Genomic DNA, 69576 nt, shown 5'->3' with positions numbered 1-69576 from the left:
TGTGTTATTAACATCACATATTAGCTAACACTCGTTAAATATTTACTCTTCACCAGCAACTGTTCTAAGAGCTTTACATTTCATCTTCAACGATACATACTAGTTTAATCCCCATTTTACAAGGGAAGAAACAGAGGTAGGGAGAAATGAAGTAAGTTGTCCAAGTCATACAGCTCATATGTGGTGGAGCCTGGATTTGAACGCAAGCAGCCTAAGACCGGTGCACGTGGCCATAACCACCACTTTGTTTGAAAATTGCATAATATTTCAAATGTTTGGATGAGCCAACTTTACTTAACCCTTTTCATATTGTGAAAGATTTAGATTATATATTGATTGGGTCTCTAAATAATGCGCTGCTGAACACCTTAAAGGTTTTAATCCCCCTGCATTATGGATTGATTCCTTAGGATTAATTTTTTATTTTTAGAAGTTTGCTAAATTAAGCCTACAAGAGTCTGCTTCCTCTCTGAAATACGCACTGCATACAAATGACCTCATTATTGACAAGACATTCATCACTGGATGCTGTTTGGGTTGGGCTCTCTCAGTTTGCAAATTATTCTCTGTAAAAATATTAATCTGATTTTGTTGATATTTGGCCCTGAAGATACTTGAGTAGACAGAGTTCCTCACTTTATGCAACCGAGTCATGAATTTTTCATTGGAAAATATCTCACAGCTTATCTGGTCCAATTCCTTAGCTAATAGAGAAAGATAGTTCTAAAAATGGCAGGACAAAAATAGAACTTTTATAAATTGAATCACATTTTTTACTGACTAGGGGAGCTTGCTCTCAAAGAGAGTCTATGAGACATGCTTCCTGTGAGTGAACATTTAGCTTGTGAACAATTAGGAGCTGTTAAAGTCAAGATGCAGAAGGGGACCAAACTTCGACAAATTGCACCTTAGCTTCGGAAGTGATTTGCCGATTGTGAAAGAACGGTTACCATTTACCTGGTGCTCACTACGCACCAGACACCGAGCACAGCACCGTACATACTTTGCCTCATTTAATCCCTGCAGCAAACCTCTGGGTATATATTGTTCCCATCCTTGCTGTACCAATGCGGAGACTGAGGCGTGAGGAGGTTAAATAAGCAGAAAATCACCCCCAACAAAATAGCTCATTTTGCCGCATTAATACTGTTTATATCTTTTTTGTCTTTTTAGATTCTTTGTTTGCCAGGGTCAGGGTGGAGTGGGGATTCCACTCCAGGTAGATAATTCCAAAATCCTAAAATTCTCTTTGTTGTCAGGTTTAAAAAAAGGAACAGGATAGAAAGTTAAGTGGTAGGGTGAAAATCTATACTTTCTTGAAAGCTGAGTGGGAGGGATGGGCTACATGAATGTTGATTGATTGATTAGTGACCTTTCTAGAAGAGGCGACCCACCAGGAAATCTATTGTAGGTTCTCATCTCTGTCACTTGCTCATCCTCTATTTCCAAGCCCTACCAACAGGTGTCTGGGGAGCCCTCGCTCCTTCCTTCTCTTCCCTCGCCTTCTCCTACAGCCTCCTCCCAGCCTCTCCTTGGCCCGGCCTTCCCTATCTTTGCCCTTGCCTGTCATTCAGGCCACAATTCTGGAGGACCTTCCCGAGCTTCTCAGAAGGGACAGGCTGACTTCCAACAGGCTCCATCTGTTTAAATGAGAAATTCCTTCCCAGATGCCAACCCTGATCTCCAGACTCCCCTTCCTCCAGTGGAACAGAGGTGTATGGAGGGCTGGCTATTCCCCCTATGACTGTCCTCCAGCTCCAGGAGCCACAGGAGGCTACGATCTTGCTCTCAGGGGGCGAAGGGTGGGGGCAGGTTCTAGGGATCAGGAATGGCATGTTCTTTCCGGTGCTCCTTTGGGCACTGTGTGAAACTCAAGACAGCGAGACACAGGCTGAGAGCTTGGGTTGAGGAGAACCTTCTACATTCAGGGCCCTGTGGCCTCTGGCATCCCTACCTGGATTGTGGCAGCCCCCTCTGGGGCAGGGGAGAGGGTCCCAGGGGAAACAGGATCAGGGTGATGGTGCAGTGGGCTGGGGGCTATGTGGAAAGAGGCCTCGATTGCAGCCCCCTGAGCTGAAGCCCGTGCAGTCGGGCCAGGGCCGCTGGGTCCTCTGCTCGTGGGGTGACCCTGGTTGGGGCGCTGGGAGGCCCACGGGGAGGTCTCACATGGCCACCTTCCTCAGGGGGCTCACAGTCTCCTCAGAAAGGAAGGGCTTTGCTCAAGGACGCCATGTTCACACACATGAAGCATATAAATGACCGAAGACAAGCCGAGAACAGCTGGCTGACTCAAGAGCCACAGTGACTGGGTAAGTTCATGGCTCATGGGTGGGGGTGGGCGTGGGGGGGTAGGGTGAGGGCGGGTTTCTGGGGCGGGGGTGCAGTGGTTTGGCAAATGAGGTAGAGGAGCTGAGTTGGGGCCCTGGTGGTGTCACTGTTTTGTTTTTATTATCACTGTTTTTTCTTTTGCTCTTGCTAATGAAAAGAGGCTATGTGTGAAAGAGCCTGGCATGTAGTAAGTGCTCCATAACATTAGATGAGCCTGAATCTGGCACATTCTGGGAGGCCTAGAGGCCTATATAGGGATTGCCGGGCTCGGCAGAGCTCCTGTTAGGACTACATTAGCTACCACGCAGAAACTGGTAAGGGCAGTTGCCTCCCAGGGGTGGAAATTGTTGCCAGGGACAAAGGAGGGAGGGTCCTTTAGTTTTTTGACTTTTGTCTCTATACATCTATTTCTTGTTTCAAAAAATAAGTAAAATTTAAAGTTTTTAAGAAGAACATACTAGTTTATATTAGTGTTTCAAGGTTATCAAAGCATCTCTATATAGATGGGTTTTTTTAAAAAAGGATTATTTAGAGAGAGAGAGAGTGCACACAGTGAGGTGGGGCAGAGGGAGAGGGAGAGAGAGAATCTTAAGCAGGCTCTGTGCTGAGCATGGAACTGGACTCGGGGCTTGATCTCACAACCCTGAGATCATGACCAGAGCAGAAACCAAGAGCTAGATGCGTAACCGACTGTGCCACCCAGGTGCCTGTGTATATAGATGGTTTTAATTGGTACTTCAAAATGATCTCGATAAATGGGTATTATCTTCATTTTATAGATGAAGAAATAGGAGGTCAGAGAAATTAAATGAGTTAAGGCCCCACAGCTGGTTAAAGACGCAGAGTGTAGCCGTGAGCCCAGGGCTCTTTAAGCCAAGTGGCTTCTAGTATGACAAGAGCCCGAGACTTCCCTCAACTTCCATGGCTTGGTCTGTGATCCTCTATCAGTCCTGGGGTGGGATGGGGTGGGGGTGGGGCTGTCTCTCTGTGCCTCAGTTTCCCTCTATGTCAACTGCCCTGAAGCTTCATGAAGAAAGACATGGGATAAACTTGCTTCGACCACATCAGTCATGTAAGCCCCTCCTCTGTGCTAGCAAAGGAGCGTCCAGAAGTGAACAGATCATCAGCTCTGCCCCTCAGTTGTGGGAGGATGGGGTCCTTGATCTGCTGCCTACAGTAGGGTCACCTGGGAGTCTTCTGTGCCCCAGGTACCTGTATGCTCAGCTCGGGTGTGCTGGCATCATTTAGAAGCAGCCTAGGAGACGCTGCCTGAGTTGAAGGTCACTGGGTCTGGAGGACTATAGTCGGGCTGCTGGGCAGTGCTGAGACCAGCCTGAGGTAAAAGTCGAGACCTCCACGTCTGCCCGCGCACGGTGGTGTGCTGTGAACATTATCAAAGGGATCTGGGGGCAGGGCAAGCCTGGGGCGCTCTGGTCCCAGCCAGCCACTGGCTGCACTAGTGTACGTACCTGATGAAAGCTGGAAAAGTGGTGACTAAGCCCCCCTTGTTCTCCCTCCCACAGATGGAAACTGAGTCACAGAGAAAGCCTGAGGCTCTGGCTTAAGACCACAAATCCAACTGCGCTGAGATTGAATGTGAATCCGAGTTATTCGAGTTGGAAAGGTCCTGGGCTCAGGTCTAGCCTCTGGCCAGCTGCGTCACCTTGAACAAGTCAACTAAGGCCTCTGAGCCTGTCTCTCAGTGGCATGAGGAGGACAATACCTACTTCCCAAGATTGTTTTGAGGCTAGGCTAAACTAAAAAAGCACTACCTGGGGGCACTCTGAAAACCTTAAAATCCTAACATAATACAATGTACTCTTAGACCACAAAAAAGAGGGAAGAAAGAAAGAAGGAAGGAAGGGGCGCCTGGGTGGCTCAGTTGGTTAAGCGACTGCCTTCGGCTCAGGTCATGATCCTGGAGTCCTGGGATAGAGTCCCGCATCGGGCTCCCTGCTCAGCAGGGAGTCTGCTTCTCCCTCTGACCCTCTTCCCTCTCGTGCTCTCTATCTCTCATTCTCTCTCAAATAAATGAATAAAATCTTAAAAAAAAAAAAGAAAGAAGGAAGGAGGAAGGGAAGGAAGGCAAGGAAAGAAAGGAAGACATACAAACCTCTCCCTTTACCCAGATTCAGCACTAGTCAAGCTCCTTAAATTCCTCTTGGATATTTGAGGAGCCTTCTTCACTTGGCTCGTCCCGGGTAGAGACTGATTCTCTTTTATTTCCCCAATTCCTGGAGTTTCCATGGCTCTACTCTCTGTAAGTAGGAAAAGAGGAACACCGATCCTCCCCACACTGGAGTTTTTTCACATTTGGTGGGTCATTTGCGGCCCAAGGATGTAGCTGTTCAACCAGTGCCCCCTGGTGGTGACTCTTTTGAACCTCTCTAATTTCACTGACCGGGAAAGTTGGGGTTCAGAGGAGGAAGTACCTAGATGGATGGGGCTTAGGTAAGGAGAATCAGGCCATTGGGCCCATGAGTGACTTGCATATTTGCACTGTGGCCACTGTGCCCATCGTGCCAGCACAGGGGTGTCTAATGACAGAGACTGACCCATGTCCATTGCCTAGGTCATTTCGTGTACTTGGTTGTTTCGTGTCTCTTCCATACTACTGTGCTCTCCGGTGGGTGTTAACATGTGACACAGAGATCTTCACCCTTTGGCCTACTCCCATATGTCTACCCATATCCTCTACCCCAGTCCGCCCCATCTTCATCTATCTATTTTTTTCCTTCCAGGCCCCTGACCAGCCAAGCCATTAGCCACCATCCGCGTATTGTACCTATTTTGACTTCAGGACACTTCTCTGTACACTCAAAGGAAATGATGAGCTGCGCTCATAACTCATAAGGCCTATTTACTAGAGGGTTTTCACCCAGCGTTTTTCAAGGCCACCCCTGAGAGAGGCTGTAGTACACTTACCATCATTTGCAGTTGGCCATAACCCCAGCTCTGGCTTTTTCTTCCTCCTTCAGCTGGTTGGATAGGAATCCCTATAGCCATGTATGTGAGCTGAAGGAGGCGCACTGAGACAACAATGTTGGGTTGGGGGCGCCATGGCATGGCTGGCCTGTACCTTCTGTTCCTGCCTCTGCTCAGTCCCGGAGGTACCATCTCCATTGTACAAGTGGCTGGTGCTGGGCCTGCCGGGCCTTCCATCCTGACCAGACCCAGCTCAGGACGGGCAGCTCTGGCTGCACGGTCACTTGGTGTCCCATGGAAGTTTGTTTTGTTTTGCTGGTTGATGAATAGTTCTCTGCTGCAGATGGCATGACCTTGCTGGAAAGCTAAGGGGTCTCATTGTGAGTGTCCCATGGGAGCTTGCCACCAATCCCACAAAGCCTCTTTCCCTGCCACTGAACACTTCTACACCATAGTGTTGGCCGGTCATATGGTTCAGGGGACAGAGCTGCCAGCCTCTCAGGTAACACAGGGCCACTTGCAGACTCTAGAGTGGGGCAGGCTGAGTCCCCTTCCACCTCAGACGAAGCTCCGCAAATGAAACATGGTAAGTTCTTAGACAGAAAGAAAATGAGGTTGCTTTTTGCTGGCCCTTCTCATGTTGTTTTGGATCTTTTTATGTACCTGTCTCCCAACTAACTGTGAGTTGCTCTGGGGCAGCATTTAGTTGCAGCTCCTCTGCCTACATTGCAATGTGATCCTGGGCGTGCCACCTCCCCTCTCTGAGCCTTGGTGTCCCCCTCTGTAAACTGGGAACATGTCAGTGCCCTCAGCACCGTGGAGCTGCGAGCATTAAGAAAGCACGTAGGCCCCTGGAATGGTGTCTGCACGTAATCAGCGATCCTTAAAGGCTGGCTATCATTCTTCTCCCCTGTGACCCTCTGACAAAAGATGACCCCACCCCACCCCCAGAGCTCAGTAAATCTGTGCTAATGTGTTAGTGGGTGTCGGTGACTTCATGTAACCCTTGGGTCACATGTGGTTAACATGTGTGTATTTTAATAGGCTTTTTTACAGTGACTCTAATGATGTGTGGATTGTTTGGGTGCTGTGGGGTTGTGCTCTCGAGTTGTAAACTCACCAGTCCTCTGCTCCCCATTACTCTTGGAGTTCTAGCCTAGTTCCTCTGCAGCCCTCACGGGACTGCCGGGTGTTTATGAGCGGTTTTTGTGGTGTGTGTGTATATATGCATGTGTGTTGTTTGTGCGTTGTTAATGTGTTATATGTATGCATATGTCCTATAGTTAAGTCCCCAGAAGCAGGAAAAAGACAGCCCCTACCTGGATACCACCACCTCACCCACTTCCACGGCTCTGAGCCCGTCCCTGCTCCCTCAACTCGACTGTGGGCAGCACCTGTGCCCTGATATCTGTATCTTAGTGTCTAACCCCCAGCTTTGGCTAAATGTGTGCTCAATACAGCAGTACTTTGCTAATTGAATGCGGAAAAAAAAAAATCAGTCCTGGGATAGTCTTTTCTGGGCAGCGCTGCAGTGCCCTCTAGTGGATTTTCCCTGAACTTCTTAAGGTTTGAGGTTCCACTGCTCGGAAGTCTGTTTTGGGAATCCAGCCAGGCTCGGTCTCCATTGCTGTTTGTCGTTCTGCCTTGCAGAGAGGGAGGCTCAGTAAGAACTGAGGGTGTGTGTGGGCGAGGCTGGGGTGGCCAGGGAGAAGGGTTGAGTCAGTAGACCAGATCTGAGGCACACTTGGCCCAGGAAAGTAGAGTAAGTAGGGGAAAGCCCAACCTTTCCCTTTCTCCCCGACCCTCTCTTCTTTTCTTCTCAAGCAGAAATGACTCAACAGTTGCCCTGATTCTGTTAAATTTTTTTTAAAGGGTACCTAAAATAAGATGACACATAAAGGTCACAATTCTCTTACACCAAGTTAATGCTTGCACACCCACATCTAATACATAAGTAAATCTTGTTGGTTCTGAATCTAAAACACATCCCCAATCCATCCTCACTGTCAGGTCATTGCCCAAGCCACGTTATCTACAGTCTGAATTATCCCAGTTACTCTACCCTCTGGGTTCTACTCTTACTCCTCTACACTCCAGACTTCATGCAGTACCAGAATGTTCCTTTATTCTTTATTTTTTTAAAGATTTTATTTATTCAGGGGCACCTGGGTGGTTCAGTTGGTTAGGCATCAGACTCTTGTTTTCAGTTCAGGTCATGATCTCGGGGTCATGAGATCGAGCCCCTCGTTGGGCTCCCTGCTCAGTGAGGAGTCTGCTTGAGATTCTCTCTCCTTCTCCCCCTGCCCCTCCTCCCCTCACTCGCATGTGCTCACTCTCTCTCATAAATAAATTAAATCTTTTTTTTTAAAATTTTAATTTACTTATGAGAGAGAGCGTGCATGCACGTGAGGGGTGTGGGGGGGTGGGGGTGGGGAGAGGAGCAGAGGGAGAGGGACAAGCAGACTCCGTGCTGAGCACAGAGCCTGATGTGGGGCTCGATCCCACGACCCTGAGATCATGACCCGAGCTGAAATAAAAAATCAGAAGCTCAACTAACTGAGACCTGAGATCATGACCCGAGCTGAAATAAAAAATCAGAAGCTCAACTAACTGAGACCTGAGATCATGACCCGAGCTGAAATAAAAAATCAGAAGCTCAACTAACTGAGCCACCCAGGCGCCCCCAGAGTGTTCTTTTAAAATCAGAAGTCAGATCACATTGCCATGCCTTGTTTAATAATACTTTATTTGTCCCCTACTTCACTTGAAATAAAACCCAAACTCCTTCCTGTGGCCTACAAGACCCCATGTGTGGAAGAAAAGAACGATGCCACACTAGAAGGCAGAACAGGACCAATCTCTAGGGGTGACAGAGCGTGAACTTTGACCCAAGGAAGGATGAAATTTTCAGTAATCACAGCTGTGCCCGCTGTCTGCGCAGTGAGGGGTATGGTCCCACTATGGAGAGAGCAGAGCTGCTGCTGGAGACATCTCTGTTCAGGTTGGCTGGAGGCTGGAGTAGTGATCTCCTGTCACCTTCCTGCACCAGAATTGTGTATCTCTAGGAATAAGACATGTGAAGAGCAAATTCCCACTTTATTGGTGGTGGCGAGGTAAATAGAATCTGGACAGAGGCAGTAGCTCTTTAGGAAGAGAAACAGCCTCTGCTTCTTCAGGAACATGTCTTCCAGTGAGGTGCTCCATACTTGACGGGCAGCCCTTTCTGTTGGCACCAAACGTTGGGCAAGCCAAGTCTGTCTGCCTTCCCTGAAACCCTCCCCTCACTCAGTTCTCTTTTGCAGAGTTCTGGACACTCTTCCAAAAGCATGCCAGAGACTGTCCTGTGTGTTGGGGACATAAGGATGAAGGGTACGTACTATGCTGTCAAGAAGTTCATGGACTTGGGGGCCCTGTTGGCTAGCAGTTACAGCACCTCAAGGATGCTTGGACTGGTGGGGTAAGTGAGGAGGGAGAAGCACACAGGAACTGCAGTGAGTGAGCCCTCCATCCTGGCTGAGCATCAGCATCACCTAGGAAACCGTGTGGTCAAGGGCTCTGGAGATTCCAAGTGGGGGGGGCTTCATTCAGCTCAGAGTCTGCTTAAGAGTCTCTCCCTCTCCCTCTGCCCCTCCCCCTGCTCGAGTGCACTCTCTCTCTCTCTCTCTAAAATAAAATAAATAAATAAAATCTTAAAAAAAAATTACACAGTGGAAGCTTCTGTATTCCCCTTCTGATTCCCTTACCTCTCCCCTGCAGCCACTCTCTGGGAGTTGGGTGCTTATCATTTTCACGCATCTTTATGTTTGTTTACCATCTATATGAACACTCATAAACGGCACATAATCCCCTTCTGTGTCACAGACAGTGTCACAGGAAAGAGATCCTCCTGCAACTTGCGTTTTTCTCTCAAAATTGTTTTTGACATTTATCCACGTTGATGCATATATCTCTAACTTATGTATTATCATCACTTTTTAAAATTTATTTTTTTAAATTGAGATATAATCAACATATATCATTGTATTAGTTTCAGATGTTTAGTTTCAACACAATGATTTGATATTTGTATATATTGTGACATGTCACTACAAGGATTCTAATGTCCATCACCACAAACATAGTTATAATTTCTTTTCCTTGTGACAAGAACTTTTAAGATCTACTCTTTTGGCAACTTTCAAATCTATGATTCAGTCTTATTAGCTGTGGACATGATGCTGTACGTGACATCCTTAGGGCTTATTTATCTTATAACTGGAAGTTTGTACCTTTTGACCACCTTCACCGATTTCACCCACCTCCCTCCACCAAACCCCTCCCCCAACGCCAGCCTCTGGCAATTACCAATCTGTTCTCTGAATCTATTAGTTTGCTTTCTTTGTTTTTTTGTGTTTTAGATTCCACATAGAAGTGAGATCATGGAGTATTTGTCTTTCCCTGGTCTGACTTATCTCACTTAGCATAATGCCCTCAGGGTCCATCCATGTTGTTGCAAATGGCAGGATTTCCTTCTTTTCTGTGGCTGAATAATATTCCATTGTATATATGAACACGTGTTCTGTATCCATTTATTTGTCAATGGATACTTAGGCTCTTTCCCTGTCTTGGCTTTTATAAATGCCATGAACATGGGGGTGCAGATACATCTTTTTGAGATCATCATTTCACTTCCTTTGGGTAATTATCCAGAATGCTATGACTTGCTGGAAGGCATGGTGGTTCTGTTTTCGTGTTTTTGAGGAACCCCCATACTGTTTTCCAGAGTGGCTGCACCCATTTACTTTCCCATCAAAAATGCACAATGATTCTCTCTTCTCCACATCCTTGCCAATATTTGTTATCTCTTGTATTTTTGATACTAGCCATTCTGACAGGTATGAGGTGGTATCTCATTATGGTTTTGATTTGCATTTTCCTGATGATTAGAGATGTGGAGCACCTTTTCATGTGTCTGTGGCCATCTGGATGTCTTCTTTGCAAAAATGTCTATTCAGATCTTCTACCCACTTTTATTTATTTATTTATTTATTTATTTAAAAGATTTTATTTATTTATTCATGAGAGGCAGAGAGAGAGAGGCAGAGGGAGAAGCAGGCTCCCAAGGAGCAGGGAGCCCGATGCGGGACCTGATCCCAGGGCCCTGGGATCATGACCTTAGCCGAAGGCAGACGCTTAACCATCTGAGCCACCCAGGCACACTTCTACCCACTTTTAAATTGGATTGTTTGTTTTTATCATCCCTTTTAAAAATCCGTGACTCTCTTGATGGACCCTTAGGTTGCCCTCAATTTTTTACTGTTACAGACAACACTGCCATAAAGATTTTTGCTCAGCTTTCTTTCTGCACACATAGGAGAGTCTCACAAGGGTGTACCCCCAGGAGCGGAATAACTGGGCGGAAGGCATGCGCTCTTCAAACCCTGTCTGCTCTAGGAGCGTGCCCTCTCCTGTACGTGCACAAGCCTACCTTCTAGTCTGTGCTTAGGAGACTTTTGTAATAAGAACAGTGGAAGAATAGTTACACAGGAATGCATCTAGACTGTGTTCTTGGCTATGAGGTCCTCAGCAAAGTCTGGAGGGGGGTCGCTAAGGCAGTCTGTGCCGTTCTGAATTCAGAACATCATGCTGTGACACAGGGAGTAAGAGACATGAGGCACGCTGGGGATTTGGACAGGCTCGCTGGCCATCTCCACCAATGATCTGCTTCAAGGCATCATCCTTTTGTCTTGACCTTTTGTTCCAGAGAGTAAATAGGGAGCCCAAGCTTCTAGGCTTGCCTGTTTGTGACAGTTGCCCCAGTAGAATCACTACTAGCACCTCCTTTGACTCTTGGGAGTGTTCAGGTTTGAGAGTCACCCTAGTTATAAGAGTGGCAATTCAAATCCATTTCCTATCCAGACCGTTCCGATTTCTGATGCTCTGCTGAGATCAGTATGGATTTGACTGAGGGCCCGAGAGCCCATGTGTTGCAAATCAACACGGGAAGAGCCGCAACTGTTGCTGCAATAAGGCTTAAGATGGAAAGAGGAGCCCTCAGAGACTTTCAAAGGGAGCTGACTACAGCCCAGAATCCCTTCCCTGAGAAGGCTCTGCTGCTCTCCCTGAGGAGCCCTGGCCACGCTTCTTGGTCACTGCCCACAGGACAGCCAACTCCAGGGACAGGTGGTGCTGGGTCCCTCCCCGTCTCCTCAAGATCAGAATCCATTCCAGGCCACCAGACAGTGCTCCCTGCCAGCCCCCTCACGAAAACAGTTCCTGGATGTGCTTTTGTGAGTTGTGGCCAAGCTCTTGTGACAACACCTCCTGGAATAACAAAGGGATCCTTTATGGGCAGCCGGCTCCAGCTAACAGCTTGTGGATGGCTGGACTCCCTCTGGCACTTTCTTTTCTAGACGTGTGGGCCCCCCCCCCCCACCGCCCCATCCCACATCCATTCAGTTCAAGACAATCTGGGATCCTAGCTAGATAATTGGGCCATTTGATCAACCTGAAGAGGTAGGTCAGGGAGGTATTCCAACACTGAAACTTCCGGAGGAAATGACTGGACACAATGGCAGATCTGTGGTGGGGGACAGCTCAGGGCATCCGCATTCGGTGGATCCCTTCCAGCACTTTGCTGCCTCCAGAACGAATGCCTGCAGATCTGCGGTGTGCTCATACAACAAAGGCTTCTCCTTAGAAATAAGTCCACACAGGATCTCCAGCTGATCAGCCTCGGAAGCTTAGCCTCTCCCTTTAAAGGGTAGACCCATTGAGGATTACTCCTACCAGTGGCCTTCAAGACTCCTCTGGGGATCACCACCTCCATGGGATCTGGGTTGAGCTGCCCCACCCTCCGGTGGCCCAGGTGACAGTGTACCCTCTTGCTTTTGGGCCTCCTCCATGATCCACGATGAGTGTGTGTGTGTGTGTGTGTGTGTGTGTTCACACACACACATGCCTGTCACAGCACAGTTACTCTCGCAAGGACAGTGACGGTATCTTAATGATTTCATGCACGAGCAACGAGTTACCTCTTCACCTGGAAGGGGTTGGTCCCGGAAGCAGACTGGATAGAGGAAAACAGCGACACTGGCAAATCTTCTTTCCCCTTCTGCCTTTCTCCTCTGTCTCATTTTCTATTGTCCAGACCATCTCCATGTCTGGGGAGGTTGGCAACCAGCAAGTCCCAATTCACAACATTTCAGCTCTGGGAAACGAAGGCAGCTCCAAGGTCTCCTGCTGGTCCTTTGATCACCCCTGGGACCATGGTGTGGGGTACACCTACCGGAGGGTTCACTGGAATCACATCCTTGGACTGGGGGAGAAGCAGTTCCCCAAAGTGGGGGAATTGAGCTGTTCTTGAAGAGACAGAAATAACAGACGTGCAGGGCCGGAGCACAGAAGGCTGAGCAGTTCCTAAAAAGACCGATTCTGAGCTGGAGACCAGGACTGCTCTTGTAGTAGGGAAGACTCTGGCACCTCTAATAACCACAGGCCAGCCAGGTTATACAAGGACCATCCCCTCTGCAAGAATGACAGGTGATTATATCTACAGACTCTGAACATCATCAACAATAAGCAGATGTTTATTGAAGACCTGTTAAATGTCAGACGCTGTGCAGGCCTGGGGGGTCCGTGGGAGCAGATCAGATCCAGTCTCTGCCCTCACATGGTTCACCATCTACTGGATGCCCAAGGTCCACTGCATGGCCCCCACTGAGCCTCACCTCCACACCGGCTTTGGTTCCAGGACCACTGGGAAGGGTGGCCATCCATCATCCCCTAAGCTAACATTCTTAGAACGATGCTTGATGGGCATGGCCCATTTCATCCTGGCTATAACTCTATGAGGCAGACCTTGGGATTTAGGGTCAGAAACAGGCCTAACATAAGCAGAGAAGGAGAGAGGGAGAAAGGAGGTTGGAAGAGAGAGAGAAGGAGGGAGAGAGAGAGAATATGTTGCAAAGACACTGCATAATTCACAGAATTGAAGCAAAAGATGAAGAGGCAGGCCAGGCTTCGGGACGGACTGGGACAGGACCAGGGCTTGCCATGGCTGTGTGTGGACCCTGCTCAGCGGGGAGGCTGCTTCTCCCTCTGCTTGCCGCTCCCCCTGCTTGTGCGCCCTCTCTCTCTCTCTCTCTTTCTCTCTCTGATAAATAAATTTAAAAAATCTTAAAAAAAAGTTTGGGGACCAGTTATTAGGTAACTGCAACCAAACAAGCAGGAGAGGAAGGATTCCCTTATACCAAGGCTGTGGCTGAGATGGATGTGAGGACACGGAAGAACAGGAGCAGGAAAAGAAGTGCTAAGTAGTTGAAAATCTGTCATGACTGATAATGAAGAGGATGCGTGAAGGAAGAACAGCAGTCTACACGGACACTCTGGTTTCTGTGTGTGGGCACCTGGTAGATGGAACTGCCTCTCCTTCACTGAGATCCAGACCCAGAAGGAAGCAGTGGGGCTGGGGGCAAAGGGAGATGAGTATAACTTTGGACGTATTGGATTTGAGGGCATGGCGGGTTTGACACCCAAGTGGAGATGTCCAGGAGCCAGGGGACGGGTCTAGGGCATGGAAAAGAGCCACAGACACAGGTGTTGTCTCCCCCGGGGACAGTGTATTATGAGACCGACAGAAAACCGAGCTGGGGATCACGGCGTTGAGGAGTAGCTGAGAATATTCTCTGGGTCCTGCAGTTGTGTGAGAAGATGCGGGGGAAGGTATCTCATTTGGTACCGCACACCAGAGCGATTCTTTCGGCCTCTTCTGGCCCCACTGCTTCTCCCTGCTCCTCCGACCTGGGTAGGTCAGTCTCAACATTTTAGCGGCCATAGCGTTTTCTGAGCACGGCCTTGCTGGCTCCCCAGTGTGCTTTATAACATTGCACACCTTGATGGGAAGCTCCAGGAAGGCTGGGACCGTACCCCTTTGGCTCATGGTTGTATCCCTGTAGTAGGTGGAATTATTACTCACCCTCAGTAGTAGTAATAATAATAGTAGTAGTAGTAGTAAATGGTACTAGCATTTATTGAAGATCTACTATGTATTAGGTACTCCATTCAAGCTTTTATATACTTCTTCCACTTAATGCTCAGAACTGTCCCATGAGGTTGGTGTTGCTGTTTTACAAGCGAGGAAACAGAATCAGAGGGGTGGAGTGACTTGCCCGAGGTCACCGAGCTCCTGAGAGGTGGCGTCAGGTTCCCAACCCAAGTGCCACGGATGCTGAAGCCCTGCTTTCTCTCCCTGCGCCCTACTTCCAGCTGGGAGCAGGACGGGCATCACATTGAGGGTGCTGTGGGGAGCAGCAGAGACCTGGGAAGGCCTGACAAAACGCATTCCGACAAGGAAAAAGCTGTGAGGTCTGCCCCCAAAATGGCAGCTTTGGAAAACAGAGAGGAGAAGATGCCTCACTTGTACTGTGTCTGCTGGAACCCTGAGGCAGATCAGGCACCATTTCTGGCTGGGCCAGGAAAGGAGCCCAGGATGAACTGACCATAGCCAGTACCTGGGCAGCTGCTGGGGACAGAAGACAAACAGGGAGAAGGGGCTGGGCATCCCGATGGCCCTTTGCCCCCTGAGGTGGGTACAAAGGACCTACACTGCCCAGAGACCAAGGCCGGGCTGGCAGAGGAAAGGAGAGCCCCCAGCAGGTCTCACTGACCCCGGCAGTCCTGAGTAGGCCTCTGTAGGGACCCTTTTATATCAGGCGAGTATGGGGGAAGGAAGGGGAGAAGCTAGACTAAACAGCATAGTTTTATAAAGCAAATGGGACTGACTTAATCCTCTGCGTGAAGCTTAAAACCCACCAGGGACTTCCTATCTCCCTCACCTGAACTCCAAACTCCTTAACGCGGCCGTATGGCTACCGCTGACAGTCACCAGTGACTCCTGGACTGTCCCCCCAGCACGTATTTTATGATCTCCCTACCTGCCCCCCAACATTAGCCCTAGTTGACATCAGGGCCCAGGCCCTGCCCCCAAACCAGTCTTTCTGGGGCACCCTTCTTTTTCAAAAACTCCCCAGGTGATTGCATGGTGTGTCTGGGGCCATGGAGCCCGGCTGCCTGGTCTTTTCCCTCTGTCATCCTCCCCTGGCTGCCTCCTCTTCTTCTTGGGGCCTCAGCCTGGCCTCCGCTCAGTGTCTGCCACCTCGGGAAGGTGTCTGTGACCCCTCTCCTGGGCAGGGTGGGCCGGTGCCTGTCTCTGCCTGTGCCCCACAGCACACAGTAACTATTCACTAAGTGGGCTGAAATGTCAATATTACATCAAAATCCGTCTCCCCAAATTTCCCTGAGTCCCCAATAGTCCCTCCTTCCCCGTTGAACCTGAAAGCCCCAGCCTTTTCCATTTTTTTTAAACTTTCCCCAGATGTCTATGGATATTAGTCCTTAATTAGCACTTCTGGATCCCTCTGGGTCCTCACTGTCCTCCTGAGCAGGGAGCTGGCTCTCTGTTCCTGCAAACATTAGAGTTTCCCCAAATTGCTCCTAGAAATGGAGTACAGCTGCTCCCCAAGAAAAGACAGTTTGTAACCCAGGGCTCCGCACAGGCAGGCTCAAAGGAACTGAGGCGTCCCCCTCTCTGGGAGACATTTAAAGCACCTCCACTTAAGATCACAGAGAGGTTTTGTCAATACTCATCCATTTCTTCCTCTGCCCTTCCTCAAGGGAAGCCAGAACCCAGCTCTTGTCAGAGAGGCTGTGGAGTAGCTTCAAGAGAGTGAAGGGGATGATCCAGGTTGGATCAGAAGAAGATGAAGGCAAGAAGCTGCCAACTGACCATTAATTGGCTTTGGAACAGCTAAGAGCTTCACTTGGGTCCAAACAACTCCAGGCAATGTCCAAAAGCAACCGTGGAAGAAGAGGCCTTCACCTTTCTCCCCTCTTTCGAATGGGCGGCTCGGAAGTGGGGGAAGGAGCCAGGAATCCGCAGGGCATCCTTCTCCCGCCGACTGCCAGGGCCTGGAGGGAAGCCAGGCTGCGCGCCTCCTGGGGCTTGGGACGGTGCCCGGGTACAAGGAAGCAGAGCCCCCGGCTCCCCATCACGACGAGGAGGTGCTGACAGCAAGTGCCCCGGCCCAGCCAGCGATCCAGGGAAAGGACTGCTGCTGCCAAAGCACTGGGTGTGGACAGCTAGTCTTTGTTGGATTCCTGGCTCCATGCACAGTCCCTCTCTGATCTGTTTCCTCACCTGAAAAGGAGGGTTTTGTTGGGCCAGGTATCCATGGTCCCTTCTAGCCTCGTCTTCCAGGGCTGGTGAGAAAGCAGAGGGGAACAGAGTGGGAGGAAAGCTCAGAGTGACTCAGGGAAAAGATGGGAATGGAGCGCCCTGTCTGTGGGATCTGGCGCGTCTGCATGGCAGCAGGCTCCTGCCTGGAGGTCCTGCCCATCAAGGAATGGTGGGAAGACAACTCTACATCTTGGAGGAGACATCCGATAAGGAAACTGAGGTCCAAGGAACTTTAAAGACACACAGAGGTGCCTGGGTGGCTCAGTTGGTTAAGCGTCCGACTCTTGGTTTTGGCTCAGGTCATGATCTCAGAGTCGTGAGATCGAGCCCCGCATTGGGCTCCCGGCTCAGCACCAAGTCTGCTTGGGATTCTCTCTCTCCCTCTCCGTCTGCCCCTCCCGCTTGTGCTCTCTCTCTCTCTCTAAAAATAAATAAATCTCTAAAAAAAAAAAAAAAAGACTCACACAAAGTCACACTGGTAGCAAAAAGGGACCTTTGTCCACCACAGGGATGGCAGGTAGGTTTGACTTCAGGTGCCAACCCTGATTGATAAGGGCTGTCTATAGCACCATGCTGAGGAAAAAGTTCAGAATCAATGAGCGATGTCTGCCAAAGTCTTGGGAAGAGGAAGTGGCAGCATGAATACCACCTACTGGCCGTACTTCCTGACTTGGTCAGTAAATTGTTACTGAGAGACCACTTCATGCAGAGCACTGGGCCTTACACCGGGGATTCATTGTTCTCAGAAAGCTTACATTCTAGGAGGGGAGACAGACAATACACGTATAAACAAATGACTAAATAGTATGGTCTCAATTAGTACTCAGGAGTATAAGGAAATGAAACAGTGCAATGGGCTAGACAGTGACGGTGTGGAGGATGAGGGAGGGAATCAAAGTGGGCTGGGGGGTCACCTCTAAGTGGAGACCTAAATTCTGAGAGACAGCAGCTCTGTAAGAACTGGAAAGAGACCACCAAGGCAGAAGGAACAGCCAGTGCAAAGGCCCTGAGGTCATGCCTCCAAGGGACAGAGAGAGACCAGAGTTGAGGCTGTGTAGATAGCAGGGGTATGGGTGGGTCCACAGGACTGGGGTAAGGAGTGGCCATGAGATAGAGGCCCGGATTCCACCTCAGCCTCCCAGGCACTTCTACCTCCAGGTCTGTTCTCAAGCCCTAGAGACCTCTACCAACATCATTCAAGGCTCTAGACCACAGATGGGATCTTGGAGCTCATCTTGTGCAACCCTCCCATTGTAGAGCTAGAAAACCTGAGACCCTGTGGGGGGGTGTGGTCAGTGGTGGAGGTGGGAGTGGTGAAGCCAGCTCTCTGCTCAATGTGCACTTGTGGATGTCTAACCAGCCTCCTAAATGTAGCCAGTCCAAAATGACACCCTCAGTCCTCAACCCTGCCCCTCCCCGACCAAATGGCTCCTCCTCAAGTCTTTATTTCTCTTCCTGTAAATGACCACCCACGCTGCTGTTCAGACCACTGTGCTACCACCAGCTTGGTCATCATCAACTCTTGCCTGCGGTCTCGTCACTGGTCTCCTTGCCCCCATCCTGGTCCTCGATCTGAGCCCAAAAAGCACTCATCAGATCCATCCCACCATCATTTACTGCCAACCTCTCTTCTCCCAGTTTCAACTTTCTTTTTTTTTTAAGATTTTATTTATTTATTTATTTGAGAGAGAGAATGAGAGAGAGAGAGAGAGCATGAGAGAGAGGAGGGTCAGAGGGAGAAGCAGAGAAGCAGACTCCCCGCTGAGCAGGGAGCCCGATGTGGGACTTGATCCCGGGACTCCAGGATCATGACCTGAGCCGAAGGCAGTTGCTTAACCAACTGAGCCACCCAGGTGCCCTCCCAGTTTCAACTTTCTTGCAACAATCCCCAACCCACAAATCCAGGGACACGTATTTATTATCTTTCTTTTATTAAAGATTATTTATTTATTTATTTATTTATTTATTTATTTATTTATTTATTTGCAATATATTGTAGAGGGGGAAGCAGGCTCTGCATTGAGCAGGGAGCCTGATGTGGGGCTCCATTCCAGGACCCTGGGATCACGACCTAAGCCGAAGGCAGACGCTTAACTGACTGAGCCACCCAGGTGTCCCTATTTATTATCTTTTTAAAGAGGATCTGAAGTTGGTCACAGCCACAGGGGGCATTAAGCCCCGATTCAATTCATAGTCACTCCTCTAGTTGTCAGCATTTCCAGAGAGGTTCGGGGACTGGGTATTAATTATCATAGGGACCATTTAACAGCCACCTGCTGTGCTCCTGCCCTGCGGCCAGAGTATCACAATAGGCCTGCAAGGGAGGTATGGTCATCATCCCACCTTCATTCCCATGGATACTTGGACTCAGGAAGGTTCATCTTCTTATCACCCAGCTGGTGAATGACCATGCCAGGATTTGTACTCAGCAAGCTCTGGCTTCTACGTTAAGCTTCCTCCTAGTTTCAAATGGGTGAAGGATGATGGGCTCAGAGAGAGGGACCTTGGCCTCCCTCTGGACATTTTCCCTTCATTCCAAATCAAAGTTCAGAGGCTGCTCCTTGGGTTCCTTGGCACCTTCTCAGCTTGGAAGGATAGGTTAGGACCTTCTGCCCGCCTGGCTCCAAAGAGATGGAGGTGGCCCAGCTTTCCCAATCTGGCCTGGCTTTCGGTCCCCATGCCTCCACCTGCCCCCCGCTCCCATCGGCTCTGTTGCCAGGTGGTCACCTTCCTGCCCCAGGCTGTTGTAGCCAGCACCTGGATGCCCTTCAGCCTGTCGGCCCCTTGATCAGGAAGCATTCCCGTGGGAACCATGGTGCCAACATCCGGTGAGGACGGGCCCTCTGTTACCTGCTAGCCCTGCTATCAGGCGCAAGAACAAAGGAGCTTGGTGCCTGCCGCTGGGCAGGCTGTGTTTGTCCAGGGCGAGGCCTAGCCTGGCACAGCTGCTGAGCAAACAGGAGTGCCGGCCTCACAGATCCGCCTTACAACTAGCAGGGCTTCGGCTGAGAGGTGTTGCTGTCAGGCCACCTGCCAAAATACTACCCTGCCCAATGCCAACCAGCACCCAAGGGCAGAGGGGACTGTAGGGCAAACAGTCCTCTCTGGGCCTCAGGTTTTCTAGCTCTACAATGGGAGGGTTGCACAAAATGAGCTCCAAGATCCCGTCTGTGGTCTAGAGCCCTGAATGATGTTGGTAGAGGTCTCTAGGGCTTGAGAACAGATCTGGAGGTAGAAGTGCCTGGGAGGCTGAGGTGGAATCCGGGCCTCTGTCTCATGGCCACCCCTTACCCCAGCCTGTGGACCCACCCATACCCCTGTCTCTGGCTGGGAGGATGGACCGCTTTCAGAGCAATGTCGTCAAGCACCAGATCATGACTTCATTTGCTCTTATGGAGCTTCCAGGACTGGAACTGAGGCACTTCATGATCCAGAGGATTAACTATGACCATCTTGTTTCTGAGACCACCTAGAGTCTCCTCTTTTACATTTGTCCCCCAGCAATCTCTGGGTAGCTGGGGAAGGCCCTGAGAGGGCTCATGGAAGGATGTTTCTCCAGCTAGGACAGTGAGAGGCGGCATGGTGATAGTCATTCTCAGATGTCAGCGAGCATCAGCAGCACCTGGAATGCTTATTTAAAATGCAGAATCCTGGGGCGCCTGGGTGGCTCAGTCATTAAGCGTCTGCCTTCGGCTCAGGTCATGATCCCAGGGTCCTGGGATCATGCCCCGCATCAGGCTCTCTGCTCCGTGGGAAGCCTGCTTCTCCCTCTCCCTCTCCCCCTGCTTGTGTTCCCTCTCTCGCTGTGTCTTTCTCTGTCAAATAAATAAATAAAATCTTTAAAAATAAAATAAAATGCAGAGTCCTGGGCCCCATACCCCAGAGATTCTGAGTCCCAAGGTCCAAGGTGGAATGGGTGGTTCAGGATTCTGAGTTTTTAAAAAGCACGTAGGTGATCCTAAGGTCTCTGATGAAGTGGAATTAGGGAGTCTAAAAGCTATACGGTCCTAGATTCAAATCCCACCCCCGTCACTTATTTGCACTATGACTTGGGGCAAGTCACCAAGGCTTTCTAGATGTCAATTTTGTTTGTAAAATGAGGTTATAATAACACCTTCTGCTTAATAAACAAGACCTATTTTTTCAGTGTTTATTGCACGTTGTAAACATTTGTTGAGCAAATGGGGTAGAAGTTCATTGCCAATCCAGAAACCGGTGGTGGGGGGGTTCCTCCTTCATGGCTCCATCCACCACGTATCTCTCAACCACTCAGTCACAAATCTCATGAATTCTACCTCCTAAAACATCTTGGACCTGCCCACTTTTCTCCATCCTTAGTCTCCACCCTAGTCCAAGCCACCACCTTCCTCTACCTGCCCACTGCACAGCTTCCTCTCCATCTCCTTATTTCTACCCTTACTTCCCAGGGCAGCCATGCTAATCTGATAAGGCAAAGCTTTTGCTTCAAGCTCCAGCTCTCAGGAAGGCCTTATGAGTCTAAAAACAATTCCTCTTGGCCCCCTACACCTACTTCTAAGTCTCCTTTCTGCCTCTAACTAACTCTACACTCAAGATATTCTGAACTTCGTTCAGATTCTTCTAGTGAATATCAGTTTCTCTTGCCACTGGGACTTCACACAAAGTGTGTTTGCTGTGTCTGAAACAGCCACCCCACCCGACCCCGTCTCCAAACACACATCTTTCACATACTACTTATCTTTCATATTTCAACTGAAATGTCATTTACTCAGGGCCAGATGTAGCTATTCCCCTCACATGTGCTCTGGCAACTCTGTCTTTCCTCCATAATAATACCTATTATACTCTACCGTGATGACTTCATGCCTGCCTCCATCACTAAACTAGCTCCAAGAGAAGGCAGACCTCTATTGCTGTAGCACCGGCAGTAATAGAGTCTATGCTCAAAGAATGGCTGAATGAGTGAATGAATGAATAAATAAAAGAGCAGAAGGCCCTGGTCATAGGATGTGTTGCGGATGGTGGCCCCCTTGATAGTGCCTAAACTCAGTTTAGGGTCTGGAGGTGCCTGGAGAAAAGACAGCCACGTGGGGGCGTCCCTGGGCGCGTGCAGACCACAGGGGGGCGCCCTCAGCTTGTTGTATATGACTGGCATCACTTCATACTCAGGTTCGGTTACTAGTGGCCAATTGGAAACAGGAGGCGGGGTTTTCGCTTGATTGACAGCATCGCTCCGCCCAATCTAATTCATCTTTTCCTTGGCCCCGCCCACTCCAGGCTTCGGAGACCCCGAAGGTGGGCTTGATGGAGGCGCCGCCAACTGAACTCCAGCAGAGAGCTCCCGAGGCCGAACCAGTGCGCCTGGCGGTCTGTGAGTGGGCGGCCCGCAGCTAGGGGCGGGGCCACGGCGCTGACAGGCAGGAGGCCGGTCCCGCCCCTCTCGCCCAGAGCGGCAGCGCCGGCGCTGGGGACAGCAGAAGTGAGTAGGTGAGCGGCGCAGCAAGATCCCTGCTCGGACCCCGGACGGCGCGCGCACCCGGAGCCCCGGATCCGAGTCGGGCCCGCGGCAGACCGCCAGATAACTGTGCCCCCGAACTACCACCACTTGCGCCCTCCCGCTCCCGCCCGCCTCCCGGAGGTCTCGGCTCCGAGCTCTCCAGCGCCCGGGATCTCCCTGGACCGGTCCGTCCAGATTCCCGCGGGTCCGACCTGCCTGCATCCCCCAGCATCGCCAGGCTCGGGCCGCCGCCTCGGTCCCGGAGCCGCCCGCCTGGATCGCACCCTTTCCTTGCCCGGATCTCCTGGGACCGTACGCGAGCGTTCCTCGGAGCCCGAGGAGCGGATCCTTCCCCGGGTGCCTGCAGCCCCGCCGGCGCGGCCCGGCGCGGCCCGGCTCGGCTCCCGGAGCCCGCCCCGGCCATGGCCCGAGCCCGCCCGCCGCCGCCGCCACCGCCGCCGCCGCCGCCGCCGGGGCTCCTGCCGCTGCTTCCTCCGCTGCTGCTGCTGCCGCTGCTGCTGTCCACCGGCTGTCGGGCGCTGGAAGGTGAGCGGCGTCGGTGGGCGCGTCCAAGGCTTACGGTGCCCGGGGTCGCCCGAGCGTAGGCCGGAGGGGGACCCGCGGGGTGGGTCAGATGCCCGCTGGGCGCACGTCGGAGGAGGCTCCGTCACCCGCGCCGCCGCTCCGGGGGCCGGAGGACGGGGTGGGGAGGACGCCCCCGGAGCCGCCTCGCAGGCTTCAGCTGGCTCCGAGGCCGGCGGTACGCGGATCGTGGCTCTCGAGCAGCTGGACTCGGGTTGAGCGTCCCCGAAAGTCACGGCAGCGCTGTGAGCTCTTGGGGGAGAACCCCGCACTCACCGCAGAGGAGCGGGGCCCTCAGCGGCCCGGGGAGGCGAGGGAGTGTGGGCGACCCACCGGGCGAAGCGGGGGCCTCTGAGACTGCCGCGGGGCCGTGGCGGGTGGGGGCGAAGCGGGACTCCCAGGTTGGGGGGGCGGCGTTGGTTAGGAAGCCGTTGGAGTTGACTGTGAGAGGTGTGAGTACGTGCACCCCGCTTTGTCAGGGGATGGCTGCGGGGGTGGAGAGGCGGGGGCCTGTTATTGTTTATGGTTTATGGAGCGCCAGTTACCCACGAAGTGCTGCGTGCACGGGCAGTGCGCGCTGCTCTGCGGCTCTCCTCCGCCTTCTAGCAGGACATCCGAGTGCTCGGGTCTCCGTTGAGCCCCGAAGTTCAGGGTTTTGCCCCATTTGCCGGTGGGGAAAGGCCGAGTTTCTCAATAGGTTGTGTGAAACCTACCCAGACAGTGCTGGGGGGGGGGGGGGGGCTCCAACTTGCAAGCCACTGTACTTGGGTGAACAGGATGCTGTTGGCTCTGGTGGGAGAGCTCACACACATGTGGCCACTTGACACGAGCCTGCGGGAGACAGAGGCGCTGACACTGGTTACAAACAATAGACGCACACACACAGAGTTTCCAAAAAATTTGAAGCCATTAAATGAGAGAAAAAAAAAACCTTCCTTAATGTGGAGGGCAGGACACCACAGAAATTTGGGGGAAATTGGAATATAGACAGTACTTATTTTCGGCGTCTTTCACAGCCAACCTAGTCACTTTCTTCGTACAGAAACAAAAATATGAATTCTGTGTAACTTGGTTTGTTTGTATGTTCACAACTGGCAAACTTAAAGGTTGGAAGGAAGAAAGAGCACAGTTCTGAAAGAAAGGCATCTTCTGGTGCTTTCCAATTTTCTCTATGGAAAAAATGTTCCTATGAACCCCCACCCCCTTTTATCTCTGAGCCCACCAGCCCTGACAGACCGATTCACACGGGTGGACACATGCAAATCCAAGCAGACACACTGAGGTCGCGCCCACATGTGTGTGATAGGATCTCAGGCGTGAGAAACCAGTGTGGGGCTTTGTTGTTGATTGCCTCAAGGGTGTGAGCCAGGGAGCCTGTTGAGGTTCCCAGGTCTGTGTCTCTGTGTCTTAGCCCAAGAGGGGCAACAGAGGCACAGGCGCTTATGGGGCTGTGTGTGTGCTAGGCGCGGGGCCCTTGTCAGGTGTGGTGGGTGCTGGTGCTGCCAGTGGGGTGGAGGGGGTGTGGTTTGGGTCAGGTGAGCAAGGGCTACCCGAAGAGGCTCACTCCTTCCTCCCTTTCTTCCTCCTCTTCACCCCTCATGATCTGCTGGACCCTCAGTGGCAGGCCATAGCTGGGAGCTGGCCTCCAGGCCTCCAGGCCTCCAGGCCAGAACACTGAGGGGCTGACCAGGAGACAGAGGACCCATGAGCAGTAGCAGCACAAGAAAGAGAGGGCAGCAGGGCCCCAACTTGTCCCTCCTTCCCCCCGCCCCAGCTGTGTCTGGGGCTACTCCCCGACTGGGCAGGTGGTGGCTGGCAGGCCAGGCCAGTGTGGGGTGCCCCAAGGAAGTAGCAGTGCCTTCCATGTGTGGCTTTTACCAGATCCTTTACTTTTGCCATACCTCAAATCTTAGGGTTTTCAGTTTGTGTGCAGGACAATGAAAAGAAAAAGAGAGATGCTTTGGGGCGCAGACCCCCACACAGAAATACGCCTACCCACTCAGTTCTCCCTCGTTGTGAGATGGATTAGCGATAGTACCCACTGTCTTAGAGTTGTAGGGAAGATTGTGTCCTTAATGTGTGTGGGGTGTTTAGCACACAGCCATTATTATTTAGGGATTAACTGCTATTATTATTATTCTAGGGTCTGCTCTCTGAGGAGGGACAGAAGTGAAACTGGTGTGTGCCTTACCTGCTGGAGGGAGGTTAGAGGAAGCGGGGGGTGAAGGGAGAAGGTTGGTCTGAAGAGAAAGTTGTCTCCCCACTTCCATCTCCCTTCAGCTCTGGGATGGGATGGGATGGGATGAGAGCGAGGTCAGGGGCAGCTGTCTGTGTCCTGCCCATCCCCCAGCCCTGTCTGGAGCTTGAAGGGTGAGGTGGGAGGACTTGGTGGTCCTGGGCTATGACCACCTGGCAGGGCTAGCTGGGACCCTCCCCACTCCCAAGCTTTACAGGCAGGGGATCCAGGCTCCTTGCTCCAACCTTCCATTTGGCTTTGCCAGGATTTGGTTTGCCCTGGGCCTAGGGGAGCCTTTTGGCTCTCTGCATCGGGGGGCCATTATATCTAGGCCCAGAGTCCTGAGTTGTGTGTACTGTTTCGGTTATGGATCCCCTGGTTAGGTGCTGTCTAGCACCTGGTTGCTCTACCTCCCTACATACTTGGGGTCCACCAAGACTGCATCCAAGGACCTCATCAGTTTTCCTATGAGGGTGGAGCCAGGGTCCTTGCTCGTCCTCCTTGGTTGAGGAAACTCCTCTCACCTTGCCCTCTGACTGCTTACCTCTCCCTGCAAACACACACAGATTTTGCCCTCAGATTTACCCTCAGTCCTAAGGAAACGGGGCCACCTCCTTGCAGACTCTCCTTTCGAGTAGTGTCTCCCAGGCCCCCGAGCCAAGATCCTTCTCCCCTTCAGGACCACGAACCGGAAGGTGAGCAGACCAGGAACAAGCGTGGGATGAGGAAGGAAGTCTGGGCCGTAGGGGCCTTACCCCTTAGATGGGAGGGGGAGGTCTGCAGAGAGCCTACCCTTGTGAGGAAAGAGAACCGGTTGCCAGGTGCAAGAGGTGGGGACGGCCGCAGTGCCCCTGGTGTGTGAGTCCCTCTCGCCCTCTGAGGCAACAGCCGTGGCCCTGAGGAGGTGTTCGCTGAGAGTGGACGCCAGGCCTGGGATTTCGGGGCTGGCTCACTCCTAGAGTTGCCTCTGGCGCCCCCACCCCATCCCTGTTTGTCACGAGCTGGCACCTCAGAGCTGCCACCGAAGGATGGTGGCAGGTATTTGGGGGAACCAGTTTGCTCCTCACTGCCTTCCCTTTAGCCAGAGCTGCTGCTACCTCCCGCTCTGTGGCCTCAGCGGCGGGGAGCTAAAGCCCAAGCTGCCGTGGGCAAGGCCTCCGCCACCCGGCCTTACACTAATTAAACAGCATGAAGAGGCTGAATCACCAGGCCTGCATAGTTTGAAAATTGTAGCCCTGCCTGTTGTGCTGAGTCAAACTGGTTTGTCGGGATTGGGCAGCTGGGGAGGTGGGGGGGGAGGGAGACTGGGTACAGCTGGGCACCTGATGGGGTGGGAGAGGCCCCCTGCCCCAAGGGCTGCCCTGGCCCCAGATCTCCTATTGCCTTCTGCCCCCAGACCCCTGGCCAGAGCCACTGTGACTGGGATCCCAGGGAAGGGCTCAGAGGCCTCACTGAAGGGCTAGCTGTCCATCCGTCCTGGCTGGCTGGCAAGGCCAGGACTAGGGTGGGGGCATGGATGAACACTGAGGCATCTGGGCTCCTTGCTCTGTGCTGTCTCCTCCCTTCTCCCTCTCAGGTTTATTTAATTATAAATCCCCACGATCTGAAGGGAGGAATGGAAAACAAAATGTGTTCTCTGTTTTGAGATGCTCCCCTCCCCTCCATCCCAGAATGGAGGGCCAGGGGGCCATGGGTGGAGAAAGGGAGAGGTAGCTGGGGGGGGGGGTGAGTTAGGCTCTTCTAGGTCCCATAGCAACCCCCCCCCCCAGGCCCCCTTCCTCCTCGGGCTGACCACCCTGAATGTGCAGCTTGGTACACACATGTACACCCACTGACACACAGGGTAGGGGCAAGATGGAAGAAGATGGGACAGATCCCTTGGGTTGGTTGGCCGAGGTGGGGACCCCATCAAGGAGGAGGGAGACCAACTCAGGGCTGGCATGGGGTTTTTCTCCCTCTCTTTGCAGGCAGGGCTATGCGCCTTCTTGTCCAGATTCTGCCACTCGGTCCACCTGCCCCTGCACACTCCACTGGCCTAGCCCGGGAGCATGACCTTCCCCACCGCCTTAAAGTCCCTCATCTGGAGCTTGGGCTTCTTGCTTTTGTCTCTGGGGTTTTTTGATTCCCTGGGTCTCACTGACACAGATGTGCGTCCTCTCTGTGACTTGGGACCTGGGGTGCTGTGGGGTCTGGCAGTTCCATAAAGTTGTGTGTACTTGGCCCTTCACCAGGGTTGGTGGCTGGCTCCCAGCTGCACCAGGGCTGCCCAGTGAGGCCCTCAGACACAGGCTGGGTGCCCAATGTATGTGTGGAAGTGTTGCCCAAAGCTCCTGGGGCTAAGTCTCTTCATGATGCCACCCCTCTCCAAGGGCTCAGTGCTGGGGACAGTGCCATTGTGCTGGCCGGGAAGTACCTGGGGAGGCCACACCCAGCCACACCCAGAATCATCTTCAGGTCCTTGCCCCATCCCCAGTCTCATGACCAGTGACCACTCCTGCCTTGGCCAGGGCCACGGGAAGCAGGTCTGGGGGCACACCTTGCTCCTTCCCTGCACCTCTGGCCAAGACTGGCCCAGTCGCTCTGCTTTCTTAGCAGACACTGCCTTCTCCACGGGAAGCAGGTCTGGGGGCAGACCTTGCTTCTTCCCTGCACCTCTGGCCAAGACTGGCTCAGTCGCTCTGCTTTCTTAGCAGACACTGCCTTCTCCTAGGCCTTCCTCCACCCCACCTGAAGACTCAGCTCATAGAAAGAACATGCTTGCAATGTGTGTGTGTGTGTGTGTGTGTGTGTGTGCGCGCGCGCGCGCGCGCACGCGCGTGCATTGCATGTGCGTGGAGGATGCACCTCTGAGGCTTTATCCAAACCATGGATGTGGGCATTAACACCGCGTGCTCCTGTGGCACGTTTGAGTGCACACGCGCGTCAGTATGTGCAGCTGATGCCTGCTGTGCGTGACTGCGTAAGAGCACGTCGTCGAGTCTGTATGGAGAAACTGGTGTTTGGGTTTGCACTTGACTACACTCAAGACTGTGACATGGGACTGGCAATCGTGTGCAGTTGGGTGTGTAAGGAGAATGTACTGTTCGGTGTGCGTGCCCTCCATGTACGCCGATGTCTCTGGAAATCTGCACGTATGAAGACTGTAAGAGCGAGTGTTTGCCTAAGGCAAACCAACTCCGTGTGTAGGAAAGCTTCACTGTATGTGAATGTCTAAGGGAGACTAATCTGTTTGTACTATATGCATCTGTGTGTCTGAAAAAGACAGACCATGGCTGTGTATGAAGCCGTGTGTGTGTGTGTGTGTGTGTGTGTGTGTGTGTGTGTGTTTGCGGGCGGCTGTGGCTTTGTGTGTTTTTGTCCACCATATGTGTTGACTTGTCATTCTTTGGCCCCAGTGGCAGAGAATGAGCCTAGCCCCTGGGAACGGGGAATGCTTGTGCGGGTGTGTATTTGTGCACAGGCAAGAGCCACGCAGCTGCTGCCGCGTGGCCATTCTCTGTGGCCCCTTGGAAACCTGAAAGGGGTGCTGGTTCACTTCTGAGTGTTGAAGCCCCAGTTCCAGAAAGCCCCCAGGCCTGCTGTCCACTTCCCTGCTCACTTGAGAGGGGCCGGGGGGGGGGTTTCCGGCCTGACAGAGCCCTGTAGCAGAGAGTGGCTGTCTGCCTTCTGGTCTCCCTCCAGCAGCCACATGGGGGGCAGAGGAGGATGGGGGTGCGGTTGGCAGCTGGGGAGCTTGGAAACTGCTCACTCAGTCCTCTTTTGTCCTTACCCCTGTACCTCATGTTCTTCACCCCAGCTTGAGTACGCGCACGCGCGTGCGGCACACACGTAGCCGAGGAAAGGTGGGCTCTGTCGGGTTGGGTCTGTCCCTCCCAATGCCACAGACGGATGGATGCTGGGACCCCCTCCATGCCCTTCCTGAGGCTGGGACACAGGCACCTCAGGGTCTCCCTCTTGCTGAAGGGAGCAGGCCCCTCCCCTCCCCCAGAGAGCAAGCCCCCTCCCCACCAGGGTGACCGGAGCCCTTCCTCCGGCACACATGACTCGAAATCCAAGTCCTCTCCTCATTAATGGGAAAAATGTGCCGAGATTGAGCGATGGCCAAGGCTGAGCGATGGCCAAGGGCCGATCCCCGCCCCCTCCCTCTCCCGCTCCCCAGAAATTAAACAGAAATGAAGAGCCTCCCTCCACCCCTGCCCCCCCCCCCCCCCCCCGGTCCCCACCGTCCCCTCCCTCCCCTCAGTCCTCTCTCAGAGCCAGCACAGGGCTTGTTTTAAACTGTGGAGGAATCTGGCTGGAGGGGGGAGGGGGCTGAATATTTGGGTTTAAACAGTTCCAGATGGGTTTGGCACAGGCTGAGCAGAAGGAAGTGAGGGAGAGGGAGGAGGGAGGCAGCTCGAGGGAGCGGTGGGAGCCCCTGCCTGCTCGGGGCGGGCGGGTGGTGGGCAGCGGGCAGACAAGCAGGCGGACTGGCTGGCTGGCTGGCTGGCTGGCTGGCTTGGGGGGGAGGGGGTGCGCTGGGCTCAACCAGCTCCAGGGACAGGAATACTCTGGGCTGCTGGCTGGGGAAGAGGCTACTTGGAAACCTCCCTCTCTGTCTCTGTCTCCTCGGGCCTCCTTGTCTCTGCAGCTCACCGTCTTCTGTAGTCCTCAGTTGGCCACCCCACTGGCTGGTCCTAGCCAGCCGGCTCTGCACGTCCTTCCAGCTCGGAGCCACCCACCATCCGCCTCGGCGAGGCCCCTGCTCCACCACCTCTCTCCCTGCCTGTCTCTGGGCCCCTGCTTCTGCCCATCTCTCCTTGCCTCCTCTAGCCCCCTGCCAAATGTCTGTGTCTGTCTGTCTGTCTGCCAGAGAGGCCTGTCGGGCCAGTGACCGATGAGGCTGGGATGGCTCTCCCTGCAGCCAGGTCCTCCAGGGACCAGCCACCTCTGATAGAAGAAGAGGGAGCTTCACTCCCCCTTTGCCTTACATGAGGGTCTGGGGCCACAGCTGCGTCACCCACCATCCTCAGCTCAGACCCAGACTGCAGGAAACCAGTGAAGGCCATAAGCCTGGAACGTGTGGGGTTTGGGTCTTTCTCCTCCTGGGCAGCCCCAGCCTGCCCTCTTCCAGCTCAGGGCAGAGGGGAGAATTGCTGGCTGCCCTGTCTCCCAGGATCTAGGAAAGGAGTTGGCATCTCTCTCCTCCCAGAGAGTAGAATTGTTCAGTCAGAACCCAGAACCTGATTCCTAGGGGAGTGAGTTTATGTCAGAAACGTTAACGGGCCCCTCCTGTGGCTGAGCAAGGGGAAACAGATAAGAAACTGAAGCTTCGAACAGGATTGGTGCTGCTGTGACAAAGCCCCTGGCCCTGGATGCACAGAGGAAGGAATCTAACCCTAATTTGTTGGTTCAGGGGAGGCTTCCTGGAGGAGGTGACAGCTGGATTGGGACTTACCGGATATACAGGAGCTTTCTAGGCTTTCTCTCTTCTTCCCTTCACACTGTAGTCAGAGTGCTCTGGTTGAGGGGTTAGTTATGGAGTCCGCTACCTTTCAGCCCTTCACCCCAAGTCCTAGCAGTTTTACCTTAGGCCATATGTTTACTTTATCTGGGCCTCAGTTTTCTCACCTGTAAAAGGGGTACACCAACAGCACCTTTATCCAAGGACTGTGGAAAGAACTGAACTAGGTTGTCATGGTGGCCCTCAGCCCAGCCTCAAAGAGTATTTGTGCCCCATCCCCCAGAGGTGTTTGAGTGGGAGGCTGGGTGGGAGCAGGCTCCGCCCTGTAGCTGCCCTCCCATTCCCCTGGGCATGTGTGGTGCCGGGCCTTTGTGTTGGGGATGGGGTCAGGGGAGGCCTGGGCAGCAGGGTCTGAAGGACACGGTCCTTTGTTCCAGGATAAAGGGCCTGGCACCCCCTTGTGTGGAGATTAGCCGAGCCTGTAGGTGTGTGAACTGGGCCTGGCTTTTGCCTCCGTAACCCCGGCTGGTGTCAGTAGCACACACGCACCTCCGACTGGCCGACCTGACGGCTCATGTCTTTGGGGCTATAACGTTTCCGGGGATGGCTGCAGGCTCTTCTCCAGGGCAGGGTGGCTGAGAGCTTCGAGGACTTGGGGGGGGGGGTTGGGGTGGGATGGGGTGGGTTGGGGTGGGGCCTGGTGGGAATCATTCTCTGGTGTCCTGGCCTTTCTTGGACGACCTCTTTCTCCCCATCCTGAGCATGGCCTCTGACCTTTGTTCTTCTCTTGCTCCCCAGAAACCCTCATGGACACAAAATGGGTGACATCGGAGTTGGCATGGACATCTCATCCAGAAAGTGGGGTAAGCCTTTCCCACCATCTCCCCTGAGGGCTGGTTGTCAAGTAGGCCACTTCCTCCACCAGCGTCCATTCCCCTCGCCTCACCAGGGCCTCAGAAGGGCTGCCTCTGCCCCCTGCCTATCAGTTTCACCTCCTGTGTCATTCCCATCCCCTGCACCTGTCACCTTCCTTCTTTGCCTCTGGGTATTTCCCACCCTTTCAGCCTTCAGCCTGTCTGTGTCCTCCTCCCCCACACACAGCGTTTTTGTCCCCCTCTCCCTCTGCCTGCCCCTCAGCCTGCCTTCAGCCTGTCACCATCCCTCTCCTGCCTGAGAGCTCTTTGCCTATCTTCTCCAACCATCTTTCTCCTTCCTGGGTCCCTGGGTAGGGCACTGTCTTGGGGACCAGGAAACCTTGGCTCCAGATCTCTAACTTGCTATGTGACTTTTAGCAAGGCAGTTTACTTTTCTGGGCTTCCATTTCTAAACAGTTAAATTCCTGTAGTTCTGACGTTTCTGAAATATTCTAATTAACCTCCCTAGATGGCCTTCACAACTCCACTGAGCTCTGAAACACTGGGGTGGGATGGCGCTCCAGGCCCTCATTACCAGACCTGACTGTGTGACCTTGGGCAAGTCTCTGCCTTTGAGAGTCTTGGCTTCCTCTTCTGTAGAGTGGGGACAAGACAACAGATGTACCTTCTCATGGGGTTACAGTGAAGGTTAAATGTGATAGTGACAGCCAGTGTTCATTGAATGCGTGCTCTGTATGGGACATTGTTACAGGCCCATTGTGTATATATATATATATATATGTATTTTTGTTGTTGTTGTTAAAGATTTTATTTACTTATTTGACAGAGACAGAGATAGCGAGAGCAGGTACACAAGCAGGGGGAGTGGGAGAGGGGGAAGCAGGCTTCCTGCAGAGCAGGGAGCCCAGTGTGGGACCCGATCCCAGGACCCCGGGATCATGACCCGAGCCGAAGGCAGACACTTAACGACTGAGCCACCCAGACTCCCTGGGCCTATTATATATATTAAACTGATTTGATTCCCTACCGTGTCATTTTTATCCAATCAGCCCCATTTATAGACAGTGAAACTGAGGCACAAAGATAACAAATATTATAGCTAATAGTCCCATAATACTTATCAAATGCTCTAAGTTTTTTATTCACTTGAACTCATTTATTCCTTATATGGCTTTATTCTCGCCATGTTACAGATGGGGAAACGGTGGTACAGGGAGGTTGAGTGGCTTGACCCATAGTCACACAGCAAGGACTGGGATTTGAACCCATGTAGTCTGCATGCTCAGCCAGTACACCACAGAAGCATCTCTGTGAAGTAAACGTGGATCTGGGCATGTGGCAAGCACCTGGCACGTGTTGGCGCTCACTCTGTCTTTTTCACTTGGCCCATGCACAGTGGGAAGAGGTGAGTGGCTATGATGAGGCCATGAACCCCATCCGCACGTACCAGGTGTGTAACGTGCAGGAGTCAAGCCAGAACAACTGGCTTCGCACGGGCTTCATCTGGCGGCGAGAGGTGCAGCGCGTCTACGTGGAGCTCAAGTTTACCGTGCGTGACTGCAACAGCATCCCCAACATCCCTGGCTCCTGCAAAGAGACCTTCAACCTCTTCTACTACGAGGCTGACAGCGATGTGGCCTCGGCCTCCTCCCCTTTCTGGATGGAGAACCCCTATGTGAAGGTGGACACCATCGCGCCCGATGAGAGCTTCTCGCGGCTTGATGCTGGCCGTGTCAATACCAAGGTGCGAAGCTTTGGGCCGCTCTCCAAGGCCGGTTTCTACTTGGCCTTCCAGGACCAGGGTGCCTGCATGTCGCTCATCTCTGTGCGGGCCTTCTACAAGAAGTGTGCCTCCACCACCGCAGGCTTCGCCCTTTTCCCCGAGACCCTCACTGGGGCCGAGCCCACCTCTCTGGTCATTGCCCCTGGCACCTGCATCGCTAATGCCGTGGAGGTGTCCGTACCACTCAAGCTCTACTGCAATGGCGATGGGGAGTGGATGGTGCCCGTGGGAGCCTGCACCTGTGCCACCGGCCATGAGCCAGCTGCCAAGGAGTCCCAGTGCCGCCGTGAGTGGGGACTGGCCTGGGGCTGGGGGTGGGGAGGGCTCCTACCTGCCAGTCCGGGAGTTCTGGCGTCGGGTCTGAGGCAGAGGGAGGAAAGGGAAGAGGGGTCTCGAGTGCACAGAATGTGCTGCAAGGAGGGAGAGGAGGGGCGTTGAGGAGACGCACCAGCATCATAAGAGATAAAAAAGAAACTAAAGAGACTGGAAGAGAAACATGGAGAATCCTTGGTAAGGAGGCCCCTGGGCAGAGAGGTGGGAAGCCGGCAGAGATGCCTGCTTTGTTCGGCCCCAAGTGGACACCCCACCCTGGAAGTACTCACTGGGCCTCCGAGCTGTGGGGACAGGGGCTGTGGGCACTCACGCTTGGCCCTTTTACCTTGAAGTCTCATTTGCTCCTTGAGAAGCAGTGTTTACAGCACAGCGGTTGGGGGCCCAGTCTCTGAAGTCTGAGTCCTAACTCTGTCACTTAGCACTGGTGGGACCTTGGGCACGTTACTTAACTCTTGGAACCTCGGTTTCCTCGTGCGCAAGATGGGGACAATCCTGGGGCTTCCTCTATGGACTTGTAGTGGGCTTAAGTGAGTCAATGCACGTGAAGCTCTTGGAAAAGTGCCTGGCACGTGGCAACACCATCACCACCGAAGCGTCAGCCGTGACTCTCTTGGGAGCCAGGGGATGCGTGGGGGACAGGGATTCTCTTGTCCTTATTTCATACAGGAGGAGGTTAGGAGGCTTATCCGTGGTGGCTTGCCGAGACTCCTAAGACCTTACGGTGTACTAGACTTCCGGCTCTAAAACCCATTCACGAAGGGTTCTCATTCGAGCCTCAGTTTGCCAGTAAGGAAACGGAGTCTCCGAGAACAGCTACAGTCAAAGTGTCGTAGCTGGGAATGTGGGAGTTGGGGCTACAGCCTTGTCCAGTGCTCTACCGTGCAGGGCAAGATGCTAAGGGCCTTGCCTTCTATCCCTTCTGCCCTGGCACTTGCAGCCTGTAACTCTGAGGGGTGGGGGCTGGCTCTTAGCACAGCACGAGGTGTGAGGGGGACTGGCTGCCCCACCTGGCTGGGAGGCCCCGTGTTGGGTGTTGGCATGGCAAGGTGAATAGTGCCTTGCCCGGCCCCTCTCCACTTCTCTACAGGAACCTGCCCCAGACTTCCTCTTCCTAAGTGGAGAAAGGGGGTGGGGGTGATGAGCCTGACAGCCTGAAGAGGGGCTAACACTCTGCAGGTCCCTGGCAGGAAATGCATGCTGGTTCCCATAGCAACCAGCCTGGCCTGGCCTCTGCCCCCTCCCCCACTGGCTCAAAAGAGCTTGGGTGGAATATCACCTTAGTGAGAGGGAGATTAAATCCCAGAGAAAAGCATAACCCCAACTCTGGGCATTCCACACTCTGGATGACCTCCCCAGGGGCAGTCATATATGGATAGAGTGACCATATGCTTTCACATGTCTGGGGCAGTCCTGGCTTATGCTCATTATCACATGATTATTACTAGCGGTCCCTTTTGCTCTCAAAGTATTCCAGTTTGAATAATAAATTCTCTCGCTCTCATAGACAGGCAGAACCCCACAGCCCAGGACCAGGGGCCCCAGTGTAGATGACAAGAGAGGAAACTGAGGAGAAGGGATGTTCAGGCACCCAGCTCTGGGCTCGCTTTGGGGCCTGGGGTGCCCCTTGTGGATGCTTTGAGGCCTCTGAACTCCTGGTGACCCCAGCCTTCCTGCCTGCTGTCTTTTTCTCCTTTTCTCAGCCCTCTTTCAGCCCCCACCCCTGCCCAAGGGCAGGAAGGAGCCGCTGCCCTGCTCCTGGTGGGTGGGGAGAGAAACTGGTCCTGGGAGCAAGGCGCCGCCTCTGCCTGTTCCGGGGTGGCCGTGAGGGTCCTCCAGTGATTTTCCTCCACTTTCAGGGAGGGGGCGGGAGCATCCTGGCAGAGTAGAGGGTGCCGCCAACCTGCCAGTGGTCTCTTCCCCACCCCACCTATTCCTTCTCTCTCCCTTCCGTGCCTCAACAAGCCCAGGCTGCCCAGGTGATGGGGCTGACGTCTTCGCCCGTGAGGCCCTGGGGTAGGGGTGGGGGGCCGGGGCGGGGAGGAATCCGCTGACGTGGGATTTCCACAGGGCAAAAGGGCCTTTTGTAGCTGCACTGGAGTTAGGCAATCCCAGCATAGCCCCCACAGTCTAGGAGGTGGAGGGGCCAAGACCAGGGCTGGGGGAGGGCCAGATTCTCACCGATCTGATGAGCACGCCCATTTTCTTCTCCCACGCAGCCTGTCCCCCTGGGAGTTACAAGGCGAAGCAGGGAGAGGGGCCCTGCCTCCCCTGCCCGTCCCACAGCCGCACTGCCTCGGCAGCCGCCAGCATCTGCACCTGCTACAGTAACTTCTACCGTGCGGATTCGGACTCTGCAGACAGTGCCTGTACCAGTAAGTGAACTCGTGGCCCTGCCCGAGGGCCCGAGACGGTTGCTATGAATGGCCGCTTTCCAGGTAGAGAAACTGAGGCTTGGGGAGGTGCAATGTTGTGCGCAACATGGCACAGCTGAGAAGTGACTGGCCCTGAGCCAGAATCTAGGTCAGCCGCCTCAGCCTTTCCACCAACACTGAGGAAGCGCCCACCAGCTCCTAGCCAGGCATCCGGAGCCATTGGACCTCTAGCCCCTCACTCCTCCCACTGTGTAGAACTGCTGTTCTCCTGGCCCAACCCCAACCATAGAGGGGGCCTCACATCCTTGGGGCAGCCCAGTGCCCTGCTTCCTCCCTGCTCTGGCCTTTGGTGCCAGGCATTGTGCCAGGTGCCAGTGATGTGGGGGACTATAAGATCCAGTCACTGTCCTAAAGGAGCTTGCCACCTGGTGGGAGAAACAGATATGAAAACAGGTAATGACCATATAATGTGCTAAGTGCCGGGCTGGCAGGATGCCCAGGAATTGTGCCATGGGGGTGCAGAGGATAGGAAGGAGGAGAATCAAGGAAGGCTTCCAAGAGGTGGTGACATCTCAAGTTGAGCCTTGAAGGCTAACTAGAGTCTTCCCAGTGGAGAAGTGTAGGAAAGCTATTCTGCTTATTAACACGGAGACAAGAGCAAGGCAGTAGGAAGCTGCTTGCGGTAGGCAGGAACTCTGGGTGGAAGGGTGGTGCTGGGGCCCTAGCTTACTGCCCTCTCCCTCCACCTTCCCTACAGCGGTGCCATCTCCCCCCCGGGGTGTGATCTCCAATGTGAATGAGACCTCACTGATCCTCGAGTGGAGTGAGCCCCGGGACCTGGGTGGCCGGGACGACCTCCTATACAACGTCATCTGCAAGAAGTGCCACGGGGGCCCTGGGGCCGGGGGCATCCCGGCCTGCTCGCGCTGTGATGACAATGTGGAGTTTGTGCCTCGGCAGCTGGGCCTGACAGAGCGCCGGGTCCACATCAGCCATCTGCTGGCCCATACACGCTACACCTTTGAGGTGCAGGCCGTCAACGGTGTCTCGGGCAAGAGTCCGCTGCCCCCGCGCTACGCGGCTGTGAATATCACCACCAACCAGGCTGGTGAGGAGGAGGGGGCATGGGAGGGTAGGGCCTAGGTCATTTTCTCCCACACGGAGCTGAGGTTGCCCAGGGCCTGCCAGTGGACCACCAGGGGTCCCCTGGGAACCGGGTCCTTGGGAAGGACGCCAGGGCCCGAGGAGCCCATTGTGAGCCCCTGCACCCATCTTCTCTTAGCCCCGTCCGAAGTGCCTACACTACATCTGCACAGCAGCTCAGGCAGCAGCCTGACCCTGTCCTGGGCACCCCCAGAGCGGCCCAATGGAGTCATCCTGGACTACGAGATGAAGTACTTTGAGAAGGTCAGAGCCTTGAGGGGCAGGCAGAGGCCTTGGGGTGAGAAGATGACCCCCAGATAGCGTCAGGGGCCCCTGGGAGCAAGTACCTCTTGGGTACTGAGGCAGCCACGGGTGGGCCCTGGGGGGCGGCAGGGGCGATGGGCCTTAGGGCCACTGAGGCGCCTCATTTCTCCCGGTGTTGCAGAGTGAGGGCATTGCCTCCACGGTGACCAGCCAGAAGAACTCGGTGCAGCTGGGCGGGTTGCGGCCTGATGCCCGCTATGTGGTCCAGGTCCGTGCCCGCACCGTAGCTGGCTATGGGCAGTACAGCCGTCCGGCTGAGTTTGAGACCACAAGCGAGAGAGGTACGTACCCCACTGCCCCTGTTCCCGCTCACCTCCATCCCTCCTCACTTTCCATCCCTCCACTTACGCAGTCCCCTCCCGGTCTCCAGGCTCCGGTGCCCAGCAGCTCCAGGAGCAGCTTCCCCTCATCGTGGGTTCTGCCACGGCTGGGCTTGTCTTCGTGGTGGCTGTCGTGGTCATCGCTGTCGTCTGTCTCAGGTACTCCCAGGCCCGGCTTGCTCCCACGGGCTGGCGCGAGCTTCCCTGGAGCACCTTCGAGCCCACATGCCACAGAGGCCCTTGGTAGGCCCAGACTCTCCTCACTGGCCAGGCCCTCTGTAGTCCACACCCCTGACCTCATCCCATCCCCTGCCTGTCTCCTGGCACATCCCCTCGGGGACCGAGTCCACTGAACCCCTTGCCCAGAGACCCAGTAGCTGCTGTTACCACTACCTGTGGGGCCAGGCACCAGGCCGTCCCTGTGCACCCTCCCCCTCCTGGGAGCCCGAGGGCCCCCTGAACAGAGGGAGCTGTGGGCCTTGTCTCAGGCCACACCTCCATCCTGCCCCCTCCAGGAGGCAGCGGCGCGGCTCTGACTCCGAGTACACCGAGAAGCTGCAGCAGTACGGTGAGTTTGTCTTTTCTTCCTGCTCCTGCCGCCTCCCAGCAAAGTTCCCTTGGTCCCTGCAGGGCTTGGAGATACCCTTTTCCCCTGCCTGGGATTTCATCCCTCGTACTCCTACCCCGGATAGCCCCTCCTGCTTCCACTCAAGTGCCGCTTCCTGAGCCCCTGCCGCCCTCCCGCTAGCCCCAGAGATGCATGAGAAGTGACCCCTTTCCCCAAAGGCAGCTAATCCTAGGAGAAAGACAAGATATGTACACACAGGAAAAAAGGAGAGGACAGTTTAGCGTTAAGCTGGGTGTTCCTGTTACAAAGGGCAGTAAGCGTTCAGAAAAGAGGAAGCCTTCCTGGAGGAGGTGGCCTTGGGCTGAGCCGAGCCAGGCGGGTTGAACAGGGTCTAGGGAGGTGGGGGAGAGCATTCCTGGCTAGAGGAGCCTCTGGAAGGTAGTGGGTGGGGTGGGGAGAGTGCCCGACTGTGGGGGCAGTGAGAAGACTGGTTTGACAGCTGCTGGGGAGCGAGGCTGGGTAGTTGTGGCCAGTCCTCGGAGGGTCGTGAAAGGCAGGCAGAGGAGTTGGGACTTGACTCCACCATAGGTAATCCGAAAGGCTCTCAAGCTGGGGAGTAACACAATGTGAGTATTGTTTTAGGGAGACAGGTATGCAGGATAGATTGGTGGGAAAAGTCCAGAGGCAGAGAGCCCAGCTGGGAGACTATTGCAGTCGTCTGAGTGTTGAAGGCCTGGATAAGGTCAGGGGCAGTGGGAATGAGGGGAGGGATGAATCCGAGAGATGTTTCGACATGATGAGAGACGAGGGAGGAAGAAGAAGAAGAATCCTCGGTGTCTAGCCTTTATGGTCACCAGTTCTCATGGAGGGAACGGTGAGGGGGTGGAGAAGGGGCGGGTTGGGACTCCAGCCGGGAGGAAAGACTTGGGAGGGAGGGTGTGAAATGTGCTCCCATCAGGGATTGGGGGGGGGGGCCAGTACGCTGGGCCTGAGGGCGCAGCCTGAGGAGTTCCCTCACTGGCCCCTCTCATGCCCGCCTTTTTTTCCTCTAGTTGCTCCTGGAATGAAGGTTTATATTGACCCTTTTACGTATGAGGACCCTAATGAGGCTGTGCGAGAGTTTGCCAAGGAAATTGATGTATCCTGTGTCAAGATTGAGGAGGTGATTGGAGCTGGTGAGTCCCCTAGTGCACAGTGGGTAGGAGAGGTGGGGGGGGCGGGGGGCGGGGGGGTTACCCCAGGGAGGGGCCAGCATGCACTGGATACAAGGGCCAATCCCAGAAGCCCCTTCCTACTTGTGCCCTCTGCCCTGCAGGAGAATTTGGGGAGGTGTGCCGGGGTCGGCTGAAACAGCCAGGCCGCAGAGAGGTGTTCGTGGCCATCAAGACGCTGAAGGTGGGCTACACAGAGAGGCAGCGGCGGGACTTCCTCAGTGAGGCCTCCATCATGGGTCAGTTTGACCACCCCAACATAATCCGACTAGAGGGTGTGGTCACTAAAAGTCGGCCAGTCATGATTCTCACCGAGTTCATGGAGAACTGTGCCCTGGACTCCTTCCTCCGGGTAAGAGCCAGCCCCCAGCCCCTCTCCCTGCGCTACCCCAGAGAGCTGTGTTGGGCACACCACCCCCTCCCACAAGGTCAGACACACCCTACCCTCTTCAAGTCTACAAATATTCACTGAGGTGGCCTGGTGCAGGGAAACAGCCAGGTCCTCAGAGCCAGAAAGACCCAAGTTCCCATCCTGACTCTGCCTGTGTGACCTCTGGCTTTATGTAACATCTCTGGGTCTGAGCTGCCGTAGTTATAAAATGAGAGCGGTGAGAGCTATTTGGATCCTCACCGGGGTTCATTGGGATGTTGTATACAGATACCCGCCACACAGTGGGCCGCTTACTTTCAGTGCACTCTGCACATAGTCACAGGGATAGGTGAGGCATGGTCTCCAGGGCCTTAGAGAGGGTAGGTGGAGGCACAGGGGGGCGGCCCTGAAGGTCCTGGGCGGGCCCTGGGCCAGTAGGGAGGTGATGGGCCCACCTGAGCCTGCTTGTTGCCTCCAGCTCAACGACGGACAGTTCACGGTCATCCAGCTGGTGGGCATGTTGCGGGGCATTGCTGCTGGCATGAAATACCTATCCGAGATGAACTACGTGCACCGAGACCTGGCTGCCCGCAACATTCTTGTCAACAGCAACCTGGTCTGCAAAGTCTCAGACTTCGGCCTCTCCCGCTTCCTGGAGGATGATCCCTCTGATCCTACCTACACCAGCTCCCTGGTACAGGAAGCAGCTGGGAGGGAGACCGGGGGCGGGGCCAACCAGGCAGGGGCTTGGGGCTGGGGACCAGCCCCGAGTCATAGGGTGAAGGGCGTGTGCCCCCCCCACCAGGGCGGGAAGATCCCCATCCGCTGGACTGCCCCAGAGGCCATAGCCTATCGGAAGTTCACCTCTGCTAGTGATGTCTGGAGCTATGGAATCGTCATGTGGGAGGTCATGAGCTATGGAGAGCGACCCTACTGGGACATGAGCAACCAGGATGTGAGTGGGGCCAGCCAGAGTGGCCAGGTGGGTGGGAGTCAGCTGGGGAGTGAAGTGGTGGCTCACTCCAGGTTTCCCTGTTCTCTCTTCAGGTCATCAATGCCGTAGAGCAGGATTACCGGCTGCCCCCACCCATGGACTGCCCTACCGCACTGCACCAGCTCATGCTGGACTGCTGGGTGCGGGACCGGAACCTCAGGCCCAAATTCTCCCAGATTGTCAACACCCTGGACAAGCTCATCCGCAATGCTGCCAGCCTCAAGGTCATCGCCACTGCCCAGTCTGGGTCAGTATCTCTGCCTCTGTTCCCACTCTGCTTCTGAAGATTTATTTATTTATTGAGGGTGGGGGGCACATAAGCAGGGGGGAGGGGAAGAGGGAGAAGGAGAGAGAGAATCCCAAGTGGACTCCCTGCTGATCGCAGAGCCTGACACAGGCTCAACCCCACTACCCAGGGATCATGACCTGAGCCAAAATCAAGAGTCGGACGCTTAACCGACTGAGCCATCCAGGCGCCCCATGTTCCCACTCTGCTCTTGGGCCAGCAGCCCTACCCCTGCTTCCCTTGCCATTAGGATTCACCAAGTCTTTCTCTTCTCCCCACAGCATGTCACAGCCCCTCCTGGACCGCACAGTCCCAGATTACACAACCTTCACGACAGTTGGTGACTGGCTAGATGCCATCAAGATGGGGCGGTACAAGGAGAGCTTTGTCAGCGCGGGGTTTGCAACCTTTGACCTGGTGGCTCAGATGACTGCAGAGTGAGTGTGCCTCCGATTTGGATGGGCAGGGCAGGGGGCCCCGAGCAGGGCCCAGAGTGGTGGGCAGGAGGAGAGGGACTGACCCTGCCCTTGGTCCATCTGCAGAGACCTGCTCCGGATCGGGGTCACCTTGGCTGGCCATCAGAAGAAGATCCTTAGCAGTATCCAGGACATGCGGCTACAGATGAATCAGACACTGCCTGTGCAGGTCTGACACCTGACTCCCACTGGGTGGGTACCCCCCAAGGACTGTGCAGGGACTCTGACCAGCCGGCTGGACTTTTGGACTTTTGGATGCCTGGCCTTAGGCTGTGGCCCAGAAGATGGAAGTTTGGGGAAGGCCCAAACTGGGACTTCTCCTCCAGGCCTGTGCTCCCTCCCCAGGAAGTGTGCCCCAAACCTCTTCATATTGAAGATGGATTAGGAGAGTGGGTGATGACCCCTCCCCAAGCCCCTCAGGGCCCAGGCCTTCCTGCTCTCCAGTGGGGGATCCCCACCACCTCAGACTTCGCTGTTCTTCAGTGCTGGAGGTCCTGGCAGGGTCAGGTGGAGGATAAGCCTGGGTTCTATAGGGCCCAGCCCTGGCAGGGGTCTGGCCCCCCCCAGGTAGGCAGAGTAGCCCCTCCCTCAGGAATTGGAGGAGGGGACTCCGGGAATGGGGAAATGTGACACCCCATCCTGAAGCCAGCTGGCACCTCCAGTTTGCACAGGGACTTGTTCTGGGGGCTGAGGGCCCTGCCCCACCCCCACCCTTGGTGCTGTCATAAAAGGGCAGGCAGGGGCAGGCTGAGGAGTAGCCCCTTGCCCCCCAGAGACTGACTCTCAGAGCCAGAGTTTGGATGTGTATGTGAGTGTGTTCGTGTGTGTGTGTGCGCGCGCGTGTGTGTGTCTGTGCACGCACTGGCCTGCACAGAGAGCATGGGTGAGTGTGTAAAAGCTTGGCCCTGTGCCCTGCAGTGGGGCGAGCTGGGCCATCAGCGGAATAAAGGCAATAAGATGATTCTCTTGCCCCTTCTCTTTGCACCTCCTGAGGTGGGATTCCCTCATGCCCTCAGATTCACAGTCACTCAGGACCAGCCGTCCTCAGAATTCCCTGGAGTCTTTTGTTGGAGACCAAACTTACTGCATCTAACTTACTGCATCTTGTGCTGCAGCCTTATTGCCTCGAACCTCTGGGAAGTGGGCAGTAACAGGAGAGCAAACTGCCCTGGAGTGCCTTCCTGCTAAGGCCCAGGTGTTCCTGGGGTCAGGACAGACACTTCCCAGTTGGCTGGTGTTTGTGAGTCCTGTCACACCCATTGTCTCTGAGGGAGCTGAAGGTGTAGCGGCCAAGTGACCTTGGGACACAGAGGGCAAGAGCCTACACTGGTGTTCATATACAGAGGCTAGCTCCTTTCAGCAAACATCAGCCCAGAAGTGCAGCTACTCTTTCCGGGGCGCTTACTGTGCTCCAGGCACTGGGCGAAAATGCTCCATTTATACATGGATCTTATTTAATCTCACAACAACCAGCCAGGGACGGAAGTATTTTTATCTCTTTTTTACAGAGGAGGAAAGGGAGAGGTTAAGTAACTTGCCCAAAGTCGCTGAGCCAGTAAGTGAGGCCTGGGGCTGGGATTCCCACCCAGAGACTGCCTGCACACTTGAAAGGTTCAGAGGATAAATAACAAGAACCAGGAAGAGGATTAAGAAAACAGCTTCTGGAAATGTCAAAGGAGAAATTGGGGGCGCTCAGAGGCCCCTTGGATACAGAAAGAGACCAGATTTTGGGGGGGGGTGCAAATGCAGTCCTTTTTCCCAGTGTCAGGAGGGACCCTCCAGGCAGTAAACATTTTCTGGGCGTGGAACATGTTTCCAAGGTACCCGCATACGCTAAATTAGAGGGTCTCGACCAGACCCGGGAGGAGGAGGGGCGTGGGCAAAGCCTCGTAGATCTCGGGGTTCACGCCTCGCGGCCCCACACATCTCCCGGACGTCTGGCAGGGCAGAGTTCTCGGTGGGGCAGGTAGCGCGGGGTTGGGCAGCCGCAGTCCCGGAGGCGCGGGGCAGCTACTTCAGGCGCAGAGGAGCAGGCCTGCGAGGCGGCGGAGCGCTGAGGCTGCGGCGTCGTGCAGCGTCCGGGCAGCTGGGCGGCGGCCTGCGAGCCGGGAGCTGGGGCAGAGGAGCGGACGGCGCGCGGGGCGGACTGCCGGCCCGCTCCCCTGCCCTGCGGCTGCGCGCTCCCGCGCTCGGCTGCTCCGGCTGCTCCCGCCGCGCCCGCTCCTTAGTATTCCCCCCACGGAGCCGAGCGCCGCGCTGCAGCGTCTGGCCCGGGGGAGGGGCGCCCCGCCTGGCTCGGCCCGCGGCGTCCCCGGTGGGGGCGGGGGAGAGTTCGGGAGGGATGTGGGCACCGAGCTCCAACGCCGAGCCCTCCAGCCCCGGCTGGGGACTGCTGAGGCGGGGGGAGTGGCGGGGGTCCGAGGTCGCCTTGGGCCCAGGCGCCGGAGCTGTCAACGACGCGAGGTGTCGCGGGCGGCCAGGGGAGGGGACGCGGGGCTGAGTGGCGTCCTGCACACCCCGCGCCGCATTCCCGGGCTGAGGGTTCAGATAAAGAGGAGGGGCGCTCCCAGCGCCTGCTCAAGTGTCCACTTCCTGCTCCTGAGGCTCCGAGGTGAGAGAGGGCCGGTGGCCCGTGGACTGCCCCCCTCAGCGCCCTACCCGTCACCTTAACAGTCTTAGCGGGAGTCTGGGATGGGGGCTCCGCCCGCAGAGGTAAGGTATCGCCCCCTACTGGGTCCGCGAGGAGGGCGGGAAGGGTGGACGTTGAGCGCCGGGGGAGGAGTGGGGGCCAGGAGCGGCACAGAGGCGACCCTTGGTGTGTGCGCCCACGGAAGATTTCGAGGGAGGTCTTGAATCCAGAAACGCGGGGTAGGTGAGGTATTCTGTTGGACGTGCCCTGTGCAGCCCACCGCACACACTTCCCTCCAAGTGTGTTCAGGTTTGTACTCCCCTGCGTGCACACCTCTCTCCTTTCACTTAACCCCTGAAACAGCAGACAGGGCCACGCTGCACTTACCCAAGCCATACCCACAGCAGGTCCCCAAGTCACCGCCTTTATTCAGGTTCACAGATTCACACGTCCTCATTGCAGACCTTCCCGCCCCAACCATCCAACCTACACAGGCTAGAGCTTCCATGACCGAGAAGGGGTGGGGGAAGGGACGCAAAGACCAGAAGCGCTAAAGCCACCCCCTTCTTGAAGGCACCTGCTTTGGTGCATTCCTACCTGGGGGCCTAACCCAGCCAGCCTGTGTCTCGCGGGGGGGGGCGGGGGGGGGGTCTTGGGATGAGTCCTCAGGACCTCTGAGCAGGAGTGCAAGGAGGGGTGGGGAGTGGTTAGTGCAGAGAAAGAATGAGGGTACTCAGGAGGGGTCTGTCTGGCTTTTCTGGCAGCAGATAAGGAATGAGAGGTAGTGAGGTCTTACTCTGCCCAGTCTTAATTACACACTCCTGGGGGCAGAAAATTAGATCTTCCAAGTTAGTGCTTGAAGAGGGAAGCCAGGGGGGGTGGGGGGTGGGGGGAGGTATTGAGGCTGGGGGAGGGGCAGCTATGGCAAACCTCCCTTATCCCATCTGCCTCAGAGGGGCAGTTGCAGCCCCAAATGACCCATTTCATGCCTCTCGCTGTGCCTAAGCTCAGAGAGCACGGACAGGTAGGGAAAGGAAGGTGCTCTAGGCTGTACTCCGCCCTTGACAGTATCCCCCTCCTCCAGGGTGGCCCCAGGGAGAGGGACCTGCACAGCAGCCCTTCGATTTAAGCCTGCGTGGCCAGACCGTGAATTGGAACCTGGAAAGCTGGGGTGACTGGGGGGTCGTGAGTGCGAAGGGCTGCAGACTTAGAGTCAAAGCCCAGCTTCCTGGTCTGTGACCTTGGGCAGGTCGGCTTCTCCGTGCCTCGGTGCCCTCGTCTGTAAAAAGGAATAGTAATCACTTCAACTTCCCGAGACGGTTACAGTCAGTGAATGAATGTAAAGGGTGTGCCAACATCATAGGACGTACTAAAAAATATCAGCTAATGTTTTTATTAGTAGTTTAAAAGTTAAAATTAGAAATTTAAATAAAACATAGGAAAAGATAGGAAAATGCTGAATAGTGCTTGATGCATACAAAGCAGGAATGGAATAAACCAAGGCACTTGGGGAAATCCGCTAACCCCTTTCTCCTCACGGGGTCCTGAACATTTTGCTGCAGGCTTAGCCCAGGGCCTGGCCCACTTCCTGGGATAGGGCTGCTGGGGCCTGGGTGGTTTGAAGGCAGTGACGGTACAGAAACTCATTAAGGGATAGAGGATGCAAGTTGTGAAGGGAGCGTGGTTTCTGCGTTTCTTCCCTTAGCACACTGATCCCGGGTCTGGCTTGGGGTGGAGGGCTCCCTCTCTCCAATATTCATTCATTCTTCAAATATCTGCTGGAGGTACCGCGACCCCCGCACGTCTGTGAACGTGGCGCTGCGAGCGGTGCGGAGCGTGCGGGCTGCGGCCTGCAGTCTGCGCGTCGCCTCGGCGCCCGCCGCACGGTGCCTGACGCGGCCCTGGGGGCTGAGGGCGGGCGCCGTCCGGACACTGCGCACCGGCTCCGCTCTGCTCTCCGTGCGTAAATTCACAGACAAACATGAATGGATAACAACAGAAAATGGTATTGGAACAGTGGGAATCAGCAATTTTGCACAGGAAGCTCTGGGAGATGTTTACTATAGTCTGCCTGAAGTTGGGACAAAACTGAACAAACAAGATGAGTTTGGTGCTTTGGAAAGTGTGAAAGCTGCTAGTGAAGTCTATTCTCCTCTATCAGGAGAAGTAACTGAAATTAATGAAGCTCTTGCAGAAAATCCAGGACTTGTCAACAAATCTTGTTATGAAGATGGTTGGCTGATCAAGATAGCACTCAGTGATCCTTCAGAACTGGATGAATTAATGAGTGAAGAAGCATATGAGAAATACACAAAATCTATTGAGGAGTGAAAATGGAACCCCTAAATAAACTAGTATGAAACAACTTAAAAAAAAAAAATATTTGCTGGATATCTACTATGCGCTAGGTGTTGTGCCGGGCACTAGGAGTTTGTGATGAGCAAAAATAGAGACAGCCGCTGCTACAAAGAGCTCAATCTAATAGGGACATGGATGCTATTCAAATAATTGTACAAAGAAATGAATAAAATTACAAACCAAGGTAAATATTAATGGGTGTGGGACCAAATCACAGCTCTAGAGTCCTGACATAGTCTTGGGCAAGGCTGAGGGTCCTCTAACCAGTTATCTGGTTCCCAGGAGGGAGAGCCAGGGCCCCCATTACCACCCAAGTCCCCTTAACCTTTTGGTATCTGACCCTGAGTATATCTTCGTTCGCTCCCTCCCTCCCCCATTCATTTATTCAGTTGGGCCCTTCCATATGCCAGTCCCAGTGTATGGAGTTGAGGATATAGAGGTGAACCAGCTACAGCTCCTACTCTTTGGAGGTACCCACAGCTCAGAGGGGATCACTGATATATAAATCAGCCGATGCGATGTGGTGTGGTACGTGCTACAGTGAGGTAAGCACCAGGCACTGCAAGGAAGGGACCCAGGATGGAAATTCTGTCAAAGAAGGCTGCTTGAAAAGACCTAAGTTAAGCCTTGGGGGCTGTTAGCAGTGAGCAGGAAGGAGAAGGAAACATAGGCAAAAATCCTGGGGCTTGTACAAGTAGGGCAGTCTAGGGGCCCAGAAGCTGTCCTAACTCAGAGGATGAGGAAGGAAGAGGGTCAGGGACATACAAGGTTGACTAAGGCTTCCCCTCCTCATAATTCATCCCCAGCTAAGCCGGCTGCTTCTCAAAGCCCAGAGGGCCAGTCTTTTTTTTTTTTTTTTAAAGATTTTATTTATTTATTTGAGAGAGAGAATGAGAGAGAGAGAGAGAGAGCATGAGAGGGGGGAGGGTCAGAGGGAGAAGCAGACTCCCCACCGAGCGGGGAGCCCGATGTGGGACTCGATCCCGGGACTCCAGGATCATGACCTGAGCTGAAGGCAGTCGCCTAACCAACCGAGCCACCCAGGCGCCCCAAGAGGGCCAGTCTTGGGCACCTAGAACCAGTATTCTAGAACTCCACTCCTTCTGTAGCCCTCTGGTCTACCTCTTCCCTGCTGCAAGGCATATTTGTCCACAAGCGTTTCTGAGTACACGGTGCATTCTATCCCTGTTTCTACAGAAGAGCTCAGAAAGATGACATGGCTTGCCTGAGGTCACAGAGCCAGTCAATGGCAACGCCGAGATGTGAATTGGACCTAAGCTCTCTACTGTTCTGTCCTCCTCCCACTGCATCAGGATACCTTGGGAGAGGCCCTAGGGGGACCTCGGGGCACTGCATCTGGATGGCACACCCAGGTCCTTCCTGGGCCACTTCAAAATGATGCTCTCCCCACCAAGGAGGGGGCTCTGCACACATGGGCAAGGGCTACCTAAGCTTTCCTTTTTCAGAGAGGGAAGGAGAGAGAGGAGAGCCGGGCCCCAGGCACTAAAGGCATTTGTCAGGAGCACAGTCCAGGAATACACAGGGTTCCAGCTTCGGGGTTGGGGCACAGGTTTGACAGGCAAGCAGCTCTGTCCCTCCACTGTTCCTCCCTGCCCCTCTCTGTTTCTCATTAATTATTCCCGTCTCATGGAGCAGGAATGAAAACAGACTCGGGATCTGGCTGAAGGCCTGCTGTGACATCAGCCCATAGGTGGCTGCCTTGACCCTGACTACTGGGGCCTGGGGAAGACCCTGTTCCCCACTTTGTCCTGCCATGACAGGGAGAAGGAGAGGCAGGAAACAATTCTCCTGAACCCCTGTCCCTTCTCTGGGCACTGAACGTGGGGCAGGTGAGAGAGGTGGTACTGGCCTGGAGGGACCAGGCATGGGTGTGTCTGCAGGAATGTGAGGGGTACAGAAACTGGCTTTCCCCAGACACCACGGCCTCCCACACACCCTGCCCCTCCTGCCTGCACCGCTCCCCTGTACTCTTCCCCCCAGTCTCCTCTCTGCTTACCTTTGAAGGCACCTCCACTGCTGAATCTTCCCTTAGGCTCCCTTTGACCCATCTTCACCTCCTTCGTTTTTCCTGAGCCTCACGTTCATAGTCAGGCTTCTTCTGGGACTTGGTACCTGGCCCACCAGCTTCTTCTCAGCTCTAGCTTAACTTCTCACCTCCAGTGATCTTTGTCATCTTCTTCTTCTTCTTTTTTTTTAAAGTAGGCTCCATGCCCAACATAGGTCTTGAACTCACGACCCCAAGATCAAGGGTGGCATGCTCTACTGACTGAGCCAGTCACCCCCTCCAGCGATGTCCATTCCCAGTTGGCTTCCAACATCACATTTAGCTACACATGGACCCTTGTTATCATCTAGCCATCTCCAAGATTGGAAGTCTGATGCCCCGGGCTCCCACCACTTCCTCCTGTCTGCCCAGTTTTGAAATATCTGGTCCCCAGACCCCTTTTTCTCCCCACCTGGGGGCCTTCTGCGGTACACTTCTCTCCCTACCCCACTTGGGCTATTCTCACTCCCAGACATTGCCACCGTGACTTCTGTGACCCATCCTTTTCTTGTTTCGCTAATTTTTAACAAAATTCTCTGATAGCAGCGGGTGCAGACTTTCCTATACTACTCAAGAGCCCCCAGTTGCCCCTTCTTCCATTCTCACCTCCTACTTTACTAAAATAACGCATCCTCTCAACAGACACCTGTTGAGATTTCCTCTTTGCCAGGCAGTGAGCCTTAGGCAATGGAGATAAGTGAGCTGCCCTCAAGAAGCCTGCAGTCCAGTGGAAGAGAAAGACAAGTGACAGGGTGACATAGAAATATTTCAGGTGTCACTGTTGGATTTTGAGTGACATCATGAGAACAGTGTCTTGGGAAGTGAGGTGAGACAGGTGTGGGATGCACAGGAGGACACAGAGACAGCAGCAGGAAGGCAGGAGAGAAGGCCACAGTGTAGGTGAAGGGTAGTAAGGCCCTACGTGGAGATGGGGTGAGGAGGAGGAGCTGTAGAGATGACGAGGAGGAGGCAGGTGTAAGGGATCTTGCGGAGGTAGGAAGCAACATGCTTAGTGACTGCCAGGATGTGGGAGGCGAGAGGCAGAAGTCTTAAGCCTGGGTGATTCTAAACATTGGGCATTTAGGTGTACTTTGGTACCATTTATAGATTCAGAAAGTACAGGAAGAAGACAGTGTGAAGGCAAACAATGGGTTTGGTTTGAAGCTTTCAAGGAGAGATGCCCAGTAAGCCATTGTATATGTGGATCTGGAGCTCAGGAGTGAGGTCTGGGCGTGGAGGCCAGGGATGAAGTTCAGAGAGTGGGTGAGATGGCCTATAAGAGCCATAGAGTGAAGAGACCAGGCCGAGGTGGGTGCGTGGGGAATGCCCTCTCACTGCTCCTATGGGCATCCTTCATGCCTCTCTGAGAGTTCTCATCACACTACACTGTAAATGTTCCTGTTTGCCTTCTCTGCCTTGCTGTGTGCTCCTTGAAGGACTACTACATCTTTATGATGCATGTTTCCCAGGAAGATGGGCCTGGGTCTGGCGCAAGATAGGGGCTCGGTAATGCCTGGAGGAATGAAAGGATAGTAATAGTTATGTGTTGAGGGCTTACTGCATGGGAGGCACCATTCTAAGTGTTTTACATTTAGTAGTTCATTTACTCCTTAGGACAGCTCTCCATTTCCAGTTCTCAGTTGAAATGTACTCTTACCATTTCCATTTTACAGACAGGAAAGCTTGGTTAAGAGAAGTTAAGTAACTCGTCCAAGGTCACAGAACCAGTAAGTGACAGAGCCAAGATTTGAATCCAGGTAGTCTAGCTTCAGAGCTGATGCTTTCTACTCCCACACTATTCTGCTTCTCAAATAAAATCTTAAAATAAGAACGTCTACTGTGATTACCATTATTGAATGTTTACTGTGTTGGGCACCGTGCTGAGAACTTTATTAGATTATTTAATTTAATTCCCTATAAATAAGTTAATAGATGAATGTATTGATGGGTGGAGTAAAATGTGTATGACATACGTATGTATATGTGGGCAAGCGGATGCATGGATGGGTGAATGAATGGGTAGATGAGAAAGTAAATGGAAGGATAGATGGAAAGATGAATAGATAAGTGAATGTATATACAAAGGAAGAGTAGTTGGGCGAATGAGTGATAGGTAGGCGAATGAATAGATGACTGGATATGTGGATGGATGGGTGGCTGGATGAAAGGATATGCAAGCAGGTGTATGGGTGAGAAAATGCATGGATGGATGGATGGATGAATACATGAATGGACGAGTGGATAGAAGGATGAATAGAGAGTTGGAAAGACTAATGGATGCACAAGCATAGATGAGAAGATGGATAACTAGATGAATGGGTGATAGATGGATGAGTAGATAAATGAAGGTGAATGGAAAGATGGATGAATGGTAGGATCAATGAATGGATAGACAATGGATATATGGATGAAAGGATGAATGAATGGAAGACAACTCGATGATTAGATGGCTGAATGATTAGACGAATGGATGGTTGGATGGATGAGTGGATGTTTAGGTGGTCGAATGGATAGAGGAAAGAATTCCTATATTTAGGGCTATAAAAGAGAATAAGAAATACACAAATTATGGCCCCTACCTTTTTCCTTAGATACATCTATGCCTTCTCCTGACCATTTCTTCCACATTGGTATATAGAATCTGTCCTGCCCTACCCACCACTCCCCTAATCCCTAACCAGGCACCAAAGCCTGGTCCTCACCTATCTACCATCACCCCCAAGTATAGAGACATTCTGGAATGGATTCCAGCCATCCTGTTTCTTTTCCTGCTCTTCTGTCTTGATGTCCAGGGAAACGACCAGCCAGAGAAAATGCAAGTGGTGATTGTGAGGGCTCCTCCCTCTGTCCCCTGGTGTGTCTTTAATAGACCTAACCCTGGAACTCCAGGACCCAAGCAAGATGCCAGGGTTAGAAGGTTGTGATTAGAGTGGGAAATTAACAGGCATCGCAGAAAGTGTTAGGGACACAGTGTCGGGGGGAGGTGTGTTCTTTGGGGCTGGCAGGCCAGCTATATCTATTCTCAGGCAGAGAAGGGGGTTTTGGAAGAAGGAGCATCCAGGCAGACTGGAAGGAATAAGACCTTGCTGAGTCTGAAGACAGTATCCACCCCTGAAGGCGTCCAATTGTAAGTCCTCAGGTCTATTACATGGGAACTGTGTGACCTTGGACCATTCACTTAGCCTTTCTGAATCTCCTTATCTGCAAAATGAACTAATAACATCCACCTCCCATGACCACTGAGAAGATGAAACAAGATGATGCAAAGAGAGTGTGTGGCACATAGTAGGCCATTAATAAAATGCTTTCAAGAGGTAAATAAAGTACATAGATTTTCATTTTGTTTTCTGGAAAGATAAACTCAGGAACCTCTGTTCTCTGTTTAGGAAGAAGTTTGCTTTTGGGGGGGATGATTACATCATGGGTCTAGGGTCACCATGGCTTCTGGGTACCAGCATAGCCTCATGGGAAACTCCTTGAGAAGCTGTGTCCTGTTTCCTGTCCCCACAAGCTCAGGTCCTTGGAAACTTCCGAGGCCTGAGCAGAAAGAAATAGTGTCAGGGTGCAGGTGGGAGTGGGAGCTCGTCTTGGAACCCCTGAAGAGGGTAGACCCTCCCCAGAGCTCCTGACCCTCCTTTTCTGGGCCAGGCGCCAGGAGGCAGGGCACCCAGCTCGGTGCTTAACAAAAAAGAGCTGCTTGTTGTGGAGGATGAGTCATGGAGACCCTAGAATGGCCCTGGGAAGAAAGAGGGGGAGAGGGTTCCTCCCCGACCCAGGAAAGGGACTTCTCCCACGGCCAGATCTCGGTGTGGGGCATGGGGATTAAAGGAAGCCAGAAACTTGTATTTGTACCCTTCCCTTCCCACTGATTTATTTCACTTCTCTTGTCTCATTTTAGCTCTACCGTGTTTATGTTTTCAGATGGAAGAACAGAGGCTGGGAATCTTGCCTTGGGTTTCAGAGATGTCTGTGATATTGAATAGCTGGACTTTTGACTCTCCTGGAGACACTTTCGCCTCCTAAACTGGGCTTCAACTAGGCTTCAACACAGGATATATGAAGGGAGGAGAAGGGAATGAGTAGGTCTTGTATTAGACTTTTTATGTAGTTTCATCCCCACAGCAACCCTATGAGGTTGTAAGGAAGACAGCATTGCCCCATTTTACAGATAAGGAAAGCGAGGCTCAGAGAAAGAATGTATCCAAGGTCACATGCCTAGTAAAAGTTAGAGCCTGTGTTGAGCCCAGGCTGCCTGGGACTTGATAAGAATGGTCCGTACATTAGAGAAGGGACCTCGATGGCAGGAAACCCACAGGGTCCTAGAAGAGGAGGCGAGAGGCTGTAGGGGCACAGGGAGGAGCGGGGTGCTGTTCTGTTTGACTTGGCACCAGGGCTCCTGGCTCCACGTGCGGCTCTGTGCCGGGAGCCCTGTTCTGCATGCATGAAATGAAGATGCTGAACAGGTGCCAACAGGGCCATACCCAAGCCCAGCCCCCACCCGAGGGCTCAGGAAATGACACACCTGAACTGCAGAACAGATTGTTGGACCCATCTCCAGGATCACCTCCCAGGGGAGGGGTTTGCAGATGGTTGCTCAGCTGCCCCTGGGAGGGAGGAGGGCTGAGGAGTGCCCTCCAGGCTGACCCAGACGTGGCAGCGCGGGGTGGTGGACATGGCAGCCTGTGGGTCAGGGGGCTGCTGCTCATGTCCTGCTGAGTGATCTTAGACAATTTGCTAAATATCTCTGGGCCTCCTACCCCTCTTAGGTAAACAAAGGGAGAAATTTTCTTCTGCCTACCTTCTTGGCAGAGGGCCTGGAGGAAGAGACCTCCTACCCCAAGGGGCTCTGACTCTGGGTCAGAACAGATCCTCCAGAAGGAGGTCAGGGAATAGAATCTCCGCCTGAGCTCTCTGTTGGTAAGAAGTGATAGAAGAATGGAACAGCACCCTGGGGGCTGCCTGTAATTTTTTTTTTTCACAAGTCTGGCTGTGCATAAGGGGCAGCTTCCTCTTGACACCCTTTCTCTGGTATCTGAAACAGAGCTTTTCCTGTTCTTGGGGGCTAGAGAATATGTTCAGGGGCAGGCAGGGAGGGTTAGTAGGATGGTATTCACTCTATTTTGGCAGCTAAACTCTATCGTGGGCAGGGCTGAGCTCTGGGCTCAGATCTAGAACATCATCTGCTCCTGGCACAGGTAGGGTGACTGAGGCTCCAGAGGAGACAGCCAGCAGAGCCTGAGCTCCCACATTCTCAGGCCTGAGACAGAGCTCGGAGCGGCCAGCCTGCAGGGCCCCCTGTTTGGGGTTGAAAGCTGTGTGGAGGCCAGGAGTGCCCAGAGAGGAAGTGGGGATGGCCTGTGTCATTTCAGATGGGGGGGCCTCCCTTCTTCCACACCAACCTTGGCTCAGGCAGCAGCTCAGGCAGCAGGGAGGCTGGGGGATGGGAGCGCAGAGCTTTGTAAAGGAGGAGGAAGGAATTCTGGTTGGAAATCATTCAAATGAGGCTATGAAACCAGAACCCAGTCTCAGGACAAATTGGCCAGATTTGGCCTGGGGGGAGGGGGGTAACAAGGGGAGTGGAGGATGTTGGGCCCAGGCTGAGGGGGAGGGGCTGGACAGGACTCCCGTTGTGTGTTCCCGAGAGACTAGGCTGTGATGGGTAGAGGGAGCAACCAACCCCCTGCCATCCCCTGGGCTGCCTGCCGAGACATAGGAGGGAGAAGTCAGGTGCCCCCGCTGCCCTTCTGGCCTGTCCTGGAGGGAAGCTGTCCAGTCCCTCAGAGAGACTCTCTAGGGCTGCCCAGCTATAACCCAGCGATGCCCCTCTCCTGTCCCTGTTCCTGCCCTACCTCTGAAGCAGAGAGGCCCCTGGGACTCCCCATCTTACCAAGTCCTCACTGAAAATTTTCTATTTCCCTTTTAAGTCCCCTGTGTTGTGCTAAGCCCAGGACGCAAGGATGCACTCAACAGAGGGCTAGGTGGGAAGGAGTCCACCCCTGAGCCTTTGAGGTGTGACTTACAAAATGGATTCTCATTCCTTGTCCTAACTGGGGAGGTGTCTGGGGGCAGGGGGTGCCCTGGGCAGCCTGGGGAATGCCTCTCCTTCCTAGGCAGAGCTAGGGATAGCCATGGGTCGGAAATGAGGGGAGGGTGAGCAAGGGCGGGGTTCACTGCGGGGCCAGGCAGGGGCTCACAGCAGAGGAAAACCGAAGCCTTCAGAGACTCATCAAAGGAGCTGCTGTGTGAAAGGGGCAAACTTGGAGGGGTCACCCGGGTTCACGCAGCCTGGAGAGGGATGAAGGCCTAGTCTGATGGGGGGAGGGGGACGTGCCTGGGGCTGAGAGAGGGAGTGGTAAAGCACAGGACAGTAGGCTCCTCGTCCAGCGCTAGCTGCAGGCAGAGGTTCGCCAAGCTCTGTTCTCAGGAGAAGCTTTGTGTCTGCCTGTCGTGGTCCGGGTGTCAGGGCCCCTTCTTAGGGAGGAAACAGGGTTCCTCAGTCACCCCACCCCCATACCTCCATATCTCTATACCTCCTCAAGGGCCAAAATCAAGTCTCAGAGCCAGCCGGAAGCAGGACTCGGACACAAGCCATGACCCCCCTTCCCACCCTCCTTCTGCCCGGATCCTTCCCTGCTCTGACCCCAGCCCTGGGGTCTGTCTGGCTTGCTGCTCCTCCAACACTATCCCGCCACCATGCAAAAGTCTGTCTTTGTCCTACCTTGTGTGCCCACCTCCTCCTCTGTGACTCAAGTCCCTCTCCATGGAGAGGGAACTGGAGACTGATTGGTACCCCCTTTCCCACTTCTCTCTGAGCCCACTAGCCAACGGGAAAACCTGTTCCCACCCACCTTCGGTGTGGGGGTCTCAGAGGCCTCTCTGCCCTTCTCCCTCCCAGAGTCCTCTCTGCTTACCCTCACTATGGGTTCCCAAGGGTCTTCACCAACCTGCCCCCTTAGAGTGTGCGTCTCAAGTCTTGTTCACTACTCCGGACACCCCCACCCACCTCACCGAGCTCTCAGAATTCTCTCTGTCCTCCCCTCACCCCAGTGTGGATTTGCAAATTCTGGTCTGTGCACTCCCCAGTGGAGGCCCTAGAAGAAAGACACTTCTGAGGGAGGGAAGGGGGGGCAATCAAGGCTCAGGATGGGAGGGACCTCGGCTTCTGGCCCCTCCTTAGGGATCAGGCTGGGCCTGGACCTCTACTCTCAACGCCTCCTCTCCACTGAGGGGCCACTGTGGCGGGTGAGTGAGCTGGAGGGGGATAGGAGGGGCAGGGGAGGTGGGGGAACCGGTCTTGTGTTGTTCTTGGCTTGGAGCCCCCAGCCCCAGGGAAATCCTGACTCTGTGGAAAACTGAGCAGGCAGTCAGTCCGGGGGGGGGGGGGGGGTTGGAGGGGGAAGAGGAGGAGAAGGGGGAGGAGGACCAAGGGCTCAGGGTGAGGTGGGGGTAGGGGCTCCTCTCATAAATCAATCCCACCAGCTCTCAGGCCTGACAAAAACCAGAGACCCAGGGTCCCCTGCGGGCTGCAGCAGCGGAGGGGGGCACAGACCATCCGATGGGCTGTGCAGGAGGGAAGGCTGAAATGAGGGGCAGCATCCTGCTCAGAGAGTCCTGCCTCAAGCCCCCCAAAACAACAGGTGTGTGTGTGTGTGTGTGGCAGGGGGAGGGGTCCGAGAAAACAACTTCACAACTCCAGGAGCTGACCTAGGGTGGCTGTGACAGACGGATGTGGGCGGGGGGGGGGGGTGCTCTGCTCAGCAATTCAGAGCGCTTTTATTGCCCTGAATTCTGGCCTGGTTCAACTCCCGAGAAGCCCTGTGACTTGAGACGCGTTGTTTCACTTCTCTAGGCCTCAGTCACCTCAGGTGTATGAGGGTGTGGGCTTGGTCCAGTCCCCTGACACCGCGCTACAGCCCTTCTCAGGGCTTGGCGGAGGAAGGAATGTGGCTCCAGAGCTGGCAGGACGGTGGTTAGGTGTCTACAAGGCTCTGCCCTTTATTACCTTTGGCCTTGGGCGGGCACATAAGCTCTCCTATCCTCAGTTTCTGCATCTGTCAAATGGGCATAATCATGCCTCCCTGGCCGGGCTGTGATGATGAGAGTGAAGGAGATAATGTATGTTAAGTGCCTGGCGGGGCAGATTCTCAGTCAAAGGCTGTTGATTTTGTGTCTGCCTCTTGGATATTTGCAAGTCTCTCAGGCTTCCAAAGCACTGCTTCTCTCCTTTATTACTCAAGTACTCATAATGATCAAGTGGCCCCAGCTCCCAAACACAGAAGCCCTCACAGACCCACCCCCTCCGTATTTGCCACCACTCTGCTCCCACTCATTCTTCCTGCCACGGCTGGTGTTTTCCTGAGCTGTAGTCCCACTTGGCCACCGCCCCGCTAGGGACACCTGAACTCTGGGCTCGTGCCTTGTGGGCCATCACCAAAGGTCTGGGATGCGGAAGGAGGATGCAGCCAGCACAGTGTGGCCAGCCATGTGCACCAGAAGATCGGCCACCCTGCCCTAACAGCCTAGTCCTGCCAGCCATGGGCCTCTTCCTGCAGGCGTCCCGTACGGGACGCCTATTTCAACCAGCAAAAGGGGTCGACTTTTTTTTTTTCTTAAGATTTTATTTATTTATTTGAGAGCGAGAGAGAATGAGAGATAGAAAGCACGAGAGGGAAGAGGGTCAGAGGGAGAAGCAGACTCCCCGCTGAGCATGAAACCCGATGTGGGACTCGATCCCGGGACTCTAGGATCATGACCTGAGCTGAAGGCAGTCTCTTAACCAACTGAGCCACCCAGGCGCCCGGTCGGCTTTTTTTTTTTTTAAGATTTTATTTATTTTTTTGGCAGAAATAGAGAGCACAAGCAGGGGAAGGGGCAGAGGCAGAGGGAGAAGCAGGCTCCTCACAGAGCAGGGAGCCTGACTCTGGGATCATGACCTGAGCCGAAGGCAGACGCTTAACCAACTGAGCCACCCAGACACCCCTAGAAAATGTTTTCTTGGCAACTACATTATATTATTATTTCCCAGGAAACTATCTTTGACTAACTCAAATTCTGCCCTAAGCTCCCCTGGTCCACTCTCAGAATCACCTCCTTTTCTAGGCCTCAGGAATCTCTGGAGGGCAGATGTGGTTTGTTAGGGAATGGACAGGCATTATATGGGCTACTTCAGGTCTCTACTCTGGAGTCTGAACAGACCCACTGGGCTGGGCCGTGCCAAGGGCACAGCTTGGGGTGAGTTGGGAGGGGGCTGGTCTGATCCCCCTTGAAACCTCTACCTGGGGTTCCCCTTTCCCAGGAGGCCTTGCTTTCCTTGGAGGAGAGGGGATGGCTGCTGGGTATCCTTGTAAAGTTTAGAGTACCTTCACAAATCTGTCTCTTCTATAGATGCCAGCCCCCTGGGCCCCCCTGCTGTTATGAGGCCTCATCGTCACTTGGGTCACCCCAAGGCTGTGAGGAGATCAACCAGGTCCACTGGGACTGTCTAGAGAGATCATTTCTTAGACAACAAGTTCCTCACTCTGCAACCTTCCTGGCAGGTGGTCATCCGGTCTCTGCTTGACCAGTCCCAGGGATGGAGCACTCATTACCTCACAAGGCAGCCCCCTCTAGACTGGGTAGCTGAGATGACTGAAAATGGATAATCCAGTGAGTATTTATTACCAGTCCTTCTGGGGGAGTGAAGAGGGGGTCAGGGAACACAGCTGTGGACGTCTCCATGAGGAAGGGAGGTAAGGCAGGGTTGCCTATTTGGGGTGAGGCCTAGGGTCCTGGAGAAAAGGCTCAGGCCTCGGAAGCAAGAGATGGGGTTTAAGTCTTTGTTCTGCCATTAACTCACTGTGTGGCCTTGAGGGAGTCCCTCCCTTCCCTGGGCCTCAGTTTCCATAACTGTAAACTTCGTGGACTGGGCCTGGGGACTTCTAAGGGCCCTGCCCCTGGCAACGGATGCTCTTCCGTGAGTCTATGAATAGCTGGCACAGAGGGATCAGGTCTTGGTCCATGGGGGCCAGGCTGGCTCAAGAGTGCTCAGAGAATGGGCCCTGTGTGGGACAGGACAAGGTGCCCTTTCATTTCATGAGGTCTTGGCAGCAGCCCAGGGCCCACAGACTCTCCCTCCTGCCAAGGTCAACCCAACCCTGACCTGGGGGGCACAACTCCCTGGGGCAGTTGAGGTCAGGAGCCGGTAACTTGGGAGAGAGAGCCCAGTGCAGAGGTTCAGACTCCTGTCCTCTGACTGGAGTGAGGGTCTGAGCAACTTCAGCTCTGGGAGCCTCGTGTTCCTGACAGGGACCCGGAGTCCTACCCCACCCCACCCCCCTGCAGGCTTGGTGGTCCCTGGAGAGACTTCTGCTGGCCTTGACGTCAGACAAGCCTGGTATAGAATCTAGACCTGCCACTTACTAGCCCAGTGACCTTGGACAAGTCACTGGCCCTCCTCACCTAGAAGTCAGGGATTCTGATGTCTAGCTTGCACGGTTGCTGAGAGCATAAGGCGCATGAGGCGATAGCATGCACTCCACGCGGCATGGCCGTGGTGACCAGTATCAGAGGCCCAGCTAAGCAGAGATGGTCACAAGGGTCAGGACGAGACCGGACTCTCTTCCTGCTGCTTCAACCCTCTGTCTTTTGGTCTGTTTGTCCATCAGGGAATGGGGGACTTCCAATTCTCGGGCCCTAAAATCTGCACAATTTGAAGTAGTCAAAACAAATTCTTCGCTCTATCTGTGCCAAGAGGACTCAAGGGCCTGGCGAGGCCTAATGGGTTCCAGGTGCCCTTGGTGCCCTGCAGAGGCTGAACCCGCGCACTGGCTGTGGCTATGACTTCCCCAGCAGGCTGGGAAGGCTCGATAGGCCAGTGTGGAGAGCTGGCACAGTGTAACGTGTAGAGCTCCCCACGAGGGCGGGCCAGCCGGCCCCTGATCTGCAAAGGCAGGACACGTGGGGGTTTCCAGGCTTTTCTTCCCCACCTCGCCCCACCTACCCCAGTCAGTTGAATACCTACCGTGTGTCTTGTCTGGACCTCAAGAGGTTCTGGGGTTGCTGGGACAATTTTCACAGACTAGTCAAACTCCTTCTCACAGGAGGCCAACTGTGAGTGACCTCCCAGAGAGGCTCAGGAAACCAGGTGGGAGCCCAGAGGGCATGAGGGAGGTTTCTTTTATTACCGTTATATATTAATTATCGGGTTATATAATCAAAGTGACAGCCGTCCTTTATTAATGGTGAACCTTGGGCTGGGTGCTGTATTCAGTGCTTCTCTGTACCTGAGATCATCAAATCCTCACAGCCCTCCATGGCAGAGGCTCACTCAAAGAACAGAGAGGGGGCAGGAGGCTCAGGGATACCAAGAGCCTTGCCTGAGGTCACCTGGGCAGAAACTGGCTGACTTGGGATTTGAGGGCAAGGCTGTCTGACCTCAAGACTGGACCTGTCCAGCTCTACTATGCTTTTTGCAGGCTAGTCCTGCCCTTCCCTAAAGAGTCAGGGACAGCGCATGTGTCTAAGTGTGAGTGTGTATGGGAGGGCCAGGTCAGAAGGCAGAGCAGGAGGGATTTTTCCCCCGGGGCCATGCCAGAGGCTCACATGCTCATCAGTGAGGCACACTGTCCCTTCTCCCCCAGTACTCCCAGTCGCAAGCCTCAGCCCTGACTTGCTACCTGGGCAAACACCCTCACTCCCAGCCTCCTCTCCACCTCTGGATTGGGCCCTCCCCAATCCTGAGCTGGCTAGCAGAGGGGCCTGTTGGCATTGGGGCCACCATCTAATCACCCCACTCCCACCCACATCATCAGCTGGACCCTCTAGGACAGGCTGGGCAGTCACCATTGGGGAAGGACTGGAGACCCACTATAGAATTAAAGGTGGTGTGAAGGCATGATTGCTAGTGGACAGTTGCCTCAGCCTGCCTGTTTGGGTAATTATTAGTGATAATTTTTAGCCTCTGTTGTCTTAATGATCATCCCATACATAGAAACTTCTTACTGCTGTAACCAATTTGTTTTGTTTTGTTTTGTTTTTAAGATCTTATTTATTTATTTGACAGAGAGAGACACAGCGAGAGAGGGAACACAAGCAGGGGGAGTGGGAGAGGGAGAAGCAGGCTTCCCGCGGAGCAGGGAGCCCGATGCGGGGCTCGATCCCAGGACCCTGGGATCATGACCTGAGCCAAAGGCAGATGCTTAACGACTGAGCCACACAGGCGCCCCCACAACACCAATTTGTAATGATAAATTTATTTACATCTATTTAGTTAAATCTGTCTCCCTGCTGGACCGCAAGCTCCAAAGGGGCGGTCTGCTTTCTGGTGGATCCCCAGTGCCTGGCACAATGTTGCCACATAGCAGGTACTTGACAAATTTTTGTTGAACACCTTTGTGGATAATGAGTGTAATAGAGTCAGTAGGAAGCTAAGAAAAGATAGGTCAGGACCATGGAAGGAGGCCAAGAAGGGGACAGGGTATGAAGATGAAGCTTTTGGAGTCTGTCTATGGAGCTGGGGTGGGACTGCCCCCCTGAAGCCAGGTGTGGCTGGGGTGGGGCAGCTAAGCCTTAGGGCCTGTTCCCCTTCTGAGCTGAACCTCAGGAAGGCAATCAGAGGGAGCCCGTGGACTTAGGCCTCTCTTGCATCTCCAGACCCTCACAACCAAGAAGGACCACTAACCACCTTGTTTTCCCCTCCCACTGACCCTCTAAGAAGGAAGTTTGAGAAGGACCTCAATATTTGGGCCACTTGAGGGAGGGCGTGGAGAGCTGGGTCTAGACTAAAGTTGAGGATGGGACTTTTCCCAGCCTATGCCCCTGTCACCTCATCACCTCATGTCTCTAGAGCTGTTGAACACGTGACACGCTCTCCATCCCTCAAACTCCACTCTTAGCCCCAATAGTCAGGGGGCACTGAAAGGGAAGATGTTAGGAAGATCTGAGTTCAAAGCCAGCTCTACCACTTTCTCACTGGGAGACCTCGGGCACACATAGCTTCTCCAAGCCTCCAAGCCTCTAGAATGGAGATGCTAATCTCCACCTTGCAGTGTTGCCGCAGGGTTAAACACGATCACGCGTGCGGGGCTCGTCCGGTGCGGGACACTAAGTGGGCACCCAACGAAGGCCTGGGCTCATTCCTGCTCGGCCACCAACTAGCTCTGTCACCTTGGGGAGGATGCCACACTGCTCTGGGGCTCAGCTTCATTCGTCCAACAAGAGGGTTGGATCAGATCATCTTGAAGGCCCCTTCCAGCTCGGACTTGCTTGGTTCTATTCTGAGCAGGGAGCCCCACCTCTGGGGCAGGGGCAACATGAACATTCTTTCAGCTCAGATTCAACCCAGGCACATGCCTGCCCAGCCCCATCGCACATTTAGCCAGTAGCGGTTGCCACACTGGCCACGCCCTTGGCACCCCGCTGTTCCCCCACGCCCACCCCCACCCCACTTGCCAGGGCCACAGGTGGGTGGATCCCTTCTTGTGGGCTGAAGGAGCCTGGGAGGATAGAGGAAGAGAATGGGAAAGGAGAGGGAATGGGAGAGGGGCTGGAGGAGAGTAGCGAGGGGAAAGAGCAGGGCAGGACCTCGAGCCCTGGGGAATCCCAGTTCTGCCACTTTTTAGAGGTGTGTGTCCTTGGGCAAGCGACTTTAACCTTTTAGAAGCCTGTTTCCTCATCTACGAACTAATAATAATAACAGCAATTTAAAATCCCATTGGGTTTTTGTGAAGGAGAAATGAAATAATATGTATCAAGTGCCTGGCATTCTACAGTTTTCGTTCCCTGGGAGTGGTTGGGACAAACACCCCTTCTCGGCCTCCAGGGAGGGGCAAGTTCCATGAAAGCCCTGTGGGGGCGCTTGGGCAACTTTCCCGCAGGCCTACGGTCCTCAACTCGCAGCCGGAGCCTCCTCCCCCTGAGCTGGCAGCCTGGGGTCCTTGGCAGGGGAGCCCCAGCCCGCAGAGCAGGGGAAAGGCTGAGGCCCGAGCCAGGCCCCCGCCCCCAGCCGCACCGCCTTTGCCTCGGTACCAGCGTCTTTGATCTGCAACCTTCAGGGGGATTAAGAGTCTGAGAGCCCCTCTCCCCGGGGTCCCCCGCTCCCAGCCGCCCTCCCTCCAGGCTGACCTCCCAGTCGGCGGCCGGGGCTGGGGGCCGGCTCCGCCGCCGGTGGTCCCCGCCGCGCCTCCGGGCAGGCCACTTGGATTACAAGGGCAGCAGCGGCGGCTGGCGGCTTCGGGGAGCCGGGGGTGGAAGCCGGGGGTGGGGAAGGGCTGGGGCCCCCCAGGGGGCGGGGCGAGGGGAGGGGCTGCGACGGGGGGGAGGGGCTGCGACGGGGGTGGCGCGGGGGGACCCGGCGCCTCCCGGCCATTTTGGCCGGGGAATCTGTGCAAAGTGTGTAAAAAGAAAAACTCTCCGGAGGAGGACGTAACCTTTTCTTAACATCTGGGGCTCAATTAGCTAATGACAGCAAAGCCTTCTCCGGTGTCGCTGACCCCTGGGCAGCAGCCCCGCTCCCCCACCCCCGGTATTTATACAGCTGCGGCCCCTCGCTGGGACGCGGGGCAGGGGGCTTGGCTGGGTTATCTCGGCGGAGATCCGCCGCCCACCCCAAAAAGAGAAAGGAAAGGCTTAGCACGCGGTCCCACCCACCGGCCCCGCAGCCCTCCGCGTCGAGCTCACTGTCTCCCTCTCCCTCTCCCGGCGCTTCCCGCGGCCTCATCCACCCCCCCCCCGCCCGCGTCTCCTCTCCCACTCCTTCTTCCCCCGCTCCTGCCCTCCTTCCTTTCTCCTCTCCTCTCCTCTTTTTGTTGCCTCTCCCTCTCTCCTCTCCTTCTCCCTTTCTCTCCTCTCTTTTGTCTCCGTTCTGCCCATCTTTGTCACTCCTTCTCTCTCCCCCTCTGCTCTTTGTCTCCTCCTTCTTGCCCACCACCCCTTTGCCCGTCTGTCTGTCTGTCTTTTCTCTCCCCAGCGGCCTCCCCTCTCTAACTCTGAATAGCTTCCTTGTTCCTCCTCTGGGTTCCTGTCTCTCCCTCTCATACCAGTGCTTCCTCCCCACCTTTGTCTCTCCCTGTCTCAACCCCTGAATGCCTCTCTGTCTGTCCTCCCAGAGGTGCATCCCGCCCGCCCTGGCTGCCAGGCAGATATCCCCAAGGGGAGCAGGCGTAGTGCTGGGCCACCTCTGGGCCGAGCATCCTTCCCACTGCAGGGCTGGGCAGGCCTGGGGCTGGGCACTTGCCGACTGACCTGGATCCGCAGTGTGGGAAGTGTGGGAGAGCTGTGTTTGAGTCACCAACTCTTCATGGTTAGAGCCAGAGGGGATCCCAGGGCTTCTCTAGATGTCCTGCCACTCCAGCTCCTGGGATCTCTACTTCCCTGCCACTCCACCCTACCCCAGCACCTCTTGAACCCAGGTGTAATGCAGACACACACTTTCCCTTTTGTCTTCTTTCAGCACAGTTAAAACAGGCTGGAGTCATCTTCTTTTTTTTAATTCACCAATACTTAGGAAAAAAGTGATAAATGCAGAAATTATACATAGCACAAAATAGTCATGTCCAAAGACATTATAGAGGAGCAAAGAGCACAGGATTTGGAATACGGAGCTGTGTTCAGCTTGGAACTCCGTTGTTTAAACACTTCTGTAATCTCGAGAAATCACTCGAGCCTCAGTTGCCTCTCTGTAAAATGGGGATAACAGTAGTTATTAAACAATAATGAGATTTATTGCCCGGAAGACGGCAGCCAGAGAAAGGGGAAGTTCTCTCAGTATCCCTTTTTTGTTTTCCTGGAGAAAATCTTGGAGTCTAGTACTTTTCTAGGATAGTTCTGTGTTCCAAAATCCTACCTCTTTTCTTCCAAATACACCTGAAAGTCTCACGACCCTTGCAGACTCCTCTACTCTTCCACTCCCTCTACAAGCGACCTCTCGCAGAGTCCCTTTCGCAGAAAACCGCGGAGAGCTAACATTTGCAAACAATGGAGGTGGGAGGAGGTCCCAGAGTTCAGGGGTTGAAGCTGGGTAGACCCTAGGCTCACTCTACTGGGACTGCGGCGGCTGCCTGGCATGCGGATCATGAATCCTCACGAGAAGCAAACGCAGAGGGTACTACGGCCCCTGATTTACACCTGGGGAAACGGAGACGCAATCGTTCAAGTACCACGGCTACCTGCGGGCAGAACCGGGACTGGAACCCAGGGTTCTCCCCTTCAGAGCCCAGGAGGGTTTCTCCCCACCGGTAACGGGTACAATAGGGACAGGGTGCTCGAGGAGAGAGGCACAGCTGCCCCACTTTCTGGGAGCTGGGGTAGGTGGCCTCCACCCTCCGACCCCGAGGGCAGGCGGGAGGAGGCGGGGACCGAGGGTGGGGTGCCGAGCCCCGGCCGCCCCCGGGACTGGCTCCCCGCGCGCCGGGCTAGCTGCCGGCACCGGATGGAGAGTCCCGAGAAGGCTTAATTTGCAGGAAGACATTCTCATCAGATCTCGTCTCCGGCGGCCTAGCGCTGCTGCCGGGGGTCGGGCCGGGCTCCTCGCAGCACCCCTCCCCCCGGGCCCTAGCTGGACGAGAAGCAGAGATGGTGGCAGCAGAAACCGGAGCCCCGGCGCCGGAGCGGCCGCGAGGGGCCGGGGCCTTTGAGGGCTTCGCTGCCTCTTGCCAAGGTCAATCCAACCCCTCCCACGCTCGGGCCGTGCGCGCCGCGTGCTCGGGGCAGCCGGCGGCGAGGGGCCGGAGGTGGGAGTCCCGGGCCGGGCCGGGCAGGCCGGGGTGGGGCAGGGGCCGGGCCTCAGCGCCCGCTGCCAGTCCCGTCCCGGGGCAGGTGCTCGGAGACTCCTGGGCTCCCGGGAGGCTGGGAAGGGGTGCAGGGGCCAGAGGCTGGGACCCAGGCGGCGGGGTTGACTCACCCGGCGGAAATGGGACACTAATTAGGGACGTCTTTATGCTAATATGCACCTGGCTGGGCTTTTCTAGGGCCAAGAAAGGGTGTAGAAAAGAAGGGAAGAAGTTCCGGCGAGCCGGAAACTTCCGGAAGCACTTGATTCCAAGATAAAAGAGTACTCGGCTCTACTGCTCACCCGCTGTGTGGCTTTGGGGAAGTTAGTTGGGGACCTCAGTTTTCTCCTCTGAAAAACGAGGAACGCGGGGCACGTCTTTTCCCAAGCTCATTCAGCAAAGAGGTGGAAGTCTGGCCCTCAGGTTGCTCTCGGAGGATAGAGGGGAGAAGGTTTGCAGGAGGGGTGAGGAGGCGGTGTGTATCAGGAGGAAGAATCCTGGCCGAGGCAGAGCGTCGGAGTTGCAGAAGACAGGAGCCCGTTTCCAAGGGCCTGTGCCTGTCTCCACCGTTGCCCAGAGGTCAAAGTGAGGGGGGCTGGAGGAGGGAGGCTGAGCAGAGGTGCCCAGACAGATGGCAGGAGGATCAGAGGGAGGTGGCTTGGTGGTAAAAGAAGACGGGAGCTGGGGTGGGGAGCAGGGTAGAGAAGTGGGTGTTCAATGGTGGCACGCACCTGAGCTTAATCCTAAAGTTGGGTTGGCAGGGAGGGCTGGGTTAAAGATGCCGAATGGAAGGGGAGATGACTGATGGGGTCGTGTCCTGAACAAGGCTGAGGGCTGAGAGCTAGGGCACAGGTAAGGAAGGAACGGGAGACACACTGGGGTGGGGGAAGGAGAGGACATTTTGACCTGGAGGGAACACTCCGCATGGAGCTTACTCAGCTCAGTGTTGGGGGAGGCCTCAGTGTTGTCACTGAGTGAGGAGTAAGTGAACCTGGGGAGAGTCTGCTACGGACACCCTGTCAGGAGTAGGGTAGGGATGATGGAAGGGCTGATGAGCAGAGTGCAGCTGAGGCTGGATTACAGGAATTTGAAAACAACCTAAAGGAAACATTTGTGGGGATGGGAGAGGGCCTGGCCGTTCCTGCCACAGTCTTGCACCTTTCTGTACATTGTCTCGTTTAATGTCCATCACAGAGCGCAGCAGGTGTTATCCCATTTTACAGATGGGGAAATGTAGGCTCAGGGTGGTGAGGAACCTTGCCCGAAGTCGCTCAGCTGGTGACGGTTGAAGGCATGAGTTGAACCCAGGTTTGTCTGCCTCAGAATGGAGGCTGCTTCCATTGTGCTCCACTGGGCAAGAGACCTGACCCTGGGGTTTCAGCAATGCTTCCTTCCCCAGGTGTGGCCATCCTGGGCACTGACCCATTTGGCTGGAAGGAAGAGGCTGGGCTTTTGACCCAGTGCAGCCTGTCCTGAGCCAGCCTGAACTTAGCAGGAAGCCTCCACCCAGCTGAGAGGAGGGGGAAAGGGTAGGCTTCTTTTTTTTTTTTCTTTCCCTAAATGAGATCAAACCATATATGTCGTTCTGCAACATGCTATTTTTTCTCTTAATATTTCCATGCTTATATATGTATATGTCTATTTAATTTTTTAAAGTTGTATAGTACTCCTTTATCTATTCCCCTCCCCCTGGACATTTGTATTGTCTCCAAAGTTTTGCAGTCACAAACAGCGCTTCCGTGCACATCCATCCTTGTAAGAATATCTTTGTGCCACCGAGGGTGTTTCTAGAGAATAAATTCCTAGAAGTGACATCATTGGGTCAAGAATATGCTCATTTTAAATTCTTATCATTAGTACTGAACTTCCCTCCAAAGAGGCGATGTCAGTTTACACTCCCCGCATCAAAACATGAGCGTGCTCATTCTTTTCACACCCCTGCCACCAGGTATCGTGTAGTGTATACAAATACTCGCCAATCTAGTGAGACAAAAAGTTGTGCACTTTTGTTTTCATTTTGATTTTTCTGAGTCAGTACAGCTCAGCCAAAGGCCCCGTAGCTGAAGAAAGCATCACTTGTGAAGGCCTGAAGAAGAGCTCAAGAGTGAGTAGCAGATTCAGGGCAGCTCTGAGGAAGGACGTAGCGCCAGGCATTCAGGACCTAGGCAAGGGGGTGCAGAATTCTGCTCTCTGCACACATTCCTATGCTCTGAGTGGATCAGGTGCTCTCAGAGCTCTGAGTGAGGGTTGGCTATGTTGGATCTCCTGGCCATCTGCCAGATACCCACTGGGGAAGCCTGGTTCTGCAGAGGTTACAGGAACAAACTAACAGGCTGCCTGGGACACGGGAGGGCAGGTTCCAGGAGGGTGCAGGGAAGAGGAGAGTCACCAGGCTCTAGGTGCTAAATGAAAACTGGGAGAGCCATAGGCTGGGGAGGTGAATGATGGGAAGAGAATGGGACTCCAGACTCTGCTTAGCAAAGGTGCGGTGGGGTGGGAGTACCCTCCCCTGACCCATATATACTTCTGTCCACAGCCTGTTCATGATACCATAGCTGATATTTTTTTGAGTGCTTATTATGTAATAAGGCGTTGCTCTAAGCATTTCAATTTATCGAATAATTTGATCCTTGCAACAGTTCTACAAGATAGGTAAAATTATTATCCCCATTTTATAGATGAGGACACAGAGGCATAGAGTTAAGTTGCTTACCCAAGGTCACGCAGCTAAAAAGTGGCTAAGCTGGAATTTGAACTCAGGCCACAGGGCTTCACATGCTTCCAGCCATCACCATGCATGACTTCCTATGGCCTTCCTTAGCTAATATAATAATAACTACCATGAATTGAGAGCAGACCAGGCACATTACGTTTTTGTCTCTGATGCTTATAGCAAGCCTATGTAATAGTAAGTGTTACCCTTAATTTGAAGATGAGAAAGTAAAGTTTGGAAAAGCTGAATACCTTGGCTAAGATCATGCAGCTAAAAAGAATTTCAGCTAGAACTGAATGAATCAGAAGCCCTGCCCCTTCACATCATCCCAGGGCCTTTTACAACATAAGGAGAGAACTCGCACAACCACAGAATGGTCAGGGCTGGAAGGATCTCCGAAACCATCTAATTGCAATCTCTTCTCATAGATGGAGAGATGGAGGGTCAGAGAGGGTACTTGCCCAGGGTTACACAGCTGATCTCAGAACAATAGCACATCTCCTGGGCTCCTGGTCTTCTCTGGGGATGAAAGGCTTTGCGTCATTTTTGTAGAGAGGAGAGCACATGTGAGTGCAGCTTGGAGGGAGAATCTGTGTGTGTGCGCGTGCTTGCTTGGCAGGTATGAGCAGGGAGCTGTAGGCAGTGCTGGGGAAAGCCCTCCCTCATCAGCCGGCCCACTGGGATGCAGAGGAGCAGTTTGGAAGGGGAATCTGGGGGTGCCATTCTTTTCCTGTAATTAGAACCTGGAAACTTTCCCCTTCCCCTTTTTACCCCCTTCCCACCCACCCCCAATATACATGACCAGCCTGCATAAAGCATAAACTGGTGTCCTGGACAGAACTTTTGAAGGATTCTAAGAGCCTCCCACCATCCTGGTGACCCAGAGACTGCCATTTCATCTTATTGGGCCACATGATAAGTTACCCATTGCCCTTCCCAAGGGTACGTGTAAAAATGCAAAGTACCCTGGGACCTAGCAACATAGTGAAGAGGACATAGCAATCATTCACACCTTCCTGTGAATTAGTTTGTTAGCTGGGACAGCGTGTCTCAAACGAGGGTATCTATCCTCAGAATTCCTAAGTTCTCTGAATACTTTTAAAATTTGGGTCCCACTGGTATTAAAATATCTTAGCAGTCGTAAGGACAGGACTCTGAGGTTAAACGTTTGCATGGACGAAGATTTCAGTTCCTTAAGTTGTTGCACCAACGTGGGCCTGGGAGCCACTGGGAGCTCCCAGATGGGATCTGTGAGAATACCTTTCCTTGCGAGAGGTCTGTTCCTATGCAAGTTCCTGTGCAAGGATCATGGTGGCACAAGCTCTGTTGCAGGGGCCCTTTCAGCCCTGGCATCATGTCTACCACTGTGCTGGGGCCCAGAAATCTGGGTTCTAGTCTCAGTCCTGGGGTCACTTGGGGTCTCAGCTTCTTCAGGTAGAAAATTCGCTCTTCACTTGGTGGAGTGTCCTGGGTGTCAGGCCTGTGCCGGTTCCCGAGAGGGAGAGGAGATGAATGAGGTTTAAGCCTACGAGGTCCAGACAAGCTGGTGAAGGCACTGAGCCTGACACTGTCCCGTCTGATGGTTCAAGGCAGAGGGTAGGCAAAGCCTAGCAGTCTAACTGCGGAAGAGGTCACTTGTGCCTTCTGGGTACAGGTGGGCTTTGTGACAGAAGTGGCTTTGAGGGGCACCTGGCTGGCTCAGCCAGTAGAGCACGTGCCTCTTGATCTCGGGGTCGTGAGTTCAAGCCCCACATTGAGAGGAGAGCTTACTTAAAAAAAAAAAAAAAAAAAGTGGCAGTGGCTTTG

The 69576-nt window shown here is 54.2% G+C and overlaps 2 protein-coding genes across 3 annotated transcripts; both read left to right on the top strand.

The window, feature by feature from the left end:
• The first annotated feature begins 21938 nt into the window (after window positions 1–21938).
• EPHB3 (EPH receptor B3) lies at window positions 21939–42210 on the top strand. 2 transcript variants are annotated; one of them, XM_025869344.2, is made up of 16 exons: window positions 22361–22490; window positions 31004–31068; window positions 32477–33149; window positions 35413–35568; window positions 36326–36676; window positions 36851–36975; window positions 37157–37316; window positions 37406–37514; window positions 37871–37923; window positions 38976–39098; window positions 39239–39486; window positions 39983–40198; window positions 40310–40459; window positions 40552–40745; window positions 41066–41221; window positions 41327–42210. In XM_025869344.2, exons 1-16 carry the CDS (start codon window positions 22367–22369, stop codon window positions 41433–41435), a joined length of 3012 nt encoding a protein of 1003 aa, XP_025725129.1. In that variant the 5' UTR covers window positions 22361–22366; the 3' UTR covers window positions 41436–42210. The 2 variants fall into 2 exon arrangements, with proteins under 2 accessions (XP_073752243.1, XP_025725129.1); XM_073896142.1 differs by having other exon boundaries at window positions 21939–22490; window positions 39983–40459.
• A 2185-nt stretch (window positions 42211–44395) lies between these two features.
• Window positions 44396–46227, top strand: LOC112819659 (glycine cleavage system H protein, mitochondrial-like). The gene is made up of 2 exons (XM_025866593.2): window positions 44396–44409; window positions 45674–46227. The coding sequence occupies exons 1-2, from the start codon at window positions 44396–44398 to the stop codon at window positions 46218–46220; spliced, it is 561 nt and encodes a 186-aa protein (XP_025722378.1). The 3' UTR covers window positions 46221–46227.
• Window positions 46228–69576: the final 23349 nt, after the last annotated feature.

Source organism: Callorhinus ursinus, unplaced genomic scaffold, assembly GCF_003265705.2.
Source record: "Callorhinus ursinus isolate GAN/ISIS: 27379988/994484 unplaced genomic scaffold, GSC_fseal_2.0 scaffold1, whole genome shotgun sequence".
Taxonomy (NCBI): domain Eukaryota; kingdom Metazoa; phylum Chordata; class Mammalia; order Carnivora; family Otariidae; genus Callorhinus; species Callorhinus ursinus.
Note: the sequence above shows the minus strand (reverse complement) of the source record. Positions and strands in the feature narration are given on the sequence as shown.

What these genes read in the sequence shown, in the direction of transcription:
- EPHB3 (XM_073896142.1), top strand. Translation starts at nt 22,367, where the DNA reads ATGGCCCGAGCCCGCCCGCCGCCGCCGCCACCGCCGCCGCCGCCGCCG. An exon ending in GGGACATGAGCAACCAGGAT is followed by an intron (nt 40,460 to 40,551) that starts GTGAGTGGGGCC and finishes TTCTCTCTTCAG; the next exon opens with GTCATCAATGCCGTAGAGCA. An exon ending in GTGGCTCAGATGACTGCAGA is followed by an intron (nt 41,222 to 41,326) that starts GTGAGTGTGCCT and finishes GTCCATCTGCAG; the next exon opens with AGACCTGCTCCGGATCGGGG.